Here is a 72,089-nt window from a genome sequence, read left to right as displayed (position 1 = left end):
GATATATGGTAATGACAGTATAGGCAAACAATTGAAGGTGAGGAAAAGAATTACTTAAAATGATAATCAAAGTAAAAATATACATTCAGCCACCGCAATTTACTTTCATTGATTGAAAACGGGAAAATCTTATGTCTTAAAGATAATGTTTAGATCAAATTTGACAGCTTGAATAATGAGCACTTCATATAATAATTCTAGATGACTTGATGGAGTACCCATATGTCAATGACAGAATGACTGTACTTTAAGAGAATAATTCTAGGGGCGCCTGGGTGGCGCAGTCGGTTAAGCGTCCGACTTCAGCCAGGTCACGATCTCGCGGTCCGTGAGTTTGAGCCCCGCGTCGGGCTCTGGGCTGATGGCTCAGAGCCTGGAGCCTGTTTCCGATTCTGTGTCTCCCTCTCTCTCTGCCCCTCCCCCGTTCATGCTCTGTCTCTCTCTGTCCCAAAAATAAATAAACGTTGACAAAAAAAAATTTAAAAAAAAAAAAAAAAAAAAAAAAAAAAGAGAATAATTCTACAGATTACAATGTCCCTGATGTCACAGAAGGAATGGCTAATTATTCTTTGACAGTAGTAGAGGGAGTATTTCCAATGGGGTGGTTGTTGTAAAAATATAAGCATGCAACTATTTTTCTAAGCTTCCAATAACTTCAAATATCTTTATTTTCTATGACAAAAATATTACTAACTTCTGCCTCCTAATTTTTACTTTTCAATACACCATACCATGATATCATTTAGGCTTTACTTGCCATTAATGCATTCATTATGTTTTTAGGTCACATATTTTTAAAATGTAGTCAATGAAAATATCATTAACAAGTGTTCATTTTCATATCTGCATATAATACATCAGCAAATTTAAGAAATGAAATTTTGTAGAACTTGTTTATATTAACCATCCAGATTACTCAAAGCATAACTTATATGTTAAAAGGTTAATGTACAATACAAAACATGATGTTTAAAAATATTATTGAGATTTCATGCATATCAAAATTTTATAACACAGGCACCTAAAATCCTAGTTTGAGATACACTAATTTAGCCATGGAACTATCAGCTAAATTATAGAAGAGTTTTAATAATTAAAATGCAATACAACAAATAGATTCTTAGGATTTAGATTTAATGACTTAAAAACTCAAATTAAATGCAAACAAGGTTAGATAGGAATTGGTTGGTTTTCAAATCACTCACTCAAAATAGTTATCTCTTGATTTTCAGTGGCCAGGCACATTTCCTTAAATTTAATAAGGCCCATTAGGCCCACTTTTCATATACAGTTAAACCTGAACTGCATCAAAGAGCATCCATCAAAAACTATTATGTACAGTAGATTCAGGGTTCAGAAAGAAACAATGCTTTTTGTTTTTATGGACCTTACAGAGAATAATGAGTCACTACTGTTGGATAATAGAATAAAGAAGAAGAGCAGCTTGCATTATGTGCTACTTACATGGTAAGTAAATTAAAATTAACATCATATCCAATAGATAGACATGGGAGTGGGAATAAAGTATGATGACCTCTGTTTCTCATGTTCATATCTACCTTAAAGCATCCACCATAAAGGAAGCACTAAACCACCAAATAGAGTGAGTTTGCCAGGTGATATCTAGCCTCTGTCAATGGCCATCTCAGTGCTGGCACAATGCATATACGGGCAAAAGGGCAGTGGCAGCAGGGATTGAGGCGATGCATAAGTCCAGCAATGTGAACACATCTATCAAAAACTGATTAGCAATTACTGCCAAAGGCCCAACCTGCCAGAAAAAGAGACCAATGCTCAGTTCCCAATATGGCACCATGCCTCAAAGAGACCACATGGTCACTTACTGGGAAGTTGATTATATTGGGCAAGATTGCATTCTGGCAGGAGGAGATACTTCATCGGATGTAGGTTTCTCTTTTTGCCAAAGGGCCTCAGCAAGCATCACTACCCCGGAGCTTACCAAATGCTTTATATACCAGCACAGACTCCCACATCACAGAGCATCAGACCAGGGGCCTACTTCATAACAAAAGGCGTGAGAGCAGGGCCCAAAACACAGGCTCATGTTCCACACCATTCAGAAGCTGCAGGCCTGAGAGAGCTTTAGTTGTGTATTCTGTAGGCTATTCTAAAGGGCCAGACTAAGGACTATGCTTTAGAGAAAGAGGTACCATATTCCTAGAAAGAGTATACATTGGGAATCAAAGACTCTTACGCTATGTCTCCAAAAGGTAAGACACATGAACCAGAGAACCAAGGACTAGAACTCAGGAATGAAAGTACTACAATCATTCTCATGACCCCAGGAAGTCTTGCTTCTTCTTGCATCAAATTTGGGCTCTGATGGTATAGATGTCCTGATCTCTAAAGATGGAACAATTTCACCAGGGGACAAAGCAAGTGTCTAATTCAGTTGTAAGTTATCTGTGTCACCTGGGAACGTTAGACACCTTTTGCCAAGGTACTAACAGGCAAAAATATAAACCTCTATTTGGCAAGGATCATGGACTATGACCAACCGAATATCAGAAGTCTGCTACAATACATAGGGGTAAGGAGAAAAATGTTTAGTGTCTAGGTGATGCACATGAGCGCCTCTCTGGTACTCCAGTCTGAAACAGACCCGTCAGTGACCTCACACTCAGAAAAGCAAAATGAGTTGGGATTCAGACTTCTCAGGTATAAGGGTCTTTGTCATGTCACCAGGTAATCACCAAGACCATCTGAGGTGTTGGCTCAGCATGAAGGAAATCTAGAATAAAGAGTGCAATAGGAAGAAAAAGAAAACTATCTGTTGTGGACCCAAGACAGGCTTCAGCATTAGAGACTATAACATAACCCTACCCTTCCTTTTCTAATTTTCTCCAGGCAAGATGGCCCTTCTGATATCCTGAAAGATCTACTGCAAGTAGAGAGAGTGGAACAAGGCAGAGACTTCGGTCGGTAGACACTTTGATGTGTTCACCATCCAAATGTCCCTTCATTGAAAGACTTTTTCTCCTGCCCTCTGAAAGTGTGACAGAAGACAGCTTTTAGCTGTCAACCCTTCAGATTTTACCAATCTCCAGACAGCCACTTCACTCAGTGTCATGTGCTTGGCTGGGGTGGCCCAAATCAAAATGACTGGTGCCTGTAGAGGTTGTCAAGTTCTTTCTGGCAATTTGGTCCCCTTTTCGCCTTGTTTTCACAAGTGTTTATCTGAAAAACACACCTCAATAAGCATCTTGCATGCCATACTCTCACTCAGAGTCAGCTGGCCAGGAAAACCAGCTTGCAACACTGCATGACTACCATGTTATGGATAAGTTTAGTCTTATTACAGTGATTTCTTAGGATTGCAACCCAAGGGTTCTACTCAGTCAACGTAACAGTCTCTCTGGTTTCTGATACTTATCTTATTTTCTTTCCCTACTGCTCCCTTCCTTTTCGTCCTTTTCTTTCCTTCCCATCCTTTCTAGTGTTTTCCTTTGTTCATTCAATCACCAGTCTTCCTTCATTCTTTATTCCTTCCTCCCTCTTTTTCCCTTTCTTTGCTTCTTTTCATATTTTACAGTTTTACCGAAACAAGTTTACATTTAGAGATTTTACGGTGCAATAAAATATTCTACCATAAAATTGCCTAGATACCTGTTTTCCTGGCAAGAAAATGCCTTGTTCCCAAGCAATGTGTCTTCTATATCACATTTTACATATTGAAATTTCGTGCTTTGAAAATAACTTAGACGCTGTCAGCTGGTTAACAGCGGGGAATATAGCAAATACTCTGGCAAAGAGACAATGTGGAATGATTTTTACTGCACTTTTCCTTGTACTTTGTTTATATTTTTTTCTTTTTGTCTCTTTCAATGCCTAGCAGTAATAATCCTCTTCCCCTGAAAACTGCTAAAATCTAAGCAGTGCCTCTGAAGTTTAAAACGCAAAGAGCAGTCCTTTTTTTCAGGTTTTCTATGATAATACTTAGAATGAGTCACTCATGCTGAAAGTGGCCTTCTAAATTACTGTGAAATAACCATGAATGCTATTACACACACTTACAGATGTGATTTAAATTCTCTGGAACTCCTCTGCACTTTGAATGAGAATTAGCAGCTTTGAAAGATTTAACTTCACATTGAAAAACCATCAAAGCAAGTGGCAAAATGAACTTGAGATTATTCTTCAGAATGGAGATCTCCAATGCTTTTCATACCAAATTGCAACCTCCAAAATGATTCACCCTCTTGCAAATTTTCTACATTATAGGTAATTTGACTGTCTTAATCAATACCTGTTAATGAAGTTTTTTTCCTTTCATATCATTAAACCATTATTCCTGACTATCAAAATCCTATTTGTTCGTTTTTAAAACAAATCTCAAAAGGAGAGCCAAAGCGCAGATTCAGTGCTTGCCAGTTTCCCCTCAATGGAGTCTCACTCTCGTAAAGGAAGCTGGTTTCTGCCAACACTCAGAAGGCGTCAGCCAGGTATAATAAGAATTATAGGATCAAAAACTTGCCATTTGAAAGAGACTTCATAGGCATCATCATTTGATATACCTTCATGCCTCGCCTTTCCCCTCAGCCTCTTAGATTCCCAGTGGGCCCCCCACCATCATCATTTGCTCAGCCAGTAAGGTTGATTGGAACAATGGCAAGGGACAGGAACAGAGGTACCAAACTATGCCTTAGAGCTGCCATGCAGCTGTGGAAGAAATGAGTGTCTTTATAAGATTGTCATGCAGAGCCCTGTGGGAGAATCTGAAAGGAAGTCTTGAGTCCAAGAAAATGACATCGTGTTTTGGCTGAACTGCAGGATAAACCAAATTATATAAAATCATCAGAGCATATAAGGGAGTGCTTATCACTGACTGCTAGAAACAAATGTATATATGTATGTATACACACGCATGTATATAAATTTGATGTTAAAACTCAGAAGCTATAATTCTGACAAGTGGGAATAAATATAGCCATTTTCTTTATAAAAAATTTGGTTAGGGACGCCTGAGTGGCTCAGTCGGTTAAGTGTAGGACTCCTGGTTCTAGCTCAGGTCATGACCTCATAGTTTATGGATTCAAGCCCCACATCGGGCTCTGTGCTGTTAGTGCAAAGCCTGCTTGGGATTTTCTCTCCCTCCCTTTCTCTCTTCCCCTCTCCCACTTGCTCTCTGTGTCTCTCTCTCAAAATAAGTGAACTTTAAAAAAACTATGCTAAATCGGACATAATTCGGTTTTATACTCTAGGGTGTCACTTCCTGAATTCCAGATTTTTTACAAATGTACCTACTCCATAGCAACACTGAAAATTGTTACATTACTTACATGAAAAAGCCATGCCACCATGTTATTATTACAGGAATATTCCATAAAATTGCTATGATATAATAGAAAAACTTAAGTTATTTGATTATATTCTTGTAAAAAGGCAGGACTTGCAATTCTGTATTACACATGGACATATATGGTACATAGACATATAACATGGTACCTCCAATTTCGCATCTATAAAATTTTTTCAAAAATTTCTCTAGCTAGTAACCACTACCAGTTCTACATGTTTACTGACTATTCTTAACCCACAACCTTTTCTCTTTCATGCCTCCATAACTCTTTCCTCTAGTTCTAGAGCACTTGCCATAATCTGTCTAGTTGTATCATTTTATAGATGATGACACTGTTGATTGTTCAGTCCTAGAAACCATCTATTTGATGGTTCTCTTCCTACTTCCTTCCGTGTTGGCTCCTTAAATGTTGCTGTTTTCCAGAATCCTGTTCTACCTCATATTCTATTCTTCTCAATCTATATCAAAGTTGTCTTACACTAAAACTTCGTATACCCTAGGATAGCTTCCAAATCAGTACCTTCTCTGCATGCATGCCCCTCCTCTTTGTTTACTATCCACCAATCACTCAACCTAAACATCTTAAATTTTTTTTTTCAACGTTTATTTTTGGGACAGAGAGAGACAGAGCATGAACGGGGGAGGGGCAGAGAGAGAGGGAGACACAGAATCGGAAACAGGCTCCAGGCTCCGAGCCATCAGCCCAGAGCCCGACGCGGGGCTCGAACTCACGGACCGCGAGATCGTGACCTGGCTGAAGTCGGACGCTTAACCGACTGCGCCACCCAGGCGCCCCTCAACCTAAACATCTTAGATATAATTTGGAATTCCTTTTCTGTAGAAAGTTGAAACATTTGATGGATTCATTCAATTTTTTTTTAACTTTTACTATGTTGTAAGTTTGCTACAGGTGCCTCTAATTAATAATGAATTAGTTTTTTTAATTTGTATGTCTTCTTCCATTAGTCTGGAAATCTGGCGGAAGGGGCGATAATAGCATTTTAGTAGTTTCTATTTGTTTTCATTCCAATAGAACAATCTCCTAAATTAGATTGTAAGCAAGGGAGGGCACAAATGTTGTTTTATCTTTAAATCAGTAAGTGTAATGCCTTGCAATTATTAAAGAATCAGTACTAGTTGAATTGTTTCGACTACATATGCATGAATTCCTACTTTGTTATCACCATTTTACTTCTACATAATACACACTCCATACATGCTTATAGATTCCCCACGTCTCTAAACGTATCACATGAGTTTCTTTGGTAAGAGTTGTTGCCCTTTCCATTTCTACATGCACTCCATGGACAATTACATGGCTTAAGTGTGCCAGTCACATTCCTAGACACTGAAGATTAATGATGTGCAATTACTGATACAATCTCTACTCTCATGGGATGAAATCTGGCCAGTTGTTCAGAAAATATCTCATGTTGAAAGTGGAAGTTTTGGAGGGAAGTAATCCTGTGATATGCCTTTCTACAGCACTGAAGATGGTGCCTCCTGAATCTAGCCACGTGAAGGAGACAGTAGCTTCTACCTAAGTCATTTGAGGAACCAGGGCTCTCCTTTCTTGGTTCCTATAGGGAGTCTGCCTTGCTCTGTATCTTCGCCTCACTTAATGACAGGTGCATGTTGTCGTATTTCATTCCAGGTAACGTTATTTTGTAGGACTGGGTTCAATTTTCTTTGTTCCCCCACCCCAATATGGCACCATTTCTTGCCCACCATTTGAAAATACTCTCTGGGTCCCTCAGGGCATGCTCCTTATGGTTACACTATCTGTACAAAACTATGTTAAAGAGGTATGATGTTATTAATTCTTGGTATGTGTTATGATATGTTATGGTGTATAAGTGTAAGTTGGTCCATCATGTCTCCTTTGCACCTAACTTAAACTCCTTCATTATCAATTTTCCTTGGGCACAAAAACTCACAGCCAAAAACTGGCAAGAAATAAGTGTTCAATGCCTTCCAATATTGTAAGGAGTTTTTCTAAAAATTAAAGGTTCCATAATGATAAACATGTTTGACCAATAGATTGTGTGTGTGTGTGTGTGTGTGTGTGTGTATATATGTACATATATATATACATTTCTGAGTGAAGAATATTAGATGCTTTCTATATTAAGTCATATAAGAAATAAGGAAAGCTGGGGAGCCTGGATGGCTCAGACAGTTAAGCCTCTGATTCTTGATTTCAGCTTAGGTCATGATCTCAGGGTTGTGGGATCAAGCCCTGCATCGAGCTCTGCACTGAGCATGGAGCCTGCTTGGGATTCTCTCTCCCACTCTCTGCTCCTCTCCTGCTCTCTCTCTCTCTCAAAATAAATAAACATTTTTTAAAAAGAGGTAAGGAAAGTACAATAAATTTTAAGTATTATCATTATTTTTACATATACATTAAAATTACTTGGACTTTAAAGTAGCATATTAAATAAAGGTACATAATGAAATATGATGAATTTGAATATTTTGCTTTAGTAAGTTTTCCTTTCATTACATATACAGTTTAAAATATTTGTGGAAAACATCCCGGTTATGCTTGAAGTATAATTATAAGTGTATATCATATGGCTATTTATTTTACAGACAGTTTTAAAAACAATTTGAAATACTGCATATGTCTAGAAGAGCTGTGTATTTATAAAATCAAAGATTTTATATAATAAATATATTATATCACACACTGTTACAGACCCCATTTAATACTTGGTTTCCCATGTTATTTTAAACAATCCCCTCAATACTAGTTCCTTTATTTCATTTGTATTAGTTGTTCTATTTTATTGCTACAGTATTAACTGTATATACATCAGTTTCATAAAAACATTTTCTCATGTATTTCTATTAGCAAAAGTCATTCAGATATATTGGGGGGAAATACTGAAAGCTAAAATATTCTTTGGTTGGTGTCTCTTCTTTATTTTTTTTTAAGTTTTTATTTTTTTTAATTTTTTTTAACGTTTTATTTATTTTTGAGACAGAGAGAGACAGAGCATGAACGGGGGAGGGGCAGAGAGACACAGAATCAGAAGCAGGCTCCAGGCTCTGAGCCATCAGCCCAGAGCCCGACGTGGGGCTCGAACTCACGGACCGCGAGATCCTGACCTGAGCTGAAGTCGGATGCTTAACCGACTGAGCCACCCAGGCGCCCCTGGTGTCTCTTCTTTAAATAATATTTAAAATAACAATACTGCATTGTGTTAAAATAGCTTTAAGGTCTTACAATTTGAATGAGACAGTCAAGAGCAACTTTTGAGGTTATAAACATGATAGAGCAGGAGTAACCCTAACCCTTGTAAAGATCACCAACTGAAAGTTTCAAGAAAAATTTTAGCTTAAGAGTGAATTTGAAAGAAGAAAGGAGGGGTGCTTACAAAACAAGAGAAGCATTTCTAAAATCAAGTAAAAAGAAGAGTGTTATCAAAGGACCAGTAGAAAAAAAATATGAATAAGGGCATAGGAAATTGTGAAGTCCTTGAAATTGCAGGAAAGGATCTTAAACACAAGCTTTTAAAAGACATTAGTCACTTACTTAGCAACTCAAAGAAGTAGTCAGAAGGAAGCTTCACTATTGGAGTAATGAAAGATGACACTTCTCTTGGATTGTGGCTGCTTGGAATGCTTTTTAAAAAATCAAAAGAGGACAAGAAGTCCTTTTCCAATAAGACTAATTTGGATTAGGTTTGGTAAAAGAGTACATACTTTCAGTTATAAGATGAATAATGTCTGAGGGCCTGATGTATAATGTGACTATAGTTGAAAATACTGTATTGCATAATTGAAATTTGGTAAGGGTAGAACTTAAGTGTTCTCACAAACACAGACACACACACATACATACATATACACAAAAGAGGTAAATATGAGGTGGTAGATGTGTTAATTAAGTTAATTATGGAAATCCTTTCACAATGTATATGAATATCATATCACCATATTGTACAATATATTACAATTTTATTTGTCAAGTATACTTCAATAAAGCTGGGAAAAGGAAAGGAAGGGGAGGGGAGGGGAGGGGAGGGGAGGGGAGGGGAGGGAAGGGAAGGGAAGGGAAGGGAAGGGAAGGGAAGGGAAGGGAAGGGAAGGGAAAGGAAGAGAAGGAAAGGGAAGGAAAGGGACGGGACGGAGGGAGGTTAAGAAAAAATATTCAAAATTAAAACATTAAAATTACAGTAGAGGAAAATGTGGCATGTTTATGAATAAAGTGATTTAATCTCATAAAGATATCTTTAGAAATTGCCAACAATCGATTTTACAATCCCTGGTATAATATTGGCTGGGAATCCTGTCTGAGAATGACTAATTCAAACATTAATTTATAAAATCTGGTTGGAAATAGAAAGCAAAATAAAGAACTCATCTGTGTCAGTGGTCAATCTAGTGAATTTAGAACAAAAGCACTTGAACATCTGCCTAACTCGTATTTGACCATATTTCCCTGTGGTATGACTTGAATTCTCTTTCATTTCTTTACATTATTGAGTAGAATTCAGTGATTCTCACTTACGTACAACACCCAGTGTTCATCACAAAACATTTCACTATTTATTATTACCAGTTTACCTGCCATTCCTTTCCCTTCTCTCATCTGGCTTTTATTTCACCTTAATTTCAGTAATTTCACTATCTTTGATTTTACAGCTTGGAGTTAAAAATTCTCACTTAAAAAATCCCTTTAAACTGTCAGTTACTTCTATTGACTTGGTGACAAGTGTACCACTGGGTAAGGCAAGGAATGAACTGTGTTTATGCTCTCAAATCTATTCTTTCTAGACTCTAGATGATTCAACTTCTTTAGTCATTAAAAAAAAAAAGATAAAAATAAAAATAAATGGCCATTTTGACAATACTAATAAAAATATGACTAGAGGTTTAATCAAACTTTTCCTAAGATGATATAAGCATAATTAAATAGCCCTGTTTATTATGAGCCCTTTGTACCCTGCCAGTTATTAGATTACATGCATCAGTCTGGTAAATGACATATGTCATGTAACTTTCTTGATTTCCCACTTCACTTCAATATGCCACAGAATGAAATCTATTTTCTTTTAAAGATACAGAAACACGGTAGAAAGTTTAAAATGTTTTATCGAATTTTTAGAAAATGTCCATAAAATATATCATTTCTGCAGAGATACTATACTACCTCTTCCCATATCCTAGCAGATTCAGAATAACATACTGAGAATCTACTAATGCTGTTTTCATCTAATCTGATCTGTTGCTAAAGAAATTGCTTCCTGGGGTTAGAATATACTATTATGTATTATGTATTATATCTAAACAATGTTCCTTGAGACTTTGGAATATTTGAGTAAAAGGATTCTTAAGGATTTGAGTTGTCGGGTGTCTGGGTGGCTCAGCTGGTTAAGCATCTGCCTTTGGCTCTGGTCATGATCTCCAGTTTGTGTTGTCAGGATAGAGCCTGCCTCAGATCCTCTGTCCTTCTCTCTCTGCCCCTCCCCTGCTCACACTCCCTCCCTCCCTCTCGCTCTCAAAAATAAAACAAATTTTAAAAAATAAAAAGGGAATTGAGTTGTAGAAGAGTTGTCTGAAGGACAACTAACACAACCTCAATCCCTAATTCTGAACATCATTTTAAAGAATCTTAAGGCTATTTGAAAGAAATGAAAACATTTTACTTTTGAATGTTTTTAGTGAAACAAGATAAATATGCCTTATTTATGTAGGCCCTATTTTGTTTCAGAGGTAGTTGATAAAATTAAGATAACTGAACATATAAAGATATCAGAGATGTCATAAGGAAGCCATTATGCCATGTTGTAAAACTTCTTAGGCTAGCTTCATCTGTATTTTCAGTCATTATGTTTTTACTCGAATTTTCAAGTAAAAAATTTCCAATTTCCTAAAAATCATTTAATCTTATGTTTAAAAATTATATTCCTTCAAATAAAATGTTCTTATTTGGAAACTGAATTCATATTTCAAAACAAGGAGAAAAATGTTGTGCGTTAGGAATTATGGTATATTGATTTTAGCCTTTGTTACTCTCAGTTATGATCAGGAGTTATTTCTTTTGTTGCTCAAGTTTTTATTTAAATTCTAGTTAGTTAACATAGAGTGCAATAATTGGCTTCAAGAGTAGAATTCAGCGATTCATCATTTACATGTAATACCCAGTGTTCATCATAAATGCCCTCCTTAATACTCATCACCCATTTACCCCAACTCCCACCCACCTCCCCTCCAGCAACCCTCAGTTTGTTCTCTAGAGTTAAGAGTCTCTTATGGCTTGCTGCCCTTTCTTGTTTTTCCTTTCCCTATAACCGTATGATTTCACTCATTTCTGGAATTTAAGAAACAAAACAGATGAACATAGGAGTTATTTCTCTAACACTTTCAGAATGAACAAAGCCAACTGTTCTTTTTTTTCCCTAGCTTTAGATGTAATTAACATAAAACACTGTATTAGTTTAAGGTGTACAACATATAATGATTTGATATTATTGCACATACAATAAAGTCGACTATTCTAATTGATGGCAAACTGATGTTTATACAACATAATGGATTGTAAATAAACAGGTGATATTGACAAACTCAAAAAAAAACATCTTATGATAAAAATCTTAAACAGAATATCTGCAAAGCCTTATTTTCTACAGTAGTGTGGGTTTTAGTATGAAGACATTTTCAATCATTATCAATAGAGATGCTATATAAGTAAGACATAGAATATTTTCATGAGATATGATTTACTTACAGTCAGGTAATTTAAAGTAAGTCATAATTCACACTCAGTTGGTTTAGGAAATTTTCACCAATGCGTGCCTTTTATGCCCCGCATAAGTACATAAAATAGATTTAAACCTGCCAGAAATACAGTGAAATAAGGAGAATTATGGTTAATGGTCCTTCATATGAGAATGAGCAACAGCACTTAAGCAAAGTATTCTTCCTACACAACAAAATAGTATCTCAAACTATAATTAAGATGAGAATAACAGTTGACTGATGATTGATGGTGATCTCCGCAATGGTCTCTCTACTCATACTCTAACCTTTACCTCTAACATACTGACCACAGACAGCTTTATGGACTTCATGGTAGAACCTGTCAGACACAGCTAACTGTCAAAATGATCTGCTGCTCTCTATTTTCTGACAAAATCAAAAAACATGCATGGCACACATTCACTTTACAGGTCGACCTTTCAGGTGAACTCTGACATTTTTCAATGAAACCTTAAGAAGCACGGGGCATGCACAGGCCTCACCATTTCAAACTGAAGTGGTTTGGGTAGAATTAGGACAGAAAGACACATACGAGCAATTAGTCCAGTCAGATAAATATAAAGAATAGATTAAAAGGCTATGGAAAATTTTAGAAAGTTATTTAGGACTCAAGTCCCTAGAGTGGGTGTGGGCAGAAATTCACTGAAACTTGTTCAACTGCACTGATTCTATAATTCACAAGACTGGAAACCACAGGAAGAACTAATCCAACTGCTTTAGTGAACTTTAGTGAGTTTTGACAACCAACTCACTCACTCACATTGTTCAATTAGCTTTCTATTCTTCATTTCATTCATGTGCATCTATAGTGTGAGAAGGGTTGATAGGGAGCTGACTGCTAATTAACAATTAAACAGGTACATGGAATTAAAATAGTCAACACATTGGCAGGTTAGAAACGATATAGCGTTTAAGACTTACCCCCTGTAACTCATTCTCATCTGGTGTTAGGCAGTTAATTTCACAAATCAGTATTATAAATTATTGCATACGTTATTTTAGAAAAAGTTTAAATGAAATGTCGTTCCATTTGGTAAGAATGGGACAGAATATTTCAGTAAGGGAACCCAGGAAAATGTAGAAATGAATTGTCCTTCAGATAGAAACCTTCCACATTGAAGAGAGGCACTCTAGCTGTGAAAGAGAGTAAAAAGAACAGATATTTCCTGACATAAAAATACCTATCTTATAAGTCTCGGATAAAATTTACAAGGGAGTCTTTTTTTCTTAATTCTCCCTTTGAGCATCTAAAAATAAGATAATTTCTAAAAGCCTAGAGTCATCCAGAGTTGGATAAATTTATACAGCTCATGCTTAGAAATAGTTTACATGTATTAATTTTTGTTGAATTGGTCCATAAAACAATGGTATTCATTTCTAACAGAAACTTTTGGTTAATGTTAAAAAAATACACATGTAGAACTAGAAAATTTGAATTTAACTGGAATTGTAATTTAAATATGTTTAGTTTCTTAATTGGTCATAATACCAAAAGTACAAAAAGTGTACAAAGTACTGAAATTGATTATATTGGTAATATGTAAAATCATCTGTGTGTTCCATATTTGTTCTTAATTTTCACAGATAAATATATACAGTAAACAATAGCAGATGCCAATTAGCATAATTGAGTGTTCAGAAAAATAAAATTAATGCCTTTATTACTTATAATGTATTCACCCAAATGTTTCATTAGCTGACTAATGCAATATTAATGAGGAAAATAACTAAATTGTGCTGGTACGCAAAACTGTGAACTGCAAGCTAATCATGAAATCCCCACGCCCCTTTCACTTGGTTGCTTCGGTACAGGTTTTCTCTTAGAATCTCATTCACAGATCACAAAAGACAATTTGGGTGACTTCAAGAATTAATTAGACATTTGTATGAAAGCCACTCGAACAACTGTTCCCCCTGCGAGTTCATAAAGCTGCTTAATTTGCTCTTGTATTTTCACTCAGAGAAGCTGGCAACACCACAATAAAGCACAGCGTGTGCAGACCCTAAGCCAAATTTCTGACCGAATTGTTCACTTTCATTTACTATGCTCATTTAAAAGGCACACACACTAACACCTTTTAACCTTTCCAGTGACCCAGCTGGGCATTCTTTACTCCTAATGAAAAAAAGACTTAGGATAATGTCATCCCTGTCAACCTTTGAGGACTATTTCAATGAAAGTTACTATCTTCATTTGGAAAACTAGTTTCGGTATCTCCCTCTGCCTTCAGACAGAGTTTGAACATATCCAATGCTTAAAAACCCATCCAACACGTTCATTTCTTGGCTTTCATTTAACACACGATAGATGTACATTCTGACGAATCTTGCAACTGAAAAACATAGGATGAATTTCAGATTCGATTTAAACCCTTTCTACTTTTTTTTTTGTCTTTAAACCAAAGGACTGACCTTGGGATGATTCCATTCTTCTATCACACTGTCAATTTTAGGGAAAGAAGAATACACCTCATTAGTAATTCTGTAGCTGTCGCCCGTCATACACTTCGATCAGTAAGAAATACTGAACGATGCCTGCTGTAATTCTTCAAGAGGATGAAGTTACCTCAAAAAATGCAATTTGTCACGCAAGGAAAGAAATCTAGTACCTAGCACTTGAATGTAATGACAATATTTTCCTTGTGTTCTGCCAACACCTGGGCCCATCTGTGAGCAGGGCACGGTGCCATGCAGAAGGTAGAACGTCAATTGCAACAGCATGTAGATGCCAATATGTGGAAGTCAAAGTGATAGCCTGTGGAACTCATCAAATAGCTGATCTTTTGTAAGAAAATCCTCTCAAGAGTGAGCAATGCCAAATGAGGGCCAAATGCTTCATTACTAGTCTTCACAGCTGCTGATGCTTGTGGGCTTTCATAACATCAAAGAATATTTTCTCCTCCATTCCTGTTTCCAATCTGCCTGAAAGCTAGTCACTTTACATAAAGAAAAAAGAAAATGATAGGGCTATTCTCAAAAACGAAGACATTATTATTTGTTGTGTTATGTAACAACCTCTTTAAATTTCTTACTTGGTATTTTTGCTAAATGGCAGGTTTAACAATTAGTGATAATGTTGTTTTAATTACGCAGTAATAATTCTATAAGTTCATCAAAAATCCCCTTGAGGATAAAATATGAATATTTTATGTGTGTGAGGGTGGGGGGGATGTGAGTGCCTGCAAAAATTTTAGACTGAAATTAATACACAAGGAAATGTGCGAGATCTGATTTTCTAGAGCTGGCTTACGTAGATCAGGTATTATGGTCAAATAACATACAGACTCAGTTCAAGTTGAGTAATAATGAATGTGGCTAGTGTCGATGTAAGTTCAATTTGTTAGGGCTAAAGAACCAGCCAAGTTTTCTCTGAGCCCTGAGTTCCTGTTCTGGAGCCAGAGCAGTTGAATGTTTAGAGAAAGGGACGAATGGGCTTTTTTTCTGGAAATTATTTTAAGTAGAAAAGTTGGTTCTTTATTTGTAAACACCACCAATCAATTTAAGATCTCCCAGTCTGAGGCATTTTGGCTTTTTATTTCAACCACTGCTGAGCCAAAATCTCTTGCTAATAGCAATCTAATTTTCTGTATTAGAAGATCGTATAGTTTTTGTTAGTAAATAAAGTCCCCTGCATTCTATGGGCAGGCACTGTGTGTCCTGCATTCTACGGGCTGCACTGGATGTTGTAAGTTCAGTTATAAAGAAAGACAGATACAAGACCCTCTTCTTATTTTCGCTCCAGGGGAAGCCTTTATTACCAATTAAATTAAAATTTTCTTCCAAAGAAATTAGTAGTTATAAATCAAAAACCTCACAGAGTCCTTTCAGTCATAAAAATCACATGATAATAATCCACCTCTTTCCTGAAAATATGGTCTTGCTATCTTATGAAACAAGCAGTGGCTAAAGTTTCCACTAAGAATTGAGAGTAACTAAGAACCTGCAGTTGAGGCAGACAGCTCTGGGAACTTGCACACGATATTTAAACAATTTTTAGTCCTCAGTTTCCTCACCTGAAAATGGCAATAAAATTACAGAGTTGTAGAAAAGGATAGAAATAGTGCAATGTTTGTAAAGTACTTAACACTAAACCCAACCCTTGACTGTCCTCAATATATGTAAGCAATTAATACCAAGTCACTTTGGCCCACATATTATCTTTTTTAAAAAATAGTATTTTTGGGGCTTGGAAATTAATATGCTTATAGCAAAATTTTTGGAAAACAGAAAAATACAAAAAATGAAAAGCAGGGAACGTGCGTGGCTCAGTCGTTAAGCATTCGACTCTTGAGTTCAGTTCAGGCCATGATATCATGGGATCAAGCCCCACATCGGGCTTTGTGCTGACAGTAGGGAGACTCCTTGGGATTCCCTCACTCTATCTCTCTGCTGCTCCCTCAGTGGCACATTCTCTCTACCTTTCTCTCAAAAATAAATAAATAAACATAATTTTCTTAAAAAAAGAAAAGTGAAATAATACATAATTGTATTACAGTGAGATGAAAAAATGATAATATTTTTCCATGTATTGCATAGTCTTTTGCTATCCTTCCCTGACCCTCTTCAGAAAGGATTTATCTGAGTATAATCTCTCATAATTGTAAAACAATTTTGGCACAGAACAAAATGAAATTGAAATCCGTTTGTCTATATGTAATTATTTAAGCTCCCAGACAGTGTTTTAAACAATAGCCACGTCTTTTATTCATTGTACAAGGTTAACACTTCGGCACTGGCATTCTGATATTGTACCAAAAATACACTTGCTCTATCTCTGTGTGTTCATTTATATGTATTTGCAGAAACAAAGAAACATTCATCAATCAAAGCAATGCTTTTAGTTGAAAAAAAGCTGGGTAATCCACAAGGACACAGTATTTATATAATTTTGATGTAACATTCTTAATTACATAACAAAGTTATATAACAAAAATGAAAATGCCATTTAAATTCTAATCATGTTTGCATGTGGTTGAACATGGTGCCTCTGCTGATATTACAGCTATTTAATGATCTCAGATTTGAGCCAAATTTTCAAGCGGCTGTGGAAAAGAACATTAAAAGTGCATTTGGTCATGAGAATCCTACAGTATGTGTATATAAGCCTGCATATCCCACATGAATTGGAATGAAACAAAAGAAAATGAGTATTCTCTTTGATTTATATGTTTGCTTTCATGTTAACATTTTACGTACTTATGATTCTATCAGCTTAGTCTTAAGTATTAAAGAATGCAAAAACATCTCTAAACTACATTGGATCTAACTGTCAATTATTCAATTTAATGGGAGGTGGAATCATATAGATAATTGAAATTCACCGATGATAAAGATGTCAGACAATAGTTGCTCACTCTTCCCTCACAGCTGCATTTAGAAGAGCTGCTATTAAGATTGGTTTGAGTTTCCCCTCCTCTCCAGGAACTTGGACAGCTTCCAAGGGAGAAGACAAATGACAAAATGGCAGGTAGCTGGAGGGTAAAGAGAAATACCAAGGTGATCTGAACAATCTATATATGAACAATCAGCACTGCCTACCAGGGAAGGATCTGATGGAGAAAATATAGGGATAACTTATAATGAATATTCTAAAAAATCATTCCCCTTGACTGCTGAGAAAATGAGGATAAAAAATATATATATTCTTACAGAATTGAAGTCACAGGTGACTGATACAAATCAGTAGAATATGTTAACTAAATCTTTGGCTATTTATGAAATTTAAAAAAGTACCAACAACAAAAAACAGAAACCTATGTGGTGTCATGGGGAAGAATGCAAACTCTGAACACAGAGTAGACTAAAATCCCCATTTTGTCACAACTGCTTAGGTTACTTTGGGAAAGTAGCTTAACGTTTCCTGTACTTTTGTAACTGCAGCTATAAAATAGGTGTAACAATAGTTCTTACCTCATAGGGTTGTTGTGAGAATTAATGAAGCTAATTCATATTCATAGCTCATGCTGTGTCACAAATCACCACAAATTCAGCAGCTTAAAATAAACATTTTATTATCTCAAAGCCCCCATGGCTCTCGTGTCCAGGCATGGCTTAGTTGGGTCCTCTGCTTAGAGTCTCACAAGGGTGAAATCTGGGTGTCTGACAGGCCATATTCTAATCTGGCGGCTCAACTGAGAAAGAATTTGCTTCCAAGTTCACTCAGGTTTTAGCAGTTTGTTTCCTTGAGGGCCCTAGATTCATGCTGCGTATTATCAGAAGGCTGCCCTCAGTTGGCCATTGTTTGTCTGCCCTCAGCATCTTTCCACATACATCTCTCTATATGGCCTCTTCCTTCTTTAAACACAGCTAGGGAGAAAAATTGCCTACAGCAAGCCCACCAGCCAGATAGTCCTATATCATGTAATGCAATCTTGGGAATAACATCTCATTACCTTTGCTGTATTTTATAGTTCAGAAGCAAGTTACAGGTCCAGCTCATACTCAAGGGGATGGGTGGCTATTACACAAAGACATGAACATCCGGAGGCAGGGATGATGAAGGGTCTACTTGGCTTCTGACCACTACAGATCAAGAGGAACCACACCTAAAGGATCTCATCCATATACCTTGACATGATTTAATGTTGGGGTTTTTGGACTTTGAGCAAATACTGTAAAGGGATGAGATTCTTGGGGGCCGTAGGAAGGGGTGAATATATTTTGCATGTGAGAGATGTGAGCCATTTTGGTCCAGAAGGCACACTGGGATGGACAGAATCCAAGGTGGTACTCCCAGATTCCCTACTCCTGAAGGTCACATGTTTGTTGTAATTCCCTTTTCTTTGAATATAACTAGAATCTTTGACTTGATTCTAGCTAATACAATATGGCAAAGGTGAAGGGATATCATTTCCATAGTTATATCACATTGTATAAGATCTTTCTTGCTAGTCAACTTGTTCCAGAGATTCTCTTTGATGGTTTGATGAAGTAAGCAGTCATGTTAAGAAATTTCCATGTACAGCTGTCCTCTGGTAATTCTGCCTGGCCTGTAGTATCTGAGAGTGGCTAACAGCCCACAAAAGGTGAAAACCTCAAGTCCTACAACCCAAGAAATCAACCCTGACAAAGAATTGTATGAACTTGAGAGTGGATTCATCCCTGGCCATGCCTCTGAATTAGCAGATGACCATGCCAACACCTTGACTGCTGTTTTGTGAGATCCTGAGAAGAGAACCCAGGTAAGCTATGGCCGGACTCCAGAGCTACAGAAACAATATATATATTGTTTTAAACATATTCTTGTCATCATGGTAAAAAATATGAAATATTCAGTGTTTTATGCGGCATAGCTAAGAATCAAATTTCACTATAAAAGAGAATTCTACAAATATGACCGTGGAAATTTTTTAGTTATATCTGACACTGGAAACTTGGAAAAAATAAGTTATTAAGTGTTAGTATAGTTACTTAAAACACTGTATTTAAGTGGAGATATTTTCCCTGTGTCTTGATAAATAACTTTTCTTATAAATTAAAGGGAGGTAATTACATATTCGGGTGACGGTGGTGGGAGAGATGAGGGGTAGAAAAAAATTAAAGAATACTAAACTTTGTCATGTTAAGATATTTATTATAGCTATTGATTACTTTTACTTTAATTGATATAATAGACGTGAACATATATGTTTGTTAAATTTGTAAGTGCAACTTTATATAAATAGAAACAGTATTGGGGCTGTTCAAACAATTAGGACAAAAATAAGAAATCTATTAAAAAAACAGATCAATATAGCAAAATAAGAAGAAAGGATGGTGAATAAGAAACAATATATCAAAAGGAAAATACTCCCCCACCTTAAAATGGATCTGAAAGAAAATTTTATTTTTCAAACTTAGTGCTGAATGGATTCAGAAACATATTTCATGAGATTCCATAATCACAAGCAACAAGGGATTATCATGAGTGTGCTTAACCCAAATGAACATTACCAAGACAGTCAGAAAAACCTCAGCATACAAATTGGTTTAAAGTCTTTCTGAGCTATTAATCCCCATATGTATGTGGCAGAAAACAAACATCAATATTTTCTGAAATTAACACTTTCATTTCTGGTCTCAAAGAATTTCCACAGAAAATTTTAAATAAATTCAAGAAAACAGTCCTAAAGCACACACACACTTAAAGAAGGCACAATTGAGAATGAAGGCCATGAATGAAACTGACCAGAAATGTCTGATACTGAAATTATCAGATAAGATTTAAATTTTAAAAAAAAAATTTAATGTTTATTTATCTTTGAGAGAGAGAGAGAGAGAGAGAGAGAGAGAATGAGAATGTGAACAGGGGAGAGGCAGAGAGAGAGGGAGACACAGAATCTGAAGCAGGCTTCAGGCTCTGAGCTGTCAGCACAGAGCCCAACACGGGGCTCAAACCCAAGTACCATGAGATCATGACCTGAGCCAAAGTTTGATGCTTAACCAACTGAGCCACCCAGGTGCCTCTCAGATAAGATTTTAGTATCTTTTAATAAAGATATTAAGAATATGACTAATCAGTATTTAAAAATAGAAAATTAACAAGAAGATTTATTTAAAACCCACCCAGAACTTCTAGAATGTATAAAATATAAGGCCATTAAAGTAAAAAAAAAAAAAAGAACACACATTTGAAAACATAAAAGATCAAAAGAAGTAATTACCGAAGTGTATTATATATTAGCCCAACTGCAAAATGAAAGACAAAGATTTAGAAAACATAAATCTATGTCAACAGTAAGGGTAGTCAGAGTAAGGAAGTTTACAGTAAATCTATTTTGAAGTTTCAAACCAAGAGGAAATATAAATTTGGACTGAGATATTGTTTTAAAATGGAATGGCTTGAAATTTTCAAAAATGATGAATGATGCTAAAAATTCAACAACTTGCCAACTAATAAAAAAGTTATCCAAACATAGCATATCATGGTGATACCTCAGCACATTAAAGTCAAATAATTCTTAGCAGGTACCAGAAGCAAAAGACAGATTATCTTCAGAGTAATAACCTGACTGTTGATATCACAGAGGCAGGAAAGAAAGCCAGATGAAAGTGGAATCATATTTTCAATATGCTAAGAGAATATCAACAATCAACCTAGAATTCTATACCCATTGGAGAGATTTCTCAAGAACAAGGAACGAAAATTTTTTTCTAACATAAAATGCAAGTTTTATTGGAATAATCCATTAGTAAGGAAAGGTAAAAAGATAATGCAAAATATCAAAGAAGAATGTTGCCAGTGTTCTTCGTGTAACAGAACGGGATCTAAAACATCTAGCAGTCCCATTAGAAAAAATCATGGCATATAAATTCAGCATATTATACTTCAAATAACCCCAAAACTCCAGTTGCTTAAAATGAAACAGTTTATTTATTGTGTACGCTATATGTGTATCTCTGGTCTCAAAGAATTTCCACAGAAAAATGTAAATAAATTCAAAACAGTCCTAAAGCACACACATACACACAAGCAAACACACACACTTAAAGAAGGCACAATTGAGAATGAAGGCAATGAATGAAAATGATCAGAAATGCCTGATACTAAAATTATCAGATAAGATTTAATTTTTTAAAAAATTTTAATGTTTATTTATCTTAGAGAGAGAATGTTCAATACTAGTTGGCTAGATGTTCTGTCTTTATCATGACTATACTCACACAACAGCCATTACCAAGAATATTGCCTGTCTCCAAGTCACAAGGAAAGAGATCTCTAAGGCTCTCCATTGTCATTATGTGGTTTGGTCTAGAAGTGACACATATCATTTTCATTTTCAGTACACTGGCCAGAACTAATTCATGGACCAACCCAACCCTAAGGGATCATGTCACCATGTGAGCAGAGTAAGAAATAACCTAAATCCTGGGAAAATAGTATTATTGACCACCATGCGAGGGTAGACCATCTGATCTATTTAACAGAAAGAATGTCAAAAAAGAAAGAAACAGATACTGGCACATAGGTAGATATGCTAGTGAGTGCTAGCAGAAATTGTCTCTTAATGGCTTCATAAGAAACAAGATTACCAGCTGAGATTAAAGAAGGGGCATGGAGCACCAGATAAGGGAGGAAAACATGAAATAGAACACCACAAAAATGGGGCAAATGAATTAGAGAAATAATTATGATTTTTGGTCAGCATAAAGTGCCTACTTGGTAATAATAACCATAATTGATAACCATAAATTAAATGGGACACAATTAACTAGATTGTGTTTTCCCCAGTCACATTCAACTAGTACAAAGAGGTGAACAATTGTACTGAATAAGAGCTCCCATTTTTTTTTTTTTGGGACAGAGAGAGACAGAGCATGAATGGGGGAGGGGCAGAAAGAGAGGGAGACACAGAATCGGAAACAGGCTCCAGGCTCCGAGCCATCAGCCCAGAGCCCGACGCGGGGCTCGAACTCACGGACCGCGAGATCGTGACCTGGCTGAAGTCGGACGCTTAACCAACTGCGCCACCCAGGTGCCCCAAGAGCTCCCATTTTTGCAGGGCAGTGTGTGAGAAAGAGGCAAAAGAGTTGAGAGTGCAGGCATTACAATCATCGACCGCAGGAAACAACCTAGGCAAAGACGGAAGAAATGCACGAGGACAGTAAGAGTGAACACTTTTAAAAGAAAGATTATGAGGCCCCTGGGTGTCAGAGAATTTATGGAGTTGACATACCAGAGAAAGTGAGATGGAAATGGTAAAAATTGGTGGTCAGAGAGTAAGATGCTAAAAGTCAAGGTTACTAAATTAGTTACTTGGTCATAACTGGAAGGAAGGGGTCGGGTACCACATGAGGAAGATTTCTAGAGGAAGTGAGTTCAAGAAATTGAGAGGACAGTGTTTTAGAAGAGTATCTTACTTACGCAGATACCAAAATCACTAAGGTTAGAGATAGGGCGTGATAAGAGAGACAATGAGAAGGTGCCAAAATCTTCAAGAAAGAAGGAGGAGGAATGGATACCAGATAAAGGACCGGTAGCTGGTATGAATACATATGATTCCAAGATACCAACAGGAATGACTTTAAATGTGCCAAAGAATAGTAAAGAGGGACCCCTCCACCACCTCCAAGCTCAGTGACATGACAGGTGTAGCACTAAGCCCAGCACAGCCCCTTTTACAGACGTCAGAGAGTATCTAGATTTCAGTCACAGCTAAAAAGTATTTCAGAGAAATACCTGAGTATATAAAAAATATAGCTGACAATGGGCAATAAGGGCCAGTGGCCACTGTGAAAGGAATCCAGAAGTTAGAAATGAACGGGAGACAGGGGTAGACAAGGAAAATGCGATGTCATAGGGCACTTAAAGAGTGAAAAATAAACAGGGGCTAGGGAATCTGGGTGTTAACTGGCATCCCAAAGGATAGAGATACAATCAGATTAGTGGCAGATGGTGATAGCAAGGTGGGGAGAAAGGAAAAGTGCATGTATAGAGCTCACATCCCTGTCAAAGGAGACATGGAAGCATACACCACGGGCAGTGGGATTCCTCCTGACTCTTTCAAATATAAGGAAACTTTTGGGAGGATAGTGTTTTTCCAGACAATAAAAGACAAAGACTATCAGTAAAAATCATGCAAATAGATCTATGCTTTATCAAGAACAGTATGTTATATTATGAAGTATTTTTATTTAATTATATCTGTATGCCTGCTGGGAGTAAAACATGAATAGTTTATTCTTCTATTATATTGTTACTGAACATATAAATCACTTTTATCTTACCAGCATTTTAAAATTCAAACTTAGGGGCTTTAATATTCTAAGCATTTAGCAGAACATGGACCAATCAAAGAAAATGTAATTTTCTTCTTTAAAAGTAAATCTCTGCTTCGGGCATTGAATATCCTGCTAGAGTTTCTATCCAATAAATAATAAACTAATACTATATCTTCAATTAAACAGGCAAATTCCTATAGGGCATCTGGAATAGATAACATTACTCTTCAGAAACTTATTTTCTACGGTGGGGAAAAAATCCAATGAACTAATTCCCATAATCCTAATCATTAACATTTCTAGCTCAAAAATTGACACAACTCATCTACTTTGTCAAGTTAAAATAGTTAAAAGGCATACAGCCTTTGAAAACGGGCAGTAGCTACCTACTCATGAAACACGAATAACAGCATATGATTTTCAATAAAAGCACAGGCTTTCTCCAATTTCTTCTCTGATTTTAACCTGGTTGGTTCGTACACCAAGAAATGGTTCACAGGGAGTGAACTTTAATGGAGCCAGGTTACAGACACAATTCTGCCTCACATATTTCTGGAGTCATGTATCAGATCCATCTAGCAATAGTCAATACGGTAATAAAGGGAATTTTTCTTCGTTTGTGCAGAAAATTCTGTTCTTATTCCTTCTAATGTCAATTGTCAACTTAGGAAAAGTACATATCTTAAAGATAGTCTACTTGTTCATGGATGCACGTGTACACACACACACACACACACACACACACTATACAGGTAGATTATAGCAGGTCGTTCTGAATGAAAATAACTAGCGTAATACATACTCTGCCCTTTCATGGACAGAACTGCCTATGTTACATTTCTTATTTTTTTCTTTTAGGCTTTTAAAGAATATACAGATACTTCATACAGTGTTTGAAGTCAGCCAATGAAAGAAGTGTCAATAAAACCAAGTCACATAATTCTAAATTCAGAGTGGCTTCAAGTTGCTGTAATGTGATTATCTTGAAAGTGAGGCAGGAAATTAAAAATCAGTCATATCTTCCTCAAAACGTGTAAATGTTAAATACAAATATAGGACATACTACTAGTTTTAGAACTATTTTTTTACTGTATCAACCAGAGTTATTTTTTTTTTAATTTTTTTTTAATGTTTGTTTTTGAGACAGAGGGAGACAGAGCACAAGTGGGGGAGGGGCAGAGAGAGAGGGAGACACAGAATCGGAAGCAGGCTCCAGGCTCTGCACTGTCAGCACTGAGCCCGATGCGGGGCTCTAACACATGAACTGTGAGACCATGACCTGAGCCGAAGTCAGATACTTTACAGACTGAGCCACCCAGGAGCCCCTAACCAGAGTTATGTTTTAAAATCTACTGTGCAATCCTGTTTCCTTTGTTTTCTGATTCTCCTTATCCGTGGATAATTGAGAGATTTGGCAAGATTTCTTTGTTCCTGTCCTTCTCCTCCCTTTCACCCCTCAAAAAATTCCAACAGATTTTTTAAAAGTTGTTTGACAATCCCTCATCTTATAAAATTGAAAAAAAAATCTGTGTAATAAGAGTTTAACCCCAGTAATCATAATGTGCAAAAAAATGATATCAAGTACATGTGAAATCAAGCTGATAATCAGAATATTATTCATCATTAAGATATACCTAACAAAATATGAATTGACCCTTTAAAGTTTACAAATCACTTTTAGTACATTTGCAAAACTATGTAATCATCGCCATGATCTAATTCCAAAACATTTTCATCATCACAGTAGAAACCCTATGCCTATACTTCCCATACACCCCTAACTTCAGCTCCCAGAAATCACTCAGCTTCTTTCTGTCTCTATGGATGTCCCTACTGTGGATATCTAATATAAATGGAATCATGAAATATGTGGCCTTGTATGCTGGCCCTCTTTCACTTAACGTGTTTTCAAGGTTTATCCATGTTGTATTAAGTATCAATACCCCATTCCTTTATTTGGCTGAAAATATTTCCTTCTATGGCTATACTACAACTTGTTTATCCATTCATAAAATAATGTACCTCTATGTTGTTCCAATTTTTGAGCATTGTAAATGTTATGAATATCCATGTATAAGTTTTTGTGTGAACATATGCTTTCAGTTCTCTTGGGTATATTCCCAGAAGTAGAATTTCTTCATCATATCAGACCTCTGTGTTTTACACACTGAGGCACTATTAAATTGTTTACAAAGTGACTATAGCATTTTATATTCACACCAACAATATATAAGGGTTCCACTTACTCCACTCCTCACCAATATAGTCATTGTCCATCTTGTTTATTGTAGTCAACCTAGTGCATGTGGAATTGTATCTCATTTTGATTTTCCTAAAGACTACTGATGCTAAGCATCTTTTCATGTGTTTATTGAGCACTGGTATGCTTTCTTTAGATAAATACTTATTCAAATTATTTTCCGATTTTTAATTTGATTAAATTTCTTCTTGTTTTTGAGTCATAGTGTGTTTACATATTCTGGAATCAAATTCCTTATCAGATATTTAATAAGATACTATTTTCTCTCATTCCATGTATTGCCGTTTCATTTTCTTGATGATGTCCTTTGAAAGCTTAATTTTTTTTATTTTGATGAAGGTTGATTCATCTATTTTATCTTCTGTTGCTTGTGTATTTTATGTCATATCTAAGAAATGTTTGTCTAATCCAAGGTCATAAAAATGTATGCCTACATTTCAAGATTTTCATAGTTTTAGTTATTACATTTGGTTATTTGATATATTTTTAATCTGTATGCATGACATGAGTCAGTGTTTGAGTTTTTTTTTTTTTTAATTTCAGCTTTATTGATCCAGTAATCGTACTTGTGGATATACATCCAAAGGAAAGGAAAACAGGATATTGATGAGATATTTGCATATCCATGTTTACTGCAGCGTTATTCATAATACCCAAGATATGCAAACAGCCTGAGTTTCCATTAATGGATAAATGGATCAAGAAGATATGAGATGTAAATAAATAAATACACACGCACATACACACACACAGAGGAGTATTATTAACATAATTCTTTTACATGTGGTTATCCATTTGATGCCATTTGTTGAAAAAATTTCACTCCCTATTGAATAGTCTTGGCATACCTGTGGAAAATCAATTGACCATAAATGTATGTGTTTATTTGTGGGCTCCCAATCCTATTTCATTGATCTGTAGGTCTATTCTATGCCAGTACCACATTATTTTGATTACTGAAGATCCTTGTGTGTGATGAGTGGTTCTCTCTTGCTACCTGCATGATTCTTTGGATTGGATTTCTGTAGTTTAGTTATATATATGATATATATCTCATATATATCTATATACATATGATATAGATGACATATATATCATATATATAACTAATATATATTATATATAAATATAATTATATTTAATTCAATGCTCCAACAGACAGTTTAAAGTTCTGAACTTAACTTTCATTTCCTGGTTGTAAAGAGTTCCAGGTGAGAGTTTAGGGCAATTCTCAGGTCTTTTGGGACATGTGCACAGGTCTGAATATGAGTGTGGCCCTCTAAATTCACAGGAATATGTTGGAGATTTCCCAAGTTCCTAACAGACATCCAATATCTAACTTTTAAAATTTTTCTTCAGTCAACTTCTTGTCCCAAATGCTATCACTGCCTCAGGCAGATGCGATGTTAAACAACCGCCTCCGATAGTTACTTTCACAAACATACTGGGGATAAAACTGTTTGCAGATGGCAAGTTCTAAGTTAGGTCAAATAAAGAAAAGTTGTATGAGCGCAGGTTTCTAGAAACCTACCATACAGGTCAGTTCTCTGGAGATGAGTGTTTGGTGAGTTACGAACTCATGCTACCAACTCCAGTGGCGGCTCAGAGGCTGCTGGTTTTCACAGCAACTGTGACAGCGACTGTGATTTGTGTAATGGTGGGGGAAGATAGAAAAGGGCTACCTAAGCCTCCACAAAGAAACTTCTTCTTTCTAAACTCAGCCATTTTTCTTAAATAAACATTATGGGTTTCATAAAACTTCAATTAATATTCAGAGCTCTAGGGGCACCTAGGTGGCTCAGTCAGTTAAGTGTCCAACTTCGGCTCAGGTCATGATCTCAAGGCTTGTGAGTGCGAACCCTGCATAGGGCTGTGTGCTGACAGCTCAGAGCCTGGAGCCTGCTTCGGATTCTGTGTCTCCCTGTCTCTCTGCCCCTCCCCCACTCGCACTCTGTCTCTCTCTCTCTCTCTCTCTCTCTCTCATTCTCTCTCTCAAAAATAAATAAACATTTTAAAAACTTAAAAATATTCAGAGTTCTTAAATCTGGGAGTCTGATAATACTTGCCAGTGTTGTAATTGCTTTATTGGAGGAATGTATTTTTGAAAGTCCTTACTTCACCATACCCTCTGACTTTCTAGGACCCTAATTTTCAAACACCTGTTTATAAACAATGTAACACTGGTTACATGTGGGTTAAACATTATAAATGTAATTCTTAAGTTTACACATATATAAACTCTATTTTACAATTTAAAAGAAATAAGTTTATATTTGATTTAATTTGAAATTATTTCTGTGGCCAAAAGGATCCTTTGTTAGCCACAGAATTTTTATGATTAAAAATTCTTCCAGTCCTAATATTTAACAGAGTCTTCTATTTATGATTCTTTTTTGCACTTAACTATGGTGCATCTGGAAAATGATTGCTATGACTATATATATATATATATATATATATATGAATATATGTGTGAAAAAACACAGAAATAAAACATCACTTATTAACATTCAATATATTATTCTTAATTTTCCTATTATTTTGTAATGCCCCATTTGTTTTATAATTGTTAGTCTCCCCAAGCTATGTATTCTGTTATGTAACAATGTCAAGTATCAATTTCCCCACTACATCACCTTTGATTTAATGAATGGATATCTTTTACGTACGATCATCAAAAGATTGAGTCAATTTTTATGAACTTAGAAAGCAGTAGATGAAACCCTCAAAACGCTGTTTCAACTTAATATAGGATCTCAACGTTTTGATTGTAGGTATCTATGTAGAATTACTTAAAAGTTAATAAAATATCCCAGAAAACTTGACTTGGCATCACGGACAACATAAAAAAAAAAGTGTTACATTGTGAAATAATTAGATGTTGTAATTTATGGGGAAAGCTGAGGTTTTGGAACCTTGCAAACATTAGCTGAATGCCAGCTATACCATTTGTATCTTCACATACTGGGTGAACCCATTTACCCAAGTGTTTCTTCAGTTTTCAAGAAGGAATAAAAGAGTTGCTACAAGAGATTGCTGTAAGAATTAAGTGAGATATACGGCCCAATATAGGAGCATAGTAAACATTAATCACCATTAATTTTCCCCCATGAGGCACATCAGACAAAGCCGGAAGACAGCCAACTGTAACAACAGCTGCTAATCAAGTAAAGGTGAAAAAGATCTGAAGCAAGAGACTACAAGTAGTTCAATAGCGATTCTAGGAAAGTATCTTGTCTTTTCTTCCTCTAATTCTACCTCCAGTTTATTATAAGACAATATGTTAACATTTTCCTCGAAAGTAGTAGCATCCTTACATTTATGAAGTTAGAAAGACAGGGTTCATGTGTTTCTGGTTTAAAATATAGTTTGGTGACCAAATGGCTAGATGGGAATAACACATTTCTAGGAAAAATAGTATTTCAAAATATAATTCGAAACTTAAAACTTCATCAGTTTAGAATTGGGTAAAGAACAGTCTGTGTTAACTGGAAATTAACTCTGATTTATAAAACAATGTGTCCTTTTTCAGTTATAGAAAGAGCCATGAAGTGATTATTTAATGAGGCTCTTGACAAACCAAACTGATGCAAATCATAAACATCACCTGCTGTTAATAGAGGTTTTATTGGGATTCTGGCAAAATTTTAACACTGCCTGTTTATTTTGATCATCCCCAGATACTTTCACAGAAGTCCCTAGTGCCCTGCCCCAAGATGTCCACATCCTAATCCATGAAGCCTGTAAATATGCTACCTTATATGGAAAAAGGGATTGGCGGATATGATTTAGGTGAAGGATTTTGAGATGGGGAGTTTCCTGGGTTATATAGGTAGTCCTAATATAGTCTCATAAATCTTTAAGAGCAGAGAATTTTTGCTAGCTGAGATCAGAGACAGAGATGCGCTGAGAGGAGACAACCAGAGACAGCAGTGTGTGAAAAGGACTCAGCTTACTGCTACGGGTTTTGAAGACAGAGGAACAGGGCTGCCAGAAAAGGGAAGGCAAGGAGACAGCTTCTACCCTTAGCCTCCAGATAAGAATGCACACCTACCCACACCTTGATCTTAGCCTGGTGAGGCTGTGTCAGATTTCTGACCTACAGAACTCTAAGATAATAAATTTACATTGCTAAGGCCATGAAATATGTGGTAATGTCACAGCAGCAATAGAAAATGAATACAAATATATTTTCGACTAGGCATGTCCTAAGTTGTAAGCCCACTGCTATCTGGTACTGTTATACTGACTTCCAGCTCCATAGCACTTTGAGCCTCGATGCCTCCACGCTTATTCACGTATTTACTTAATAAATACTCTATAAATTGAACAGATCTCAGATGCTAGATCTTTGACATACTTTTTCATTCATTCTGTTGCACCCAAAATATCCTAAATACATACATACCCAGTTATCAGTTATAAGATAAATGAATGAAAAAGCAACATTTGAGAGTAACGCTTTAAAAATAGCTACTGTTGATAGGACTGTCTACTATGTTCCAGGCACTTTCTATATAGAATTTCCTATTTTCACAGTCAGTTGCAAAATAGGTATTATTATAAACACCTTTGAGGTATAAAAATTGTGGCTTTAACAGATATAATTTGCCCTTGTCCGGTAAGAGGATTTAAATCTAAGTCTGCAAATCCCCAACCTGAGAAAAAAGTCTTGTGTTGTATATAATATTTTTGTGCTAATGGGATGATCCCTAATGCAAAGAAATGGCTACCTAGCTGTAAAATTTCTAAAGCCAGATATTCACAGCCATAGCATAGAATTTCCAGGAAATCTGTATCATTACCTCTGCCCTTCACAAAGTCACCACATAATGTTCCAGGTCCCAATGGAGAAAAAGAAAAAAGGCCAACTCTCCAAAATTTATGAAAGAAACAATAGTACATGATAATAGTAGATAACACATGATACATTATCCATTATATAACACAAAACATAGACATATTTATACAGAACATATAGTTTTCTATAGAACAGTTATAGATAGATTTATCTATCTATTCTGCAATAGGGTATAATTTGAGCATGGAAAAATGTATGACTAATATTTCAGATAAAAGCATCAAGGCAAGAAGAGTACAAATCAAAACATAAAATTAAGACCTGTTTTCTATTCTTAAAATTAACTGTGTTGGCTAATGTAAATTAAGTATTTGGACTTTTTTAAATTACTTCAACCAGTTTCTCACTAATTTCTTATACATGATAAGCTTGTTAGCAAGTTTCTTTTTTTTTTTAATTTTTTAATGTTTATTTTTGAGAGACAGAGGAAGAGAGAGAGCATGAACGGGGAAGGGGCAGATAGAGAATGAGACACAGAATCTGAAACAGGCTCCAGGCTCTGAGCTGTCAACACAGAGCCCAACACATTCCTAGAACCCAGGAATGTGCAATCATGACCTGAGCTAAAGTGGGCTGCTTAACCAACTGAGCCACCCAGGCGCCCTGTAAGTTTCCTTTTAATAACACGCAAAAAAATAAATTTCTAGTCAAGAACTTCTGCCATTAACATGACTTCAAAGGTTGCAAGGTTCATATTAGGATATTCAACTACAGATTTTAAAATGTTTTTAATGTTTATTTATTTGGAGGGGAGAGAGAGAGAAAGAGAGAGAGAGAGAGAGAGAGAGAGAGAGAGAGAGAGAGAGAATGTGAGCAGGGAAGGGGCAGATAGAAAGGGAGATGCAGAATCTGAAGCAGGTTACAGGCTCCAAGCTATCAGCACAGAGATGATGCAGGGCTCGAACTCAACAACTGCGAGATAATGACCTGAGCGGAAGTCAGACACTTAACTAAGCCACCCAGGAGCCCCTCAACTACAGATTTTAAGTAACTTTCTATGAACCTGATGTTTCTTTTTCAAAAAGTCAACTTGTGAATCATTTATCTGATTGCTCATTCATGAAAAATATTTTTGTGCCTAGTGTCGTATTAGCCACAGAATGTCAGAGAGAGCAAAACAGTTTTGAGTCTCGACTTCACGGGGTTACCCTGTAGGGTGGGAAACAGGCATAGTTCATTTTGTATAGAATTACATCCTGCTTTTCCAGAGTTGGAGGAAACATCCTGGTAGATAGGACTATAAAGCTAATACCTGAAGAAAAATAGGAATTATCCAGAAAAAGACAAGTTTGGGAAGGGAAAGTATTATTGCCATAGAGGCCAACAATAGCTCAGGATCAGGCAAGAGATGCAGCAGCTTGTTTAGGAGAAAGAAAACGAGCCATGGTTTGTTGAGAACGGAATAAGTAGGCAGTGCCCAGAGGCAAAGCTGAAGGTTGGTATAGATGAAAATGGGCAGGCTCTACAAGGCGATCCTTATATCCTCAGAGAAAGGAGACCCCATGGAGAAGTGGAAGAAAACTATGAGTAAAATGATCAAATTTGTTTCTCTACCCTGGCTCGAGTTACAGAATGGTTTTGATGAAACCACGGAGTTGAGAAACCACGGAGTTAGTAGTCTCATTGGTGGATTAATGTCCCAAGATGGGAGGAGGAATGGCTTTGAAGGCACTGGTCCACTCAAGGCCACTACATGACTGTTCTAGCAGCTGGATTCCAAAAGAAAGATACAGGAAATTCGTTCTTCCAAAAGCCGTTTCATGAAAGTATGAATACAGGTCCTCTTCTAAGTCAAATACACAGAGATGTGCTTTTTGACAGAGTGCAAAAACTAAGATGCAAAATTTAACATAAATTCCCGTTTTCTCAAAGACAACAAAAATGTTTCAGTAAGTTCTACCATCCTCAGATTAAGTTTCTCAAGTACTAATCAAATATAATCTCCAAAATTTTTTTAGTAAGTGTCATGAGCAGTGGGTACATAAATTCCCTTATATTTTGTCAAATTCAGGCCATGTCTTGTTCCTAAAACTTTTGGACATTGCCAAATATGGAATTGGGTATCATCTTTAATAAAGAGAATTTGGGGATGCCTGGGTGGCTCTAAGTGTCTGACTCTTGATTTCAGTTTAGAGCATGATCTCATGGTTCATGAGATCAAGCCCCGTGTCTGGCTTCACACTGACAGCAAGGAGCCTGCTTGGGATTTTCGCTCTCTCCCTCTCTCTCTGCCCCTCTCTGGCTTGCTCTCTCTCTCTCTCTCTCTCTCAAAATAAATAAACCTAAAAAGAGAGAGAGAGAGAGAAGTTCAGACAAGTAGAGAGGCCTAGATGGGATTCTGAAATGAGTATTTTAACCAACTTCTATACAATCACTCAAATATCAAAGAATAAATTTCCTTTAAGATTCACAAAGTCTTTACGAAAAAAAAAAAAAACTCTCCAGAAGGAGTCACAAATGCATTCTGGCTATTTAATTGCTATAAAAATGACTTGTATTCATTTTGATGGCACAAATAATATATTAGCCACCAAATTCAAAAATAGCTTATTCACTTATCTTTGTTATGTCTACATTTTTAAAATTTTTTTTTAACGTTTATTTCTTTGAGAGACAGAGCATGAGCATGGGAGGGGCAGAGATTGGAGGAGACACGGAATCTGAAGCAGGCTCCAGGCTCTGAGCTGTTAGCACAGAGCCCGATGCGGGGCTCCAACTCACAAACTGCGAGATCATGACCTGAGTCGAACTCGGATGCTTAACCGACTGAGCCACCCAGGCACCCCTATGTCTACATTTTTATAATGTTTTGACAAAACTCAAAGCATTTTGAAACACATGTGTTAGTGTCATGATGATGTGTCCCACAATAAGTCGATAATGTGGTTTACCACCAACTTCGGCCTATCTCAGGATCAGCTTTTCTGTTCTGCTTTTGTATTTTCCTTCTGTCTGAAACAAAATGCTACCAACTAATAAAATAAATGGCTCATAGTTTCTCTATCAACTTACAATAAAGGGAGAAATGGAGGCTGCTCTCAAATGTTATCTTTAAAATCGTGTTTGAAGGAATGTCAGTAAATACTTTACGCTCATGTATGCTTGGGTATGTGAAGTTCTGGAAGCCATCTTTTGGAAACTCTATTCATTTACCTTAGGTAACATGCTGTTGGCTGTGACATTTGTAGGAACATATAGTACATATGAACAATTTCCTCACATTAACAAGTGTTTAGCAACATAATTAGGAAAATTCTTCTTAGAGTATACAAATAAAGAATCCTTTATTAGGAACAGAACTGTATTCTTTTTTTGCTGAAAAGCAACTCGACAGCAAATTAGGAGCTTAAGCCATTTTATGAACTTTGACCATATTATTTTTGCTTCTAGGATTCTATCTTATGAAACAATTACAAGAAAAATATACTTTCCTCTGCTTTCCAACTTCTTGGAAGAAAATCAATTACTTCGACATCAAAGGAAGAAAAACACAGTTTTTAAAACTGTAGGACCTTGTATACTATCTCCAGGGGGAAGAGGAAAGAGACGGAATCTGAGGCATGCTGGCCATTTGTTATGTTTTGCTCAGAGATTTGAAGCAAATAAGGTAAAATATGAACATCTGATACATACTATATGTTGTCTTTATTAAAAGTAAACATATTTAAAATAAGACCAATAAAAGAGTTCAGCTATAAGAGTGCATAAAAAATCAATACAGCATTAAACAAACCCACCGAATACGTAAGCATTCAATATACCAGCTTTGCCTTGCCTTATTTGATTCAAAATTATAAGAACTTTACTTTGAATTCCAATTTAATTATACTTAATCTAATGTGTACAACTGAGTACCAACTTAATATACCCCTCTGAAATAGGGGTGGCTTTCTATAATTATTTTATTAACAACAACAAAAATCGAAAAGTCCTGAATACAATAAGACATCTTGTGAATGCAGAGTGCAGAAAATTCCAGCAGCCTGAAAATGTCTACTGAACGACACTAAGTGATTTTAGGGGAATTAAGGGTCTATTAACAAGAAATTACACATAGAAATATCTCATTACTAAATGCAGCATCTGGAGTGAGGACCTCAGCATACAAAAACTGTGTAAGACATATTCCATTGCCATTGTGTTTACAGTCTAAAACACTATTGGGTAGGGGTGCCTGGGTGGCTAACTCAGTTAAGTCTGACTTTGGCTCAGGTCATGATCTCATGGTTCGTGAGTCTGAGCCCCCATAGGGCTTTCTGCAGTCGGCACAGAGCCTGCTTCAGATCCTCTGCTCCCCTCTTTCTCTGCTCCTGCCTGGCTTGTGATCGCTCTCTCAAAAATAAATAAAATACTAAAAAATAATAATAAATAAATAAAACACTATTGGGTAAATAATTTTATCACAGAGAGTTTAGTCTTACTAAGATTTAAGTGTATATATTTGTAGCTTTCTCCCTATATTTAAAACAAAAAAAAATAGCAACATTGTGTCGTTTGAGGAGATATTTGTGTGCAGGACAGACATTGCCTACTTTCTTGAACCTTAGAACGAAAATGAGAAATTGGCAGAGTTTTCTTTTTCCTGGTCACTAAAATGGGAGTATGTTGAGTATATCTATATATTTGTGATATAGTGATAATTCATACGCTAAAATGTTCAACCATACATTTCTACGGCCTTTCACTTTTCTCAGAAGATAATTGTTGCAATTCCTTTAGCCAATTCCCAAGGCCTTGCATGTTTAGTCCCTCCCTTTTCTGGATACTCCTGTTTTTCCTAACCTTTCCTTTGTGGGAAGAAGAATATGACCCAATATTGGGGCGCCTGGGTGGCGCAGTCGGTTAAGCGTCCGACTTCAGCCAGGTCACGATCTTGCGGTCCGTGAGTTCGAGCCCCGCGTCAGGCTCTGGGCTGATGGCTCAGAGCCTGGAGCCTGTTTCCGATTCTGTGTCTCCCTCTCTCTCTGCCCCTCCCCCGTTCATGCTCTGTCTCTCTCTGTCCCAAAAGTGAATAAACGTTGAAAAAAAAATTAAAAAAAAAAAAAAAAAAAAAGAATATGACCCAATATAATACTAAACCAAAAGCCTATTTTTGTTGCTTGTAAGATATAACAATAAATCTTATTAGAGGACAATATATTTGGGGATTGAACTATGACTTAATTTAAGTGAATGATTTCTATTAACAGAAGATAGAAGTGGGGGAAAAGGACATCCATGGCAATGAATCTTGCATAACAAATTGGAAATAGCATCTGGGCATTTGTATTGTTTACTCATCAGTTCTAACTGAAATGAATAAAAGATGATATTCTGATATCTAAAACACTTTTAACTAAGCTGATCTCCAAAAAGGAAGTAGACGTGGGGGGAAAAAAGGCATCTAGAAGACAATCTGCCTCCTCATTAAGTCTCTCTTTCCAAGTTGGTCTCTTAGGCACTGCTATCACTTCAGGGTGACAGTGAAAAAGAGGCACCTGTTGTGGTCCCAAAGACATCTTCAGATTGAGATTCTATAAAGTCATCACCACCTTCCAGTGTTTTGAGTAAGGAGATGATAAGTATTGTCTTATCCTTTTCAAAAAATTATTCTGATCCTTTCTTAGAGAATAAAAAATCACAAATACGTTGTCTCCAAAAGGATTGTGGGTTCATTTCTTTGGGCAAAGAACCAAGGTGTCTAGTGACAGGTAATTACCAAAAGTAGGAGGAAGGCAGAGAGGCAAATGTCTAGAAAAAGAAAAGCTTTCTTGAGCCTCTAGGCATGGTCCATGTAGTTTCAATGATTCTGACTAGCCCAGGCTAGTTGTAACTGGTTTTGAGTACGCAAGTGAACTGGGACTATTTCCACCTGAATAATTAATGATGATTCAAAATGACACAGAATTTACACTGTATAAGAGAATATAAGTGACTCCTCTAAACAGGAGTCACTCAAAAATATTTCTTAAAAAATAATGGATAAATGGATAGGTGGACCAATTCATCACCTGTTTTTCAGATTAGCAATACTAATTAAAGAATTACACAATTAGAAAAAGATGACCAAAATGTAGTGTGACAAATACCTGTAAAATTTTATGCCACAATGGGACTTATAAAGAGCTATAGGTTCATAATAAAAGCATTAAGAGTCTAATGGATGATGAAATGCAAAGCTCATAAAAGGGAACATAACTGAGAAATGGAAATTTTTAATCAGAAACAAAAAATATTTACTTAACAAGATGCTGGCATTATACTGATTAATTCCTAAAATTTGTAAATAATTATGTCTGGTTTTGGGGAGGAAAGTCTCACTGCAAATACTGTCAACATTTCTGTAAGAATCAAATTGGGTAATATAAAATGAGAAATATATACTCATTCCATAAAGTTGAAAAAAATCTCTATCTTAATAAAATAATCCATTTTTTAAAATGAAGATGTTCACTGCAGTATTATTTAAATATCAAAAATTAGGAGCCACTTGGATTCCTATCAGTTAGGAAACAATTCAGTTACACTCCTTTCTCTCAAATGAATACTGTGCAGCTAATTAAATATGGGCACCCTGAAAACTGACATGGCACAAATATTCTTTGATGCAATCTTAAAAGAAAACAGCATTCCAAAATACATAGATTCTGACCACAACTACTTAAAACTATTAATATTAATGAACAATGGAGAAATACATCAAAATTGTAATAGGTCATGATTTCTTTTCTCTTTCATACACTTTTTTCATGTGCTTATTCTGCCTTTATTATTGGCTAAATAAACAATCTAAGGCAAATAGATGCTTAAGGCAGATGGGTAGGTAAGATGGATAAATTCACCTCCTTTTAATTTGGTTTTCCTCACATAGGTAAATACATATGGCAGATAAAAGTTTAATTAAAACTGAATTACAGATAGTTTTTAATATGGTTTAGCTTGCTCAGAATTTGCTTCTATTGAGAAAATCCTAGAGGGTTAATTGTTGATTTTGTCTGCATTTCCCTCCTGAATTATTTTCCATTTAGTTAACAAAGAGGTGGATTTGTGACTAAACCACCATTAAGAAGTTACTTAATTCAATCTGAAAGTATCCCTAAAGGGGACCAGTACTAACAGAGAGAAAGTATTGCTAGCAGGATAAATTTTTTTTTGAGGAATTGAAGTGTTTAGCCAGGCAGTGAGAACATTAATAATTTATAGAGTAAGTCAGCACATAAAGCCGAACAAGGTAACTCCTGACCACTATAGAATAAATCAAGAAACCTGCTAAGGAGATGTTGAGAGTGCCGATAAGCTTCAAAATAATAGAGTTTTTGACAACTCTTTAAACAGTTAACCATATTTGATCACAAAATGAAAGTTTACAAAAGATCTGTAAATTTAAAGCGTTATCTTTTATTCTTTAAAAAAATCAGTTATTGGGGCGCCTGGGTGGCACAGTCGGTTAAGCGTCCGACTTCAGCCAGGTCAGGATCTCACGGTCCGTGAGTTCGAGCCCCGCGTCCGGCTCTGGGCTGATGGCTCGGAGCCTGGAGCCTGTTTCTGATTCTGTGTCTCCCTCTCTCTCTGCCCCTCCCCCATTCATGCTCTGTCTCTCTCTGTCCCAAAAATAAATAAAAAACGTTGAAAAAATTTAAAAAAAAAAAGGGATTTAAGAAGTTTAAGTGAACAAATGCATTTTTAAAGGATGCCAGTGGCTCAAATTTGAAAAGTTTTAATAGAATAACTATGTAGAGACTATTCATTTTTCCTGAAGCCTGAATGTAATCTAAATTACAGTATGGAGATTCCCTGGGATTCATCCTGTACTGTATTAGTGCAACCATAGAGACCCTACTCCACAAGAGAGCGTCTCCAATCCAGATTTCTGTGACATCTCAAAATCTTGAACTGCAATAAATACAATAACATTCCAAAACAACTGAAACATCAATCCCTATTAAATCTGAACTTTTCTGGAGAAAACAACATATTAAGTTGTTGACGCATCTTGGATTCTCTCACAGTCTCTTCCAAGGGCATACCTACCAAGGTATAAATCCTGCAATTACCTGAGTTCATGGGTGGGGCCTCGAGCTTAAAATCAGGGAGGCTATTTATTCAAATATATGTCTTCCTTTCTTTCATAATTATAGCTGACCAACTGGTTGACTACAAAAAGATGAATTTTCTGAAACTAAGTGTTGACCAGTGGGATATGAGTGGAAGTGAAAAGCAGCAGTTTCTGTGAACATTCTTTGAAACATGCTGCTCGCATCCGGCCCATTCTTAAGCTTTCCTGTCTGCACCCTACCACCTGGAACTTAAATGTTGCTGTTTTAGACAATGATGCCAAGGGCCATGCCGTAGAGATGGAAGAACCATGAGCTAAGGGGGACTTGGGTCCCTGAGGAGTTTGTGGAGGCGAGACAGCTTACTAACACTTAACCTCCTATTTCTAGGCATTTAAAAAGAGGGAAATAAATTTCTCCCTTTCAACAACCAACTGTTATTTTAGGTTGGTGAAACTTACTGCCAAACATAATTCTATTATTTTACAGATGAGAAGACAAGCCTGCATATACCAAGTGTCTTTAGAGATATATTGCTCAGTATGGTAGCCACCGGCCACATGTGACCATTGAGCACTGAAATATGTTTAATTCGAAATGCGATGAACTATAAGTGTAAAATATACGATAGCATTTTAAGACCTATAATATTATACTACAAAAATCAAGTTCAACTCATGTGTAGGTTTGTTTGTTTTGGTTTTGTTTTGTTGTTTTTTTTTTTTTTTTTACTTTTTGATGTGATTACAGGAAAAATTTAAATTTGTTGCATGGCTTACTTTATATTTCTACTGAGTAGAGCTACTTTTGATTATAAAGCAGACTAGATACCTCAACTCCTGCCTCTCAGTTATAGCCACTTTCTGTCAGACCACACCATCTCTATTATGTGGCAAAAGGCACAGTTGGGTTATGTTGATATCATCAGGATTGAAATCAGCAGCATAAAAAACATGACTTCGCTACTTGAAAAGCACCCAAATCAAAGGACGTGAATGATTCTAAGAATGTGTATATTTGTAGCATGAGAAACAACTGGAATGGTCAGAGAATAGAAGCTGAGAGGATAAACTTTTCAAGTTGGTAAAATTTTAAGTAATGATAATGTCTAGGTAGAATGAATGTATACGGTTTGCTCAGGTGGACAGGAGATAAAAGATGCTGAGATGACACGATCAAGAGATTTTTATCAAGTCCTGGGTTAACCCATTTTTATGTAATTTAATTCTGACAAAATATTATATTTCATTGCTTCTGACTTTTCCTTTTATTCATTTTATCATAGTAAGAACACAACATGATATCGACTCTCTTAATAAATTTCAGAATATAGCATAGTATTGTTGACTACAGGTACAATGTTGTATAGCAGATCTCTAGATCTTACTCATCTTGTTTAACTGAAACTTTACCCCCATTGATTAGTAATTTGCCATTTCCTTCTTCCTCCAGCAACCACCATTCCAGTCTTTGATTCTATGATTTTGACTATTTTAGATACTTCACATAAGTGAAACACACAGTATTTGTCTTTCTTTGACTGGCTTATTTCACTTAGCATAATGTCCTCAAATTTAACCATCTTGTTGTATATTGCAGAATTTCCTTCTTTTTTAGGGCTGAATATCATTCCTCCTCCCCCTTCAGTTATTGGTGTTAATTATTTAATTAGTCTTCACACAAACGTGGGAGAAAGGTATTAGTGTTAACATCATCATCTATTTTATTTTCATTTATTTTGAGAGACACACAGACAGTAAACAAGGGAGGGACAGAGAGAAAAGGAGACAGAATCCCATTAGGCGCCACGCTGTGAGTGCAAAGCCCCATATGGGGCTTGAACTCACAAACCATGAGATCACAATCTGAACTGAAATCAAGAGTCGGACGCTTAACTGATTGAGCCACCCAGGCACCCCCATCATCTCTGCTTTAAAAATAAGGAAACCAAAACACAAAAAGACTAAAAAAACAAAAACAAAAACAAAAACAAAAACAAAAACAAAACAAAAACAAAACAAAACCACACCCAAGTTCACAGAGCTATGAAGTAACAGTAAGATTTCAACTCAGGTAGAGTGGCTTGAATCTCAAGCACTTAATATTTTATGGTCTACTGCCTCTGACACAGACACCACTTGTGTCTTGTCACTGATTACTTTTATTAGTTATTAGGATACATTCTCCATTTCTTTAACGAAAAGCTCAAATGTATTTTGGAATCCCTGTAGATCTTTCACAGTTGGATCCACTCCTGAAAGAAGCCTACCTTTGGTTTCTAACCTCAATAATTCTTTCAATATTAAGTGTGTGTTCAAAGACAGGTCAAAATAGTGTGTTTCTCAGGATTTTCCTAGCAACAAGGTGACATTCTGTTCCTCTACATATGAATAATGAAGCATGTGATCTTAGAAACTTAGCATCTAGCATCAAGAAAAAACAGAGAAGACAAAATCAAGTCTTAAAGGACTAATGTAAAGTTCCAAAGGGACCAAAACCCGTGTAGTGTGTCCTAATTTGAAAACGTCTTAAAAGTTTGATCTCTATCATAGATTATCCTCATATTTTAGAATGGAATTCATTCTCCTTTTTAAAAATCTCGATTGTAATTAATTTCTTTAAAACACTTAAGAATTTATCCCTCTTCTTAAATACAACTTTTAAGTTCAATGTTATCTGATACACATTTTAACTAATCTTGAATCTTTTAATATAATGCAAAAACAATTATTTTTATTATTGTCTAGGCTAGAAAAATGCAGAAATTATACACATTTTGTATCAAGAATACAGTGTTTCTGGAAAAATATGGAATATTATTTAAAAAAAAAACTACTCATCATTACCATAATTTTAAATGTCATTACAATAGACAGTCAAACAGTATTTAGCATGTGTACTGTTAACACAACATTTCTCAATTTTTAGAGAAACTTTCACTTTTAAAAATCCATGACAAAGGATGCAAGAATACACAATGTGAAAAAGACAGTCTCTTTAATAAATGGTGCCAGGAAAACTGGACAGCTATATACAAAAGAATGACACCGGAGTACTTTCTAACACCATACATAAAAACAAACTCGAAATGAATTAAACACCTAATGTGAGACCTGTAAGCAAAAAAACCCTCCTAGAGAACACAGGAGCTAACTTCTCTGACATCAGCCATAGCAACATTTTTCTAGACAAGTCTAAGGGAAGGGGAAAAAAAAGCAAAATAAACTATTGGGACTACATCAAAATATAAAGCTTTTGCACAGCAAGAGAAACCATCAAGAAAACAAAAAGGCAACCTACTGAATGGAAAAAGATATTTGCAAATGATCTATCCAATGAGGGATTAACATCCAAAGTGTATAAAGGACTGATACAACTCAACATCCAAAAAACAGATAATCTGATTGAAAAATGGGCAGAAGACCTGAATAGACATTAATCCAAAGAGGACATACTAATGGCCAACAAACATATGAAAAAATGGTCAACATCAATAATCATCAGGAAAATGGAAATCAAAATCACAATGAGATATCATCTTATACCTATCAGAATGGCTAAAATTAAACAGATAAGAAATGACAAGTATTGGTAAGGAAGCAAAAAAAAAGGAACCCTCATGTGCTGTTGGTAGGAATGTAAATTGGTACAACCACTGGGGAAAACAGTATGGAATTTCCTCAAAACATTAAAAACAAAACTACCATATGATCCAATAATTACACTACTAGGTATTTACCCAAAGAATATATAAACACCATTCAAGAAGATATACACACTCCTATGTTTATTGCAGCATTATTTACAATAGCCAAGATAAAAAATCCACCTAAGTGTCCATCATGGACAGACAAGAAAGGTGTGATACATATCTATAATGGTATATTATACAGCCATAAAAAGACCAACTGTGACAACATGGATGGACCCAGCAGGTATTATGTTAAGTGAAATAAGTCAGAGAAAGACAAATACACATGATGTCACTCGTGTGGAATCCCCAAAAAAATGAATAAACAGAAAGTAGAATCAGATATATAGAGTGATGGTTGCCAGAGGGGAGGGGGATAAGAGGATGGGCAAAATGGCTGAAGGCGAGTAGGACCTACAGGCTTCCAATTATGGAATGAATAAAAGGTACAGCATAGGGAATTAAGTCAGTAGTATTGTAATAGTGTTATATGGCGAAAGATGGTAACCTACACTTGTGATATGCACAGTGTAATGTATAGAGAAGTTGACTCACTATGTTGTCCACCTGAAACTAATGAAACATTGTGAGCCAACTATACTGAAAAAAAACAAACTTTTAAATCTGTATGATCTCTTATATGACTTAACATGAAAATAAAATATTATTTGATAAATGTGTTTTCCACCAATGCTTATATAAAAGCAACAGGGCATCTTTGAATACTGAAACTATATACAGATTTTCTTTACTTTTTTAATTTTTTTTAACGTTTATTTATTTTTGAGACAGAGAGAGACAGAGCATGAACGGGGGAGGGTCAGAGAGAGGGAGACAGAGAATCTGAAACAGGCTCCAGGCTCTGAGTTGTCAGCACAGAGCCCGACGCGGGGCTCGAACTCACGGACCGCGAGATCATGACCTGAGCCAAAGTCGGCTGCTTAAATGACTGAACCACCCAGGCGCCCCCAGATTTTCTTTATGATAAAGCTACATGTCAAATTTACTTAAGAACTAACTTGAATGTAAATTAAAAATTTAAAAAAAAATAAAGAAACCGAAAAAAAGAGTTTCATTGGACCACTTTGAGATTTTCCTATATAACACTGTACCAGTAATAATATAGTGTATTTTATTCATTGTTATGATAGAAAGTTATTATATACATTATAGGTAGAGAGCAAACACCTTTCTTATGTTACTAAAATTCTTGGTCCAAAGGGGGATTTTGAGAAAAAGAAATGGGTAGATGTTTTGCTTTTTTTTCCCCCAGCAAATATTTTTATTTTGGAAAGCTTTATTGTTTTGTATGCATTCATAATTTTTTCAGTCTTTCCCTGATCATAAATAAGGAGGCTTTTGTCAAGCTTTAAGTCATATCACCTTTTTATCATGTTTATAATTTGAAAATAATTTAAAAAAAAATTTTTAATGATTATTTATTTTTGAGATAGAGAGACAGATCGTGAGCAGTGGAGGGGCAGAGAGAGAGAGAAGGAGACACAGAATCTGAAGCCGGCTCCAGACTCTGAGCTGTCAGCACAGAGCCCAAAATGGGGCTTGAACCCACAAACTGTGTGATCATGACCTGAGCTTAAGTCAGATACTCAACCGACTGAGCCATCCAGATGCCCCTGAAAATAAATTTTTAATGCTGATGTCCCACTGAGCCAGTCAAAACTTTAGTAATTCACATAAAGTATCCAAAATTATTTGGGGAAATTTATGAACCTTTATATTGAAACACACACACAGTCTTCCTTAATATAAAAGAGTAAGAAGTCAGTCCATAATCTGAAAAATAAATAAATTTTAACTTTTACATATAAAATTAGATTAAACAGTGGGCAGTGGATTAGTGTAATGAAGGACTGATACATGAGAACCACAGTCTCATATCAGTATGTGTTTTAACTAACCATTTTTCTATTTCCTGAGATCTTAATGTGTTTCTCATAATGGTCTAGCCCATTATATTACAGCCAAAAAACATGTAAACTTGTAAAGACTAATTTGTTGTAGTTTACATAACTATAGTCTAATATGTAAGCACTAACTTTGAAAAATACACTGGAATTTAGAAGAGAAACCAGTAGCAACACAATTATTTGAGCAAACGTGTGGGTAAATAGTCTTCATTTGGAAGTAAAAAAAAATAAACGGCAGAGAACAAATTCTAAAGAAAATATCTTTTTAATTAGACAGCCATTAGTGTTTCAGAACCAAGGTTATCCAATATACACAGACATCAAAATGGCATTAATATAATAAAGACATAGGTCTCAAGAAATGTAAACCATCAAATGACCAGATGATTACTTTTACTAGATACTCTGGCTCTGTAACTAGATTCTATATAAGACACTTTTGTTGTCTTTGCTTAGCCACAGGAGAAAGAGAAATATCTCATAAGCCAGGGAGATGAAAGGAAGGAGCCAAGACCTGAAAATACATACAAAGGAGCTGAGAGTAATAAACACACCTGGGGAAAAGCATCAATAGACATATTGCAAAAAGATACACATTTGTAAAAAATGACAATTTTAAAAATACAAAATAGGTGGTTTAGGGGTACCTGGGTGACTCAGTCGGTTGAGTGTTCTACTTTGGCTCAGATCATGATCTCTGTTCGTTGAGTTCCAGCCCCGTGCCGGGCTCTGTGCTGACAGCTCAGAGCCTGGTGCCTGCTTCTGATTCTCTGTCTCCCTCTCTCGCTGCCCCTCCCCCACTCATGCTATGTCTCTCTTTCTCAAAAATAAACATTAAAAAAATTAAATACGTGGTTAAATACCAATATAGGGGTGCCTCGGTAGCTTAGTCAGTTAGGCATCCAACTCTTGATTTTGTCTCAAGTCATGATCTCACAGTTCATGAGATTGAGCCCCGCGTCAGGCTCTGTGCTGACAGCATGCAGGTTGCTTGAGATTCTCGCCCTCTCTCTCTGACCCCCCTCCACTTGCATGCACATGTGTGTTTTCTCTCTCTCTCTTCCAAAATAAATAAACACTTTCTAAACAAAAAAATAAATAAATACCAATTTAGAGGTGAAATGAGAGTTTATGAACCAAAGATGGAGCTGAAAAAACTAGTCACAGAATAACAGAGAGACAGGAGATGAAATATGTTAAAGGAAAAGAAACATGGATGTTAGCTTGACAAAACCCTAGCAAAAACCTCATAGGAATCCCAAGGACATTATGGCTTAGAAATTTTCAAACCTGATATAAAGCATGAAGCCACAAGTACACTATATAATCAGGATTAAAAAGAAATCCATGCTTGCTCATCTTGTAGTGAAATTGCTGAACCCTCCAACAATGCACACACAAGGACACCTGACACAAATGTAAGCCATCCACCAAACACGAAAGCAGAACAAAATCTCCAAACTGTATTTTCAGCAAAACTACCATTCATGAATGAAATCTAAATAAAGATCTTTGCAGATAAACAAAAGGTAAAAGTGTCACTCACCCCAAGATAACCCAAAAGAACTTTTAAAGATATTGCCTGAAATGGCAGACTATGACCCAGAGGAAAGGTTTTGGATAAAATAATACTGTGCAAGGGAATTAGTTAACGTGTAAATAAAACTAAGGAAATACTGTCTGCATAAAATCTTTCACATAATGATACCTAATGGTTGAGTGTTCAAAGAGCACAGAATTAAAAACCAGATAGCATTAGCATATAATTTGGGTTGGAGTGTCCTAAAATATATAGTAGAGATTAAATATTTGCTGCAGAAACAAATGGACCTACTCCTCGGTATTTATGTGTTTAATAATTTTTATGTGTTAACAAAAAAATAATAATGATAATTTTAATTTAATAATAATTTATGTGTTTAATAGTTTTGGGTCTTCTGAACTTACTACAGATAATAATCTCTATAACAAATCAATTTTTCCTTTTCTTGACTCTGAACTTGGTGAAGGCAGACCAGGTATTAAAGAGATCTTTGAATCATTAACCCTGAAAATACTACCTGGTAACTGGTTGAAACAAGAGTTACTGAATTAATGAATGAATAAAATGAATGAATAGTGAGCCATTTCTATATAATTACACATTTCAATAATTTGTTTATAAAAAAAAACATGAAGAATAAGATTGTTTCATTTACTTTATATTAAAAGTCAAGAATGTTTGTAATTTACTTGTGAGTAGTGAAATGACAGAGTAGATCTTGCACTCAGCTTGACCTCTGTAGATGTGAATTTGTTTATACTTCTATTCTGGAAGTCATTTAACAACATCTCTGTGTCTCAGTTTTCCTTTTTTTTTTTTTTTATTTTTTTTCAATGTTTTTACTTATTTTTGGGACAGAGAGAGACAGAGCATGAACGGGGGAGGGGCAGAGAGAGAGGGAGACACAGAATCAGAAACAGGCTCCAGGCTCCGAGCCATCAGCCCAGAGCCCGACGCGGGGCTCGAACTCACGGACCGCGAGATCGTGACCTGGCTGAAGTCGGACGCTTAACCAACTGCGCCACCCAGGGGCCCCTGTGTCTCAGTTTTCTTATGTGATACAGGGTAACAGTTGGCCTATGCTATTCCCACAGCTGTAGTTAATGCAAAAAAACAAAGTATATTAAGAAGTTTAGGAAGTTATAAAAATAATAAGGATGTTAAGCATTATTATTGTATACAGAGATTATGTGTAAGAATAATTTTATCTGAGAAATAATTTTCTTTTCATTAGATTTCAATATATTTTGTTTGTTCTCTGATGAGAAGTTACAGAAGGAAAAAATTTAAACCAGGTAAGTATAAAGATGGGAAATTTAAAATTCACCTGACATCCAAGAATACACTGATAATTATCAGTAATACTGATAATAACATGGTCGACTTATTTCCTTGTATTGGTACTATTTCCACTACCACACAAAACACACATATATACAGTGTTGAAATTTATTATAATCATATATATTTTGTGCTATGAATCATATATTTGTGCTCTGCTTTTTACTTGCCATTATATTGTGAAAAACATACCACTATCTTAAAATTGCTCAGCTGACATTCTTTTTAAATGGTTAGACAACATTGCATCAAAATACAAAGAACCATAATGTATTTAACTGCTATTTTGTTGGATATAGGTATTTTCCCAATTTCTCCTAATATAGTTAACATGAAAATAAACATGTATGGACTCTTGGTGTGAATCTACTATTTTTCCTTTGAAGTAAACCAGAATACATTCATTCACTCATTCATTCATTCATTTATTTACTTAAAAGGCATAAATAGAACCTCAAGATGTGTTGAGCTAAATTTCCTTCCAGAAAAGTTATCAAGGGTAGCAGGCTATCAACAGTGTATCAACGTGTCAATATAAATAATCAATTTTCTTAAATGGATAACTTTAAGTTTCTGGAAAATTTAACCATGAGTTCATTGCTATCTGATTGGTTATAAATGCTTAGACAGATATGGAATTATAGTATTATATTTCATTATAAGAAAAAAAGCATATAGACCTTTTAATTTAAGAGAAGTGCCCTAGATTGTATACACAGTATCAAAAGTTTTGATAAATATATGAATGATAGATACATTATGGAATATTATGCAATATATCCAGAAATAATTTGGGCATGTGATATAGATATCATGACCAGTCAATTCCACAACTCAACATTTTTTTGGAATTTAGTCTCAGTACAGTAAAGCATTAGTATGTCATATTCTCATTTTTATCAGTGGGACTTTGCAACTAAATAAATACATTTCCCCCTAGTTTGTTGTATAAACAAACGAATAAAAATACCACAAGAATTTTCCAAAGTTCCTGACCACAACTGAAGCCAGTTTTGGGTAATGTTTTCATCGTGGCATAGAAAATTAGAAAGAGTCAGGCTGTCAATGGCATACATGAAGATGTAGCAAATATGAATTCAGTTGACCTGGTTCTCAGCCAATAACACCAGCTGCACAAGAACTGAAAAACAGCAGGTGAAACTGATAAACCACAAATAATTTAATAACACAGCATGCCAATATAAGGGTATTCAGGTCTAAAATTGACTAGCATTAAGAGACATCTGAAGCCTCAAGGAAATTTAAAGAAGACTCAATGATGTTTTATGGGTTGGGGTGGGGGAAGAATGAAATGGGACAAAAATTCTAATTGTGAGTAGTAAAAAATATAAATTCTATCATCAAAACATACATCTTAGAATTAAGGACAAAGAAGCATGTGGATACCTAATTATAGAAATTTTGAGTTGGATTCAGCTTACAATTAATCAATTCAGCATGCAGAGAACCATTTATGAAAAGGGTGACAGCAAGTATCAATCAAGAGCCTGAGGAAAGCAAGCTGTAAATTTTGATTCCTTCTTATCTTCAAAAGAATATAGTGTTAGAGTTTTCTCAAATATTTTTCTCTTGAGAGAACATATTGTTTCTACTTTAAATGTTAGCTATTTTATTGAAAACCTTCTGAATAAAACTTTTACTTGCAGATTTAGAGCTAAGGGTAATTGAAACAATTTACCTATTTTATTTTTGTTTTCTCATAAGAGTACACAATTTTATAGACAGCATCTCAATCTACTTATGGTGGGAATCTGAGTCTTCTAAAAGGTGCTGAGAAAATGCATAGTCTATTCCTGCTAGAATGATTAAATGCCATAAAAATGCATTTGAAGTTAAAAACCTTTAAAACTGTAGGATCTGAACAATCTGGACGAGCTGGGAACACACATTGCAAAAAATAAACATTAACTAGGCATGCATGTTTGACTATGCCACTTCCAAACTCTCACTGCTTGAAATGAAAATGAATACATTCAAAAATATAATTATAAAATAATTTGAGAAAATATGATTTCTTTCCCAAATGCTTTATACAACTTTGTATACTCAATGGTTCTATCTGTTGCAAAGGTATATTCTGTACTACAAAATTTCCTGTCAACTGCTATTGTGTATTTATATGATGCACAGATGTTAGAGATGTGCCTTCATTTTTTTATAGACATATTCGACTGCAAGTTTAGTGAAATAGCCACAACTAATTATGCTAGAACGTGTGTTTTGCACACATGCATTCACGTGTCCTTGTGTGTTTCTGTATGTTTGTCTTGTAGGTTAAGTGGGAGGGAAATAAAAGGAGAATGGAACAGAAGTCAATGCCTTTTGACTTTTGGGCACTTCTACCAAGTCTTAAAGGAGCTATGGGGTAAAGTGAAACATCAAAAAGAGAGAGAACAAAGAAAAGAATAAATTGGGGAGTGGAAATGGAGAGGTCAAGGAGGACCTTGGGATGGGAGGGAGCAGATGAAAGGGAGATAGAGAGCACCAACAAACTTGAACTGCTTACAAAGGTCTGCCGATAGCATCATGTTATTACTAATTTCAATTTATTGTACAAAAAGAAATTGATATTCAAAAAACTGCCTTCACTTTACATGCATTTAATTTTCATTACCCATAATGACTAGGACCTATTTCAAGACAACAAATAACACACTTACTATTAGGTACAAATATGTTCCAAATTTCTGTCAACACTTAAACAATTTAGGCATTGAAACAATATTTCCCAACAGTGCATGTCCCTCCTACAGTGTATCCAGCCTTATGACGTTTTAAACTCTGCTAAATGAGAAAATCACCAGAGAAACCGTAGAATTTTTCTTTCTCTCTGCGACCGGAGATAAACTAAATCTATCAGCAGAAAATTTTTCCAAGAGCATGAAAAATAATTTCCTGCATTTAGCTGTGACATGAGGGGTAGTATTAAATTGTGCCAGGGAATAAATAGCCATAAACTGTGTGCAAGAAAGAATGTTCTAACAAGCTCTAATGGGATGTCTTCCCGTTCTTTGATTTTTCTTTCCATTAATTACACTATTGTGGTCTTATAATCATCTATTGGTCACAGTGATAAACCATTGTGTAATTATTTATCTTCTCCACAGTGTGTCTAAAGAATAAAAGAAACAAATAAATTGTACATGTTAAAGATGCCAAATAACCCGCTGCTACCACCAATATAAGGTGGGCATGTCAACAGAAAATTTATTTATTGAAAGAGGTTAAAAATAAAATTTAGAGATACTCTTATTAAACAGTACAAGGAACATAATGACAGTTCTCTTAAATAAATAATAATGTTGCATTTCAGGGAAGGGCTAATGAAATTTTGTATTTATGGCTAAAACTCGAAGCTGCTGTTAACATTTCTCTAAAATTAATTTCAGCTAAGAGATTCTGTAAGCTGGATATCCATTAATTTTGTATTGGTCACTTGTTGCACTAAAAGAAATGCTGAAGCAGAAGGTATCTGCAAGAGAAATATTGATAGCCACCGCAGCAAGCATAAATAAGAGTGTCTTGCCGAATGTATGGGGAAAATAAAGACATTATTTATACTCAATGGCAGGTTCGGAATGGTTTTTGGCAAGAAAAGTCAAAAATGGATGATTTATGGGCTTCTGTAAGAATTTGAGTAGAGTTCTAAGGAACTAGCCTAAAATGAATTAGTTGGGGCAAGATGATAAAGCGTAGATATAAAAATTCTAATTCCTTTTAATGACAATCTCTGCACATTCATAATTATGCCTAAGCAGCCTACTAGTTCAATGACATCAATTTAGGTCCATTTTAATAAAATGTTTATTTTCTATGAAAACTTTTTTGGAAAAGTAAAGTTAAATCATGTCTCACGGATATAAAATGCTAAAAATGATTAAATCTCCCAGAATCACATAAAAATTTTCTGAAATATTTAGGTCATGCAATAAATGGCAAAAGACAGTCTATATGTATTAATGCAACCTTTCAACAATAGAACTTCCATGAAGGAATAAACTTTCTATAAAATATGTAAATATGATAGTCTTCATATAATGCTAAAATAAGAAGCATTATCCAATGGAAATGGGGAGATGACCACAACATATGGTTACCTTTCTGGTGGCCAAATTAATAAAGGGAATATGAAGTTTTGATGTTATGCAGCTCTCATATCATATTATAACAAAACATGAAATCACGTGGAGACACAAAAATTTATTAATTCTAATGCTAAGAATTTATGGCACAGTTCCTTCAGTTCCTTCAAAAGGGAAAACAACTCAGCATAATAATTAACATTTGCCAAATGCCCTATGCAAATTATGTACTCAATAAATTTATGTTGAGTAAAATATATACTTTTGTGGTTTATTAAAAATTACTGAAGGGGTATCTGGGTGATACAGTTTCTTCATCACTATCCTCCACATGTTTATCCCTTTTTTTCCCCTACATAGTTTATATGTGTAATGACAAGTATGGTTCACTGTGAATGCTGAATCTTATTAGTTGTACAACCCTGGAAACACGTTAAGGATTTGAAGGCTGGATCCAGTTCCCAGGGAAGGATAACAAATGAACCATCAATAATTTCCACGTATATTAGAAGCGTGAGAGGTGGATGCTTTCACAGAATTCCTATCGTTTAAAAATATGAAATTAAAGCCCCCCACCCAAGAAAATTCATGAAGGTGAGGCTAGCTGAAGATTGAATTGAAAATAGATTGTGTCAGTAAACAATAATCGTAATATTCTTTCTATAGCTTCCTACAAATTCATAATCTTTGCAGAAAAGAGTATTTTTCTCAAGATCGAGTTAAATCAATGGGCAAGAAAGGAAATACATTTTTCTATTGTTACTCATTAGGATAGTGGACCATAGGAAACAGTTTTTAAAGTAATATTACAGAGTATTTCAAAGAACCAAGAAAATATGACATATTTTAAAAACTAATTTAAAATGTTAATAGGGATAGATGAAAGATTCAGCTCATCTATTCATATATATCAGAAGCCCAAGTATCTAAAGGAAAACTACAAAATAAATTGGGCTCTCATGCCTTTTCCAAAGTCTCATTTTGCTGTCAAAAGAATTCAATTCATTCCCTCCTATCTTTTCCCAATTACCAAGTTTCTGAACTGTTATTTTATTAAATGTTTCATTTCTAACCGACCACAATGTAGAGCTAAAAACCGTGATACCTTTTTTCATGAAACGAGTTTACTAAATAAATTTTCCTAGTGATTTCCTCTTGAGTGGCACAGGTATTAATGGAGACATTGCCAACTGTTGCTTTTACCCAACCTTTTGCTCTCTCTGAGTGGCTGGTCAGTCAAGTTAATTATCCACATGTTCAGAAAAAGCTCCTATTGTATACTGAAAGCCCTGAACTCTGCTTGGTCAGAGATAATCTCCTATAGTTTTCAGAAGCAATATTAACAAACATATTGCATTCATTTAATCAGCAGCTGATTTTTTTTTATCATTAAGTTTGTGTGGTCTCCTTTTCTACCCATAATTTTATCTTCTCCTTTCCACTGTCTTTGTCACACAGCATTTTGATGACTTATATAGTTCCTGCAGTGTTTGGAAAATAACATATGCATGTGAATAACAACATGCAGCACATTCAATGATCTAGATTACTACGGATGCCATGTAGAGGTCACCTATGCCCCGAGTCTGGAGAACAAGTACCCCTTGCTCTGTTTACAATCATCAGAGATACTGCTCACAATATTGCATGTGACATGTAGTTAATTTATTTTTAAAAGATAGTGATACTTAATGGATATTGTTTAATGCTTTTAACCACCAACCATAGCTATTTTGGGGGAAATATAATTAGGATTATAAGTTTTCCAATTCAAAAGAAAGGCCATTCTAAACCAACGTGAGCCCCATCGTTCCCCCTGGCAATGATGAGATGTACAGGGATTAAACAGATGGAATGTGTTATGAGATGCCCTTATTTATGACCAAAAGGCATCCTTATTTCCCTTGGGATGAAAGGTGAAGTTATTTTCCATGCTAACTCTTTGTCCTGAGGCATAGTCTATGAACTCTGCCACATTTCTGCTGAATTATATGATGGTTTTGAAATGTGAGTTGATGTTCCCTTGAGACTGTGCTTTAATCAAATTCATTTCAATAAAACAAGAAGAATCCTGGAATAACAAAATAAAATGACAATATTTTGTAGACAATAGAAAATCAAATGCATATGATAATACTTAGCAGACCCGTAAGATAAATTTATAGGTGAATGTAATTAGCCCCCCCTCTGCTAAAAATAGGTCTTTCCAACTTTCTTAAGAGGACTAGACCTACTGTCCAATGCATGGGACTTAACCCTTTATGGGTTGCACATTTAGATAATATATTAGTCATACTGAGCTTCATTGTTTTAGATCTTTTGATACTTTGGCACCTATGTTAAGGCAATATTATATTAAAATCACATGAATAACAATTTTATTTTACACAGCAAAAAGCAAAAGAAAACTGTTCTCAGTAATATGTAATTTAATTAAAACTTAGAAAGTAACTTCAAGTTTTTTCTATAAGGTTTATTTTTAGTGATAGTATTTAAGTTTAACCTTTTGTAGTATAAACCATATTCAATTAGGAAATTAAGTATTATATGGGAAATATGATTTAAAATACTCTAATAGCAACAGACACACAAAAATAAGGCATGTAACTACCTTTTATGGGTTATTAGTAAGCATCTTTATAAGATCTCTCTGGTAATGCCTATGTTATTCTAATAAATCACACTGATAAAGGATCTTGGTTTAAAAAGTAATTGTTATAGATCTATGGTCAACTTTTACAATTCTCCATTTCTCACCTGTTTGTTTGCTTTTTAAAGCCTGTAACTAACATTTGATACTATTTCTGAAGCCTAATTCCAGACCTCCATGTTTATTATATCAGTATTTAAAAATTCCTTTTTTATTTCATCTCCTTGATTCCAGCTAAGGCAAAGAACAACCTTAGAACCATTAAAAATCCCCTTAAAGTTTGTATTTACAGTCAATAGACTGAGTCGTGGGCAGTCAAGAGACCCAAACTCATTTTATCAGAAGTATATTTATTAAGTCTTTGCATTTTTGTACTTCTAAACTATTATCTACTTCTACTCATAGCAGGCAGTATATAAAATGATCCCCATATTCACTACCTCCTCATGTTTATGGGCTTGTATAATTCCTTCCCCTTGAATAACTTGCTTCCAATCAACTAAATATGGCAAGGTTGAGGTGCTGGAATGTCCATGGCTAGGTTTCAAAAGATTAGGACTTATATCTAGTCAACAGACTCTTTTTATTTCCTTTTTGGTTTAAATGCTTGGTGAGGCGATCGGCCATGTTAGAGGACCCATATGTTAGTCAGCAATAAACTAAGGCCCTCAGTCCAACATGCCTGCCAACAACTATGTGAGCTGACATAGAAATTGAGGCTTCAGATGAGACCCCAGTCCCAACAGACACTTGTCCATAGTGTCCATAGGAGACGAAGAAACCGAAGACCAACTAAATCATGCCTGAATCTCTGACCCCCAGAGAGTGTGAGGCAAATAAATGTGTTTAAGCCACTATGTTTTGGGGTAATTTGGTATTCACCAATAGATTAAAAAATACACTCCGTTAGACTTTATTTACTTTTGCATTCCTTGACAATCTGGAGTATTTCTACCATCCCACCCTGAGTTGGTAGAACCCTTTCAATATCTATCTTTACTCTTCTTCCTTGCTAACCCATATTCTAACTCTGCTTTGGTTATCATTACGTCATAAACTCTAGGAAGATGATTCTTCTCCGGTACCCTAGGACTGAATCTCTATTAACTTAAAACAATCACTCTAAACTTTTTTCCTTACCAGTGGCAAATGATTGGTGTGTGGCCCAATCTTTGCCAATGTAATCTGAGTGCAGATCTACTAGAGAGTTTATAGGAATGCTTTGCCAATACAGTGAAAAAGATACAGGGGAAGAAACACCTCTCTTCTTACTCATATATGCAGGTGATGTAGCCATCATGCAACCAGGAAGAGAGCTACTGATATTTTAAGAGTAGCAGAATAAAGATTGACGTGATACTTATGATGTGATGTTGTAATGTCACTAAATCCATCATCCTAAAATTACCCTGCCTCCAGTCTTTTATTTTATACGGGTCTTCTGTAACCTGCAGTTAAGAGCATCCTTACTGATACACTTGCTAAAATGTAGGATGTTTAACTGATAGTAAATATATGTAGTTTCTGCTCACGTCTCAGGACAGACTAGGAGTCTCCTTTTGCAGCAGTGATCACAATACAATCAAGCTCACATACAGAGATCTGTTTCATACACTTTTTTCTAAAAATAAAAATAAAAAATCGTACCTAGCACTATTTGATCTCAACCACAACCTGGAACTCAGGAACTTTCAGAGGATCTCATGCAATCAAATCAGGAATAAAAGCCTAAACTAAAACAAGAATCTAGCAAGCCTTTCTCTACTGGGCTCCTCATCTGAATTTCAGAGCACAATATGTGATGTGAAGACTATTTTATCAATTCTACAGATGGTACATAAGCATTGCACAATTGCCATTCCAGGAGAGAAGTTAATTCATTATAGACGAGGGGTGCCTTCAGGCATTTGGACTTAAATCTCTCCTGGGACACCAGTTGTGAAAGGATGTTCTGCTTGCTAATCCCATACTTCTTCAGCTATACTTGCTCCCTTCCCCCACCCCAACCAACCCTCCACATTGCCTATTTTTCTCCAACAAAACCTGAAACACCGGAACATTCCTGATCCCTCTATTCTCAGGATCAGACTTTAATAATATTCTTTAATCCAACCATCTTGCCCAAAAGTATCTTTTTGTAAGGATATCATATAGGGATTCTAGTGTATGTTATGATGTCAGACATATACAAAGGTTTTAATGAATGTTCAATATTGAAAGATGAGGAAAGGACAGCTTGCACATTAGCCCATTATAATTGTTCTTATGTATTGTAACTCTAAATTATTTTGTTGATAGGATATCTGGAAAAATGGCCTTTTGCAATATTTCATTCTATTTGTCAACATCAAGGCTTTGATGGTGTTTTTAATTAAACCAAATCTATCTGTGCTCATATTTCTTGCAAAGGGAAAATATATTTTTCAACTTATATTTAATCCTATGAGAATGAGGTGTACACGGGGAGTAAAATCCATACAGGGAATGTCTAAAACTAAAACTTCAGTACTTATGTTTATGTGCAGGGAGGAAAAAAAAAATGTCCTAATAAGGACATTTCAAATGCAAATTCAAAGAGCGCTTTGTGACACAATGTAAACTCTATTGCATAGTCTTAGGGTTGACTAATTGAATTGCCATTGATAAGATGTCACTTAAAGAGACATCTCTGCAGTGAAACATGAGTTTGCTGTAAATGACCTGTCATTAAAGCCACGGGTAATGTTCATGTCTAGACTGAATTAAAATGTACCTACTAGCAATGCGCTCAGGAGGAGTTAAACCGGTAAGGATGAGAAGAACTCAGTGTCCATGATCCGCTAGAGAATTATGCCTCAGGTGCTATGTTAATTTACTTGCTGGCAAACATTAATTGAAGCCAATCAATAAACCAGGTAGAAAAGCTGGGAATTGCAGCTACAATAATTGCCAACTACATCCAGACATTTTTACATAAAATATGTGGAATATTAGTTTTAGGTTTTTAATTGTATCGATGAAGATAATATAACTAGTTTGTGTAATTTCCAAACAAAAAGGGATAATATTGAAACTGCAATTCAAAGATGTGGTTTTTCAACAGGGTTTTCCCAAGTGTCTCATATTTAGCCAGGAATCACTTAGGTAGAATTCAACCAGTATACAATATTATTCATCAATGCCCACATATTTATTAAGTACCCACTTTGTAAAATGATGCCATAAGTGTTTCTCTGTCTATGCTGGTTTTCAGTTATTTTGCTATTTAAAAAAAAAATCAACTATACAGACAGTTAAAATAATTTTCTACAACTTGTCTCCGTAGCAAGATATAAAAACCTTTTCCAGAAAATTTTACATATTTTAATCCTACACATTGGGGATTAATTAATCCTTTAAATTGGCCCCCTTTTTCTGCATATCTCAGTGGAGATACAAAACACCTACCATGATTCTTCCTACTAACATGCAATACACATGTCTTATTACAAAGAGAATAAACACATTTTCAAAACATATTTTAGAGAGAACACATTGCCTACAAAAAAAAATTAGTAATATATTTCTCTATAAAGCAAACATCCATTTACCGTAACATGCTTTTAGTTGTAAACATATTTTAGAATTGCTCAGACATTGCTATGCTAGTATCTCTTTCACTGGCTTTAAAATTAAAAAGAATAATCACACCCCAAGTGCTTATCATCACCCTTATATACAGCTACATGTAGGAGGATTCAGCTATGTCAGAAAGCAGACAATATACAATACTAGGTTGTCACTTAATAAGGAATACTTATACACCTAATATCAAAGCTTTGAAAATTCTAAATTATTTCCATCTATCTTCATATCTGTCTTTACTTTATTGTATCTTATTCTCTGGCCTTAATATTAACCTTTATTGTTAACTTAGGGGGATTAAAAAGGTGAAAAATTTCATTAAAAAGTTGAAAAATTTATAAACCAAGAATGACAAACTGATTATTTCAAAAGAAGCCAAATTTTAATATTTTAAAACATAGCAAAGTTATATTATCTCTAAAATATGACTATTTTCTCATTTTGGTGAAACAAAATATATAGATATATATAATTTTATGTATTTTATATAATCATTTCTCTTACCTAATTTCAATAGCATAAGCCTTTAAAAACAACTCAGTCACTTGCAATTGTTTCTGGTTAAAAATCATGATTTGGCTGATTTTGTTTTTCAAATTCTACATTAAGACATTTGGTGAAATCTTTACATAGCAAGTTTTCTTCCAATAAAGGACCATAATTTGGCATGATTTCCTTTATTTCTGACTGAAAAGCTTCATAAATTATATAAGAGTACTACAAAATAGTGTCATCTGTTATTTTTTTTTATTTATCAAATTGGGTAAAATACACAAGAAATACATCATCACATGATGGCCATATGAAAACTAAACTATTTCATGCATTAGCTATATTTCCAATTTACATCACACTTCTTGCATGATCTACTTTATTTGGGATGTTGAAATTTAATTTTTAATCATATATTGCTCTTAGTTTTCAATCGTTGTGTTTATTGTTATGTTATTTCTGAACTTTTTTTTATCAATTCTTAAAGAAATATCACTATTTTGCTTTTTTGTTACAACTACTTTTTAACAGAGAGTCAGATTGCTCTCTCTATCCACTGTATAATTCTAACAGCACTGCTTGGCCTAGCTCTAGGGGATTAAGTCAACTTGTAGCTGAGGGAAAGGTAGAGGTTATGAATGGGGGCCTGTGCATCAAAGCCCACACTCTGACACGCAATTTCCTGGCTGAAATGAGCTCTTCATGAATTAGAGTGTATGGAAATTCCTATAAAGCTAATTAAAATTCCCATATGAGGTAAAAGGGCACAATTAAGACTTGTTAATACATGTCTCTTTGAGAAAAACAGTCCTGCTTAGAAAAAAAAAATGCCTTATTAGTTTGATGTTGACCACTTCCAATCTTTGGAACAGTATTTCAATAAATGAGAAAGAATTCAGAAGGCTAGTTTATATTTATATCCGTATATATTCTCTGTATTTCTCTCATTTCCCATTGCCCAAAGTTTTTGCTCATAATTTGCTTTTCATTTTGCATTGCCTCCTTGTTGAATATGTCAAGTTTTATTATATGAGAGAAAGACATTGCGAGGAAGAAACTATATGCACAAACCGTCTGCCACTGGGAAAGAAAGGTTGGCATTTGGCTGTCTGCTAACTAATTAAATGTCACTGAGTCCAGAGGCTAAATATGCATCAGTTGATGATTTGGTAGATTTTACTGCTGCATATGTAGATTTAATTATAGTGATTGAAATTAATAAAGTGGCAGTACCTCCCAGAAACATATTTTATGACCCATGATTTCTCTATGAAAGAGCTTGCTAACCATTGCCCTTTACATAATGGTATACTTTGCTACATTCATTAGACAGACAATTAGATAGCAAAGTAACAAGCATTCACCTGTGTATTATCCACATTGATGATTCTCTAGTTGATCCAAAGTTAATATTTTTGTTCCTTCAACCAGTAGGCATCAAGTATCCTCCCTGAACTATCATGGTTCTGAGAACTCTCCCTAATATATAGTCTGTCTGTCTGTCTATCTATCTATCTATAGATATATATTATCATAAACACTATAATCTGGGAAATTTTATACTTCTTCCTCCAGGGCATATATAAACATAGGTGTTTTCTTACACTCATATTACCTAAATGAGGGAAAGAGAGATAGGATTCAAAGAGTATCCCCTTCTCAATTATCTTTGCTGTTTTAATCTTCTATTAGAAGCGATAATCCAGAATTAATAGCAGAGGACACTCCCTTTGCCAAAATCAGATACATACTTCCTATGTCATTCTACTGTCACTCATTTATTCATTGTAATGCAACAAAACAGTGATGTCTATAATCAAAACCAGTGATTACCCATAAACTATTCATATTTGAATTTGGTATTCATTTTGTTCATTTTGTGATCTCTACAAGGCAAGCTTTACTCCCCTATTCCCCACCACCTATACCTCAATATAGTCAACAGGGAAATTTAACCTAGAATTAATAGATTGGTATAAAAAGAGCTAATAGGTAGATATATTCGATAGGATAATGCTTTCTTCAACACACACTTAATTTCCTTACAGTGAACAGAAATGAGCAAATCTCTAACATCTGGCAGAAACATGTATCAAAAGCTCTGTCCTTCAAAACACTGGCAATTAAAACTATGATTTGTAGTCACTGTGGACATGTCCGTTTTCTATATTCAAGTTAGGTCACTTCCTCTTCCTCTTTTGACAGTCAGAAAACATGCTACACTAGTGACCTTTAAAATAACAGTGATGTTCCTTTTGTGTATTTTTCCGTCTTTACTGTCTTTGTCTTTTGTGAGGTGAAATTGTGATATCAGATATTAATGAAAGAAATATTTTAAAAAGTGTGTGGGAGGGGCAATGAACAGTGTTTAAATGCCTATGATTTCTGCTATTCTACAATCAGATGCCTAGAAAAATACAAGGCAATTAATGTTATTTTAAGGGGATCTTCCTCTTTTGCAACAAAAGGTATGCATCAGCCTCATGTGTAAGGCATGTAAAATAGGTCCCTGGGCTCATTAGACCTACTAACTCAAATTCTCTGGGGCTTGGAAAAGCTCTGGGTATTGAAATTTTAAAAAGCCTGCCTAGGTGATCTGGATGCTGACCCCTGGTTAGAAGCCATTGTAGTAAAGGAGAGATGAAGCAAATAAAATTACCCAACACGTTCCATCCTGAAGCATCCCCTCACTGCAAAGTCTGCAACCCCTGCCACTTTCAAAAAACAAAGCAAGCAAAAACAAAACAAAACAAAAACCCATTAAAACCATTACATATCCAGTGGGTATAAATATTAGCCAGACCTGTTCTGCAGCCTACACTGGTGTACAAATTTTCCAAACTGTTATATGAGGATGTAATGGAGATGGAGAACCTACCACATCCAAATGACCTAGCAATTACCATTTCTGCCTACAGGGTTTCTGGTGTGTATGTTGTTAATAAAATTCAGCTTTGGCAATGTATAAAATATAATCGTTCCGCTGTTTTGAAAGCAAATATGAAGATGAAACAGAATGTTTTTAATCCTAGGAAATTCCTCAGGAAACAGGAGTAAAGAGAAATCAAGACAAACATTTAAAATTCGAGACCACATCAGCTATTCACATATAAATACTATATATATTTAAAAATTACGCAGAATCCTATTGACAAAAATAGAGATGTCAATATTATTTAAAATGGCTACTTTCAAGAAATGGTTATTCTGTGATAAGGAAATAGAACTATTCCTCAAATACAAAGAACCGGGTCAAAGGAGGTCCCCATGTGTATGTGCATGGGTTCACACACACCAGGAAAGGTTTTCATATAAATATTCTGCAACAACTGCACACACCCTTCCAAACCTCTACTTTCTCTCCCATCTCATCTAAACACGCCGCAAGGGTTTTCTACTCTTATGGTCTATGGGTCACAGATCCGAATCTGTCTCCATCTTCTCTGCTCCCGTCTATGGTCAAGAACTTTACTTAAAATTCAACAGCCACTTTTGCTCGAATTTTTGGTCTTATTTCACATTTCAGGAAGAGCTCACAAACTCCCTTTGACTTCAGTGACACTTCTCCGTATTTTCCTCTTACCTTTCTCCACTCAATTTAAAATTCTAGCCATCCCTGAAAAGCTGATATTCCTAAAGATCCTTTTTCATTAAGTTTATTTATTTTGAGAGAGACAGAGACAGCACAAGTTGGGGACCAGCAGGGAGAAAGGGAGAGAGAGAGAGACAGAGAGACAGAGAGAGAGTCTCAAGCAGGCTTCACGATGCCGGCATGGAACCCAATGCAAGGCTTGAACTCACCTGTGAGATCATGACCTGAAGCAGAAACCAAGAGTCGGATGCTTAACCCACTAAGCCACCCAGGTGCCTCCGAAAGATCTTTTCCTAGGCCTCTTCTTTTTTTTCTGTTTTTCAGTTTACATGGTGCTCCTGAGCTAGCGTTTCCATTTTCATGGTTTATATGGCTACATCGATACTGAAGACCCCTAGTCTGTGCCTCTTTCCCATATCTCCATGACAAGCTTCAAGCCCACTATCCACTGGACACCACTCTATCCAGAAACCAAACCATCATTTGCACCAGCCTACCATCCCCCCCCAAATAATTAAAGAACAAACCAAAAGATTTGTGTGCCCTATTTCATGAATGGCATCTTCCATGAAGCCACTCTATTCAGACACCAGAATATCATTTTTCCCCAACTCCAATCCAATCAATCTGTGAGAACTACAATTTCTACTTCCTAAAACTCGGAACGATTTTACAATCTCTACCTCCTTCCACCACCACCTCATTTAGACTACCATTATCTGCCCAAATTACTGCAAGAACCCAATTATCTCCTTATCATCTACATTTAGACCATACCTTTAACCCTCCATTTAGAAAAACTTCCTCCTACGCAAATAGAATCTTATTTCCACTACATTTAGCCTTACATTTGGAAAAACCTTTAACCTGACAATTAGAAACACATTCTCTTATGCAAACATAATCTTATTTCTGCTACTATTAAGATGTCCTTGTCAAGGGAGAAGCATGATAAAATTTTTCCTGAGAAGAGAGGCCCAATACTTAGTCACCTTGAAGAATTCTCCAAAAACTCATTTCTTCTCAGCCTAACTTCACCACATCCACCCCCTCACTTTTCACCTCCCTCACTTTTCACCTCCCTTCCCTCATTTACCCACCCATAGAAGCACTCCTTGCTGAAGGTGGGCTGAACTGGATTCAAATCCTGAAGTGTACTTTGTTCTTTCTCAACTCCAAACCATTTCCTTCTGCACTCCCCTGGCTGGTTCCCTCCTTCCCATCATCCTCTTCACTTGAGTCTTCCAGACGGCCTCTTTAACCAATCCCAATCATGGCATAGGAATGGTTTCACAGATACAATCATTTTCTTTATATTACCCCATTATGTTATCGATCACACCACGTTGGGTTGTCTGTTTATTTTCCGTATTTTCCATTTTTGCATATTCCCCCCGACAGCAGAATCCATAACTATATTATTCTCACCTGTGCCCAATTCCCAGGTTCCCCTCGCCCCCCCACAGCACTGTTTTGCCTAATTACCTTATGGTCAGAACTCCCATCATCACCTTCATTTAGTCCTTCTTCTATTTTATTTATTTATTTTTTATTTACTTATTTTTAAATGTTTTATTTTTGAGACAGAGAGAGACAGAGCACGAGCAGGGGAGGGGCAGACAGAGAGGGAGACACAGAATCCGAAGCAGGCTCCAGGCTCCGAGCCGTCAGCACAGAGCCCGATGCGGGGCTCGAACCCAGAAACTGTGAGATCATGACCTGATCCGAAGTTGGACGCTTAACCAACTGAGCCACCCAGGCGCCCCATATTTTATTTTTTAAAAAACAACTTTATTCTCACTCCCTCTTCTTAGTTTATAAACATACGCATCTCTCTCATTAAAAAAACATAGAAACCAAACATAACAAAACACATACAACCAACCTGCTAAGCTTCTGTACCACCAACCTGCGAAGCTTCATGAACATTTTTATGGCACCGGTTATCTGTTTTTTTTGTTGCTGTTGTTTTACACGGAATATTTGTCTGGCTGTAATTTTACTTCCACCTTCTTTCCAACACTGAAACACTTTGCGAAAAGTCACAAATTGTCATTGCCAAATGCAGTGAGCATTTAAACGTGGTACCTGGGCTGTCATCCCTGAACCTCTTTCCTTAGACAGTACTGAGAGGCTCCACGGGATTCCTGCTTGCCTACATATATCCCAGAAGAGAGCTTAGTAAAAAACAAACAGACAAATATCTCGCTCTAAATCAGCACTTGTCAAATTTTAAAGTTAATACACATCACCTGGGGCCTCGTTGCTATGTAGCCATGACTTCAACAGGTCTGGGCTGGGGCCTAAGACTCTGCCCTTCTAGCAGACTCCCATGCCAGGGCCGCTGGTCTGTGGTCCTCACTAGGACCAGCAAGTCTCTGCAGTCACGAATAACTAGGCAACTTTAAACTCACACCCTTGGAGACTGATTTAATTGGCCTGGGTGCAACCCGGTTTCCGGGACTTTTCAGCGTTCCCCAGGTGAATCTGATATGCAGCAAAGCTCGAAAACCACGGGTCTCAGTCACAACTTCTTCCTCCACGAAAGTCCTGCTAATCATGCAGGATAGACTTTGTGTATTATGTGTGACCTAATGCGCAGATAGCCCTTATTCCTCAAAAAAGCAAAAGTGGATGGATCCACACCATCGGCGTCACCTGGAAAACTTGTATTTTTCACAAGAACCTTTCCTCCTTACTGGATTAAATAAAATACATTTATGTTTTCATAATTGTTTTTATTGAGATATAACTGACAGATACCATTGTGTTAGTTTTAGGTGTACAAAATAGTGGTTTGATACATGTATATATTCCAAGATGATTACCACAGTAAGTTTAGGTAACATGCATCATCACACATAGTTACAGGTTTGTATGTTGAGAACATTTAAGATCTACTGTTAGCAACCTTCAAATATACAATACAGTATTGTTAACTATAGTCACCATGCAGCACATTATATCACCAGGATCTTCTTTTTTATTAATTTTATAACTAGAAGTATTTAGATATGTGTTTGAAAAATTTCAGAGTATTAAGCTAGAAGGAAGTAACTTCAGTGGCCTAATAAGTCATTCTTTTACTAGCTTCATCTAGAATATGTCTGTTATATAGACACTAAACATGAGCAGTAGAAGGACCACCTGGAGGCAGAGTCCTTGAGGGGGGTAATGAGGAGCTGGAGGCAAGTAAGTTGATAAATAGGCTATACATTAGAAGCAGGGATGGGGTGGGTGGAGGGAGTGCCAGCTGCACACAACATCCTGACCTTGTGCCTTCTAAGACCTTGAGGCTGACAGACCAAGAGCCACAGGTGCGGAACATGCACTCTCCTCTTCCACCTCTGCTCCAGGGTAAACCCTAGGCTCATTATAATTCATTTGCATTGCGGGTACATCCCACCCACCCCGGTACACCCCACCCACCCCGTGCAGAAAGGCTGCCATTGTGTTCCCCTACAAACCTATAGGGTCAAACACTCCCCCTCCAAACCTGTGGGAGGAGTTTCCCACATGACTGGAAGCAGCCTCCATGAGATACTACCCCACTGCACCTCCCAGCTCTCCCCAGGGACACCCAATTATATCCAATCCCAAAACAACCCAGGGGTAGCTTCTGCCTTGAGCAAGCTGCTTGCTCTCTCACCTTGAGAGTGGACTTTTGCTTTAATAAACTGCTTGGTGCTTTCTACTTTCCTTCTGGCTGTCTTTATTTCAGCAAGGATACTTACATACTAAATCTTTTTTGTGGGGAGTCCAAGAATCCAGACCTCTATTCACACAACACAGGCTCTCCCACCAGTAACTTCTTTTTGGTGCTGTGACTGGGATAGAGTTGCCTCTGGCTCTGCTTCTTTGCCTCTTCTAGAGGACAACAGTCTGAGCCTCCCCTTTCTTGGATGGCTCGCTTCTCCTCAACCACTTCAAACTTGGACTCCTGGCGGACCATCCATCGCCTTCAAGGTATGTCATCCTAACCTCCTCAGTCATAGAAGCCTGTGCCTTTTGGGGACTGTTTTAACTTGTCTTTATTTTGAGTCTCTTCTTTATTATTTCTGGGGACTACCAGTTTGCAAGATTCTCACTTCAGGATCCCAACTCTCCTGCTGGCCAAGGTCAAATGCTGGAAGGCCTCTATGTAACCTGTCTGGTTGTCAGAACTCTCCACATTTCTTTGCTGTATCTGTGCCAGCTACCACCATCTTCACAATGGTCCTTTCTTCGCTCACACCTCTGACCCCCAGCAGTCTGACCGTCTCCTTCTACCCTATCTTTTAACCTATCATACACAGCACCATAGGGTTTCCTAAGGCCTTCGCCCACAGCCATTCTTGGACTTCTGTCAAAGTGTGTAAATGCCGTAAGAGAGCTTTTTTTGCAGCTTCCCTCTTTTCCCCACTAGAAACTCCATCCTCTCTATGGTCCAATGCCTCTCCCAAGGCCAAAAGACCACCTGTGACCTAGAGGTGGCCTGAATGTGTTTGGATTCCACCAGTCGGAGGCTCCACCCCAGCCCTGGAAATATCACCATAGGCCATGGGCCTTGGGCACAAAAACGCAGGAGCGAAGACAGAGTCCACCCAGACCCTCTCACGACGGCCTGAAACCATTGATAGAACTAAAGGCTGAATCCCTGAAGAACCCAGCACCCACTGGGTCCTAAGGAGTCTTCCTAGTTCAAAGGGAAAGAGACCCCTCTCCTTTTGACCCTATGAGCTTAGACCTCAGGACACCAAGCTCTCTAACTCTCATGTTGTGTCTTACAGGTGGGTAACCCAACCTCTACAATTCCCCCCAGTGCCCCCAATCCCAGCTCATTGGCCATTCTTAGAGCCTGAGACCGTAAAGAGGAAGACACTCACCTTCTGCATCACTGTATGACCCCAATGTAAGTTGGATGGTGGGGAGATTTGGCCTTTACCTGGGAGCCTAACCCACAACACCAAACACCAGCTAGACCACTTTTGTAAATGGCTGGGGAAATCAAGTAAAATTTCCAATGGCCAAGCTTTAGTTGCATTGAGGGACATGAAGGATCTCCACAAAACCTGTAAGGATCTTTGCAAAACCTGCAAAACCTGCCGTGGCTCTCCTTGCAGTTGTTAAAGGGGACCTCCAAAGAAGAGAACCTTACTCTGTCCTCGAGAAGGAACCTCAAAAGGCACTGGCACTACCCAAACCACCTTCTCTACCCACTGTTCCTCCCTCTGCCCCTCCTCCTAGGCCAGCTGGGAGGACCTAGGATGGTCCAATTGGGAAAATACCCGGTCCTGGCTAGCATGACTGCTTCCGTTTCTGGGGCCCCCAATTTCCAGAATAGTCCTCCTTTCTTCAGGACCACTCCTATTTAATTTACTTGTAAAATTTGTGTTCTCCAGACTAGAAGTAGTAAAACTCCAAATGGTACTACACCAAGGCTACCAGACTGTCTCTATTCAAGCCACCTCCATCTAGATATGAGACCCCTGGATGGACATCATACCTGGGAATTCCTTCCACCTGATATACAGAAAGAATAGTTCTCTCCCATGCCCTCCTTCAGTGTAAAGCAGCCAGAGTGGTCTTTACCCCCTTTCCCAACAGGTTGGGTCCCTCTTTCGTGAGGGAGGAATGTTAAGTAGAAGCTACATATGAGCGATGAAGGGAACACCCTGAGGCGGAGTCCCAAAGCCTTTGGGGGAGAACGATAGAGGTATGAGGTAGAGGCAAGGATAGGGATGGACAGTTTACACATTAGAAGTCTGGGGGCACAACCTCTTGACCTTGCGGCTTCCAAGACCTTTGGGCTGACAGACCAAGAGCCTCAGGTTGCAGAGCATGTGCTCTCCTCTTCCACTTCTGCCCAGGGTAACCCCTGGACTCATTACAATGCACTTGCATTGTGGGTGCCACCACCCCTCTTCCTCAGCCCTTGGAGAAAGGCTGCTATGGTGGTTCTGGGACAAACCATATAGGGTCAAAAACTCCCCCTTCCAACCTGTGGGAGGAATCCTCCACACGACTGGAAGCAGCCTCCATTAGAGACCATCCCACTGTACCTCCTAGCTGCTCCCAGAGACACCCAGTAATATCCAAACCCAAAACAACCTACGGGCCACCTGCACCTCAGAACCTGCCTGTTCTCGCACCGTGAGAGTGTACTTTTGCTTCAATTAACTGCTTTGTGCTTGCTACTTTCCTTCTGGCTGCATTTATTCTGAACATGGATCTTCATGTGAATCTTTTCATGGGGAATCCAAGAACTGAGACCTCCATTCATACAATACAGACTCTCCTACCAGTAACATGTCCAATGCATTAATACAAATTATCCTTTTCCTTGTTGCAATGCATGCTGATTCTTAACTGAAATAGTCTGGAGGCAGTCTGATAGAATGGAAGGCACATGAATGTTCAAGTCAGACAGACCTGAGTTCAAATTAATTGCTCTCCTCTGCTACTCTGTGAAAGTCACCCAACTCCTGCACATAACTTTCCTTAAGTTTGAAGTGAATAGATCTCTCGGGGAAGTCACTGTTGTGGATTTAAATGAGACTTTTTGTTAAAATGCCTGACACTTCTCTTAATGGATGGCCCATAGATCCATTCCGGTGTTTATTTATCCAAAAGTATTTATTGAGCACTTAATATTATAACTAAGAAAATATAGAAGTTAAAAAGAAAAACAAATAGATTTAGTTTTCTATTGAGCTCCCATTCTAGAGGGGGGTGTGTGTGTGTGTATGTATATATGTGTGTGTGTGTGTGTGTGTGTGTGTATGTATATATGTGTGTGTGTGTGTGTGTGTGTGTGTGTGTGTGTATGATAAAGTAAGTAAATGGGATAGACAATGCCCAACAGAGTGATAGGCTACTTAACAATCAGTAAAGCCCTCTTTTTGACCTAAATAACAGGGGGTAAAATCACTCCTATGAGAATCTGGAGAGAAGTAGAGCTCAGAGCAACCACAAAGACTGAGACCTGAGTGCGGTGTGTGTCCCAGGGACAGAGAGCAGGATACTGAGGCCGACACACAGCAAATGAAAGGAAAACATGGTGAGTTGAATGAGGGTGTAGGGTTAGGAAAGGCCCACATCATTTGGGGTCTCAGTGAAAATGCCAAGGAGTTTGTATTCTATGCTAATTGCCAAGGGGAGACGTAGGAATTTTCAGTTAAGATGTAATCTTGTTTTCATGATTAAGAAATTGTTCTGGCTGCTGTGAGAAAAACCGATAATAGTGAGGAGAAGCTGAAATGGAAACACCAGGCCAGTGATGAGGTTATGACTTACAGCAACACAAGCGAGAGATGGTGATAGCCTAGACAAAGAAAACATCGTAACTTCCAATGTCTGTCATTCATTCCATCCTCCCTGGGTGCACCTCCTCAAAATGTCAAATGCCTCACTGTCCAACAGTCAGTTGGCAATGGTAATGATGTTCCACATTGCTCTCCTCTTGGAGTCATCCAAGTTTCCATCCCATTATCTAGTTATAAGAAACTGCCCTAAAGAAAAACCTACAGATAGTCATGCACTAGTCAGTGACAGATGATTTGAATTGAACTCCAAAGTTTTCCTTAAATATATAGTTCAGTCTCTGGGCCTCAGCAGACACTAAGTGAGTGTCAACGTCCCCCAATTAATTAATTTCATTCACAAGTAATGTGGAGAGTTGTTTAAGTAAGGTGTCATTGTTGGCTGAATATATTTCAATTGTTTTCTCTGCTTCCAGTCTCCAAAACTCCAGGTTTTCATTCAAAACCATTTTGTAATTTGCTATTATATCCAGGTACCAAACTAAATACTAGGGAAAACTCAGTGACCAAGATAACATAATACATGGTTATCTTCACAGATCTTACGGTTTACTAAGAGAATACACCCAAAATATCTCAGATTGTAGAGAAACTCAATAGAGGTCAGTAGGGGGCACACATAATGTTTTAGGAGCATATATGACATTTTGAAGTTTAGGGAAAGCTTCCTAGAGAAAGAAAGGTTCTAATTGTGAAGTAAATAAATAGGGCACAAAGAAAGTAAAAAATAGTAGGGGTGTCTGGGTGGCTCAGTCTGTTAAGCATCAGACTTCAGCTCAGGTCATGATCTCGCAATTCATGAGTTTGAGCTCTACTTTGGGCTCTGAGCTGACAGCTCAAAGCCTGGAGTCTGCTTCAGATTCTGTGTCTCCCTCTCTCTCTGCCCCTCCCCCACTCATGCTCTGTCTCTCAAAAATAAACATTAAAATTTTTTTTGATAGTATACAATACCAGAATTGAAAGAGATTATGGCACCATCAAAATTTTCTAAATGTGTATGTAAGAACTCTCAACTACTCAAATGGCTAATACCGAATCTAACCCTACCTATGTTGAGTCAAGAGGTCAAAGATTATGGGGCACCTGGGTGACTAAGTCAGTTAAGTGTCCGATTCTTGATTTCAGCTCAGGTCATGATCTCACATTTCCTGAGTTCAAGCCCCACATTGGGCTCTGTGCTGGCAGTGTGGAGCCTGCTTAGGATTTTCTCTCTTTCTCCCTCTCTCTCTGCCCTTCCCACACTTACACTGTCTCTGTCTCTCTGAAAATAAATAAACTTAAAAAAAATGTTTTAAAAAGAGGCCAAGATTAATTAATTCATATGCTAATTGTTTCAACAAATATTATTGAGCACATAGCACATACAAGAAACTAGTCCTGGAAATATAGAAATGAGCAAGAGAAAAAATTTCCTAGGGCTTAACTTCCCTAAGACATGGTGGGCAGGGAGGCAGTCAATGGATAAACAAGTCACCCCCCACTCCCCACAATTTATTGTTTAAAGTCAAGAATGCAAAAATATAACAGATGTTCTTTGTTCTACCAACAAATTCCACCTGTGGGATACTTTACATTTTTTTTTTAACAAGTCTGTCAGGAAATAAGTGATTCATAAAATCACCTGACAGAGCTAAGCACACAAAACACACATGACAAGGCTGTCAGGGCTTTTCAGCTCACCAAATGATGAATGGCATACAGCATAAACCTGTTTTAATTATTTCTCCCTAGAGTCTTTCTACAAACCTCCGGATCTTCTCTCCCCCCACCCCCACCCTTTGTTTGACTTGAATTCCTTCTTCCTTTTGCCACCTATCTGCACATCTTACTCTCTCCAGCTTCCACACTCCCACTAGAAACCAGCCTCTTCGCCATCTCCTTCAAAGACTGACCTAGAATCTCTTTGAAGGTTGATAATTTATTTCTTCAAATAAGCCAGAGGGATGCTGTTCATCCCGGGGAATGCTCAAGGGTCACAGGAACAATTTTATTTTTTCAACAGACCCTAGAATAATCGAGTAAGTTTAGCCCCAAATTAAATGATGAGGTGGTTTCTCCTTTCAATTCAGTAGTATACTGTTTGAGAATCCCAGCATCCCCAATAAACGCTTTTCCCACTAAGAAAAGAAACATTTTACTGAGACGTCAAGACAGCGTGAGGTAGGAGATTCCAAAAAGGCATTAAACATTAACTAGTGGTTTAAAATCCAGAATGGAAATGACAAAATAAAATCCGAATCACCTCAAATATAATGAAGACTTGATACAAATAAATCTGGCACCTAACGTCTTTAACATTCCCACCACCTCAGCCTGCAGATCCAATTATCCTCCAGCGTTTTCTGCTCAACCACGCTGAGCTTATTCACCAGCCCTCCAGTTAGAAAATAATAAAAGGTCTGCAGGTGTATTTATACTCAGAGGAAAACGGATAGGTGTGAGAACTGTAATCATTTTCTTCAGAGTTAGGAACAAGAAGTTTGTGACTAGCAGGATATGCATTCACAAGTCTGACTAATTGTATTTCGCTGTCTTGGTAAAAATGAAAGGGTATTTTCAAAGGAAGTGTGACCTGATATTTTGCTGCAGAGTTTTTATAATAAAATTCTAGGGCTACTGTATTGTGTATTCATTTAGAATATTCATTCATATCATTCATTCACTTGTAAGTAATCCCGGGCAGAATGTATCCTGAGGAATTAGTTCCCTGCCTACAAGTTACTCAGTCTCCCGGAAGAGACAGACTCCCAAGACAGATGAGGCCAGTATATTGCCATGCGTATCATAAAATGATGTGTGCTGACTGCTACTGAAACACACTGGAAGAAACTATGAATTCAGTCCCGGCTGATTTAGAATGTCTATGTAAGTGCACAGGACTAGATACATATGGTGGCTTAATG

This window comes from Prionailurus viverrinus, chromosome C2 (genome assembly GCF_022837055.1).
Source record: "Prionailurus viverrinus isolate Anna chromosome C2, UM_Priviv_1.0, whole genome shotgun sequence".
Lineage (NCBI taxonomy): Eukaryota > Metazoa > Chordata > Mammalia > Carnivora > Felidae > Prionailurus > Prionailurus viverrinus.
Note: the sequence above shows the minus strand (reverse complement) of the source record.